The 72089-nt window shown below is 43.1% G+C and overlaps 1 long non-coding RNA gene across 1 annotated transcript; it reads left to right on the top strand.

The window, feature by feature from the left end:
• The first annotated feature begins 32610 nt into the window (after positions 1 to 32610).
• LOC101690828 lies at positions 32611 to 42904 on the top strand. Its single transcript, XR_199340.2, has 3 exons — positions 32611 to 33311; positions 39045 to 39156; positions 42091 to 42904. It is a non-coding gene; the product is annotated as an uncharacterized LOC101690828 (long non-coding RNA).
• The last annotated feature ends 29185 nt before the right edge of the window (positions 42905 to 72089 follow it).

Below are 72089 nucleotides of genomic sequence, written 5' to 3'. Positions count from 1 at the left end.
AATGCTATACTGGTTGTTCCCTAGGGAGCGGAACTATAGGTGAGAACCCCTACGCCATTCCTTTTATGTCCTTAATTGTCTTATATTAGAAGATGACTACTTTTATGATGGAGATCACTTATTACAAAGAAGAAATGGGCAGATGCTCCTGATCCTGCCTCCAAAAACTGCCTCAACTGCCCAGCCCAGTTCTGTCTTCCCATCCCTGTTGTGCAGACCCATCTGAGAGCAGATGTCAGTTCCTTTCCTTTGTTTCTGTTCCCTGCTCAGACACCAATCAATCTGCAATGCCTGGAGCACGTGATCGCTCTTCCTGAGGAACCACACCCTTGGTGGTGGCATTTGAAAGACTAGGAGCGTTTTCAGAAATGAAAATTATTCTCAAGGAGTGCAACCAGCCAACTGAGGAGTCTTGAATTCTGTAAAAAAAAAAAAAAGAGGCAGATCTGACATTGCAACTTGCTTCTGTGCTTAAAACCAGACCAGGTTAGGGTGTCAGGTGCACGGATTCTCTCACTCTGCCAGGAAGAGGCTGAATTAGCACCTTCTTTCTAGAAAATGATCCAGTGACCTTCCAGAAAAGCCTTATGAAGTCTGTATATCCTTTGATGGCACGATTCTGCAAATTGGGATTTTTTTCTAAGGAAAGAATCCTGAATATTTAGAAAAATGGAGTTGTAAATGTGTCCATCATAGTAGAGCTTGTAATAATGAAATAATTGAAAATGACAAAAAGGAAGCTGGCTCAAAAAATGGTACATTTATGTAACTGTATTATGTTTTTGAAGAACATTGAATGAAATGAAGTTATTCAAATACATTATTCTATAAAGTAATCGATGATAGAGTGGTATGTAATTTTACGCTGAAATACACATGTGCTAATTAAAAATAATGGAAAAATAGGGGTGCCTATTTTGGCTCAGTCGGTTGAGCGCCTGACTCTTGATGTCAGCTCAGGCCTTCTTCTCACGGTCATGAGTTCAAGCTGTGTTGGGTTCCCCACTAGGCATAGAGCCTACTTAAAAAATAATGGAAAATTATACACAAAATTGGTAACTATAACTCTCCTTTGGATGGCAAAATTAGGCGTGGTTTATTTACATTTTCACTGATAGGCTCCTTCATTCATCCAACAAGCACATGTCACCGATCTTGCTCCGCAGTTGGTGAGGTGCGGCCCGGGTGAGGAGTGTCCAGAACGAGGTCTGTGGTGCTACCTGGGAGCTGCTCAGAGCAGGGGCCCCAGACACACTGAGAATCCCTCAGAGCCCCAGAGGGAATGAGCTAGACCTCAAGGAACGATTGGTACACTAGACTGGCCACTGCCAGGAGGCCTTTTAGGTGGATCACTGCTTATGCTAAAGGGATTGGAGAGAAGGAAGACCTTGCTCTGGACTTCTTAAAAAAGTGCCCTGAACACTTTTAAGTCGCATTTTTTCAGTCCCATCCCTTCACGCATCCAACCATCCATGCATCCGCCCACCGTCCTCCGTCTACCTCCGCACCCATCCAGCTGCTCATGCAAACACTTATCTAGGGAGATTAGTCCACTCGTCTGTTCACCTGTCACCCGTCCATCATCCCTGCAGCCACTGACCCATCTACCAGCCCATACGTCTATTCCTTTATCCAAATTTGTTTGCGCATGCAACTATCCATCTGCCCGGCCATTCGCTCGCATGAACACTCGTGCACCCGGCCAGACATTCACCACCCACCTCACTGTCTCCTCATCCACACACACACTCATCCATTTTCCAAATATCTACCCATCCATCCTTCTGTTTCTTCATTCCCGAAGCGCTGACTGGGGATCTACAACCTCCAGACCCTGCACTTGAATGGTGCCAAGAAAAGGGCACAGCCCCCACCCCCTCAGGGAGTTCACAGACTAAGTTGCCGCCATTGCTCACACAAATAAGGACTGTTGGCAGCTTTGGTGTGGCCTGGTAACCACGTGGCAACCTGGGGTCCTCCACCCAGTTTTTTGGGGGATGTGCGGAGGGCTCTGGGTGAGAGATTCTGTGGAAATATGGGAAAGAAACTTCCTGGGAGGTGAAAGCATTTGAAAGTGTCCTCTGACAGTCCCTGTCCTCTGACCTCTGACCTCTGACCCTCCCCTCAGATGGCTGTGGGTATGCTGGGGCGGGGGCGGGGGCGGGGGGCATATAAAGCCTTTGTGGCCAAGCAGAGAAGCAGAGGTGTTTCTGCCCTCCTGGGCCATGATCTGCACCATGGAGGCCAACATGGTCTGGAGACCAGACGATTATTCCAGGAGTGTTCTGAGTCACGTGAGACCTCTAGCATCCTTGGTAACTCCAGGAAGGGGGTGGAACTCTCAAAACAACTGAAATGGAATCACGGGCCAGCCTGATCCCTGGGCTCTGACGACATTAAATTTCACTCAGAAAAAGAAAAGATTGACATTTCTTGAGTTTTGTTCTATGAACTTCTACCACCTACATTTGTTTTTCAGACATCTTTCTCCATCTAGGGAATGGTTAAAACAGAGACCTCGGTCAAAGTGTGTGGATGTCTAACATTTTAGTAGACCTGCAAAATTCCTTTCCAAACAGGTAAGCAGCTCCCACTCCCACCAGCTTCCCTAAGTCCTTGTCCCACTGGCTGTTACCAACATTTCTAAGTATTGATTCAGGGATGGGTTAAAACTCCTGATTTTAATGCATATTTCTCTGAATACTGTTGAGGCTGAATATCGTTTCATGTTTATTGCTCATTTGCACCTTTTCTTTTGTGACCTGATTGTTGTAATTACAAACATTTTCCTGTAGACTCTCTCCATTTTTTTGTATGTCTCTGGGAAGTTTTTCTCAGTCATGACATTTGGAATTAGATGTCTGGTCTCTTGGTACCTGCAGTTAGCTGAAGCCTCTATCAGAACATTTATTTGGTTTGGTTTTGTATATGGGAAATTCATGAATTTGTTCATTTCATTTCCTGCTTCCTTCCTCAAAAGATTGTGGGCTGCATTGTATGTGGTGTTTATCTGTGTCTTCCGCAAGACTGAACTTAATGGCAGAGATTGTGACCTATTTAACTTATGCTTATTCTTTCTGGTATCTACCCAAGAACTCTGAATGGGGGTCTCAAAGAATTTCCCTGGAAATTATTTATTAATCATAAAGGTTGTTCAGAAGTGCTTGTTATGGTAGAGAAATTCTGCAGAATGTGCCTTAACCAAATGATCAGAGCCAACGTCTCCAATAAGGGGATGAACATGTATATTTAGAACCGTTGTCACTTGTATGGTGGTTTTGCTCAATATGCATGGCCTGAATCTAACAACACATCCAACAACTTTCAATCAGAGAACAGGGTACAAAACAACCAGCCTGTTCTTTTCTAAGCTGTGTCACAGAAGGCAGACAGGCCGCAGATGCGGTTAAGGTTAATGGAAACCAGAGTCATGATAGTTAAAGCAACATGTGCCTGTGGGTTGAAGCTTGAGTTAGAAACTTGTTGCTCTAGAAGACATTCTTGGGACAACAGGGGATTTGGGTATGGATTCTATGATGACAGTATTGTGTCAAGGTAAACTTTCCTGAATTTGATAGTTATACTGTGGTTACGTAAAAGGATGTCTTTGTTGTTATGAAATCTATGCAGAAGTGCTTAGGGGTGACAGGTCATGCTTCTGCAACTTACTCTCAATTAGTTCAGCAAAAAAAAAATTTCCATAACACATGTGATGGGGAGAGAGAGAACAGGAGAGACCGTGCACGTGCATGCAAATGTGGCTAAGTCGATGAATACGAGTGTGCCGGTAAAGGGTGAATGAGCACTTATCATGGCACTTATGCAACTGTTGTGTTTTCTTTTTTTCTTTTTTAATAGGTTTGGGATTTCCAAAATAAGATGTTATTTCTTATGTTGGGCAAGACAACCAACACCCCTCTCAGGTTGTACTGATGTCAGGTGTCTTTTCTGGAGTGTCCCTGGGGTTGGGTGGGGCAGGGTTTTAGCACGTGCCAGGGGTATTATCTATGACATTAATGGAAGTTTCTAGTAACTTCCTTGCATCAACTTTCATGAGCTTCATAGGGAAATGGGGTTTAGAATGTTTTCTAATTCTTCTTTACTCTCATCTCACTTACTCAACCCAGCACTGATTGATCTAAAACCAAACTCAACCACGGAGCTGCTATTTAAAGAGAAGTAGACATCTGGCCATTTTCCAGATCGGATGAGCTCAGGAGGCCATTCCAGAAGACACTGTCCCAACACTTAGATTTGTGTCACGTACTGGTTCTGTTTTCAGTTACTCACAAATGTAACTCACAGATGTAACACGCAATAACTCGGGGTTACTTATAGAGGTCTCTGCTGATCAAATTAACAGAATAATTCCTCTCTTCTTCACCCCCAGGTTTGCAGATATGCTCCACAGAAAGCTTTTGCTTGCCAGACATGGAATTAAGATTAATGGAAGGAATGAGATTTACAGTGGCACTGTAGCAGTGGGCGACCGACAGGTGACAGATGAAGAAGCAGAAAATCCAGAATCCACGTGCATCTGACCACGGCATAAATTGGATACTCTTTGGGAACATAGCACTTTCGCAGCAACATTTTCTTGGGTTAGCAGGGCTGTTTTTAAAACCAAGACACTCTGTCTCCCTCCTAAGCACTCGGAAGAACCGACTGGAATGGAAGACCACTTCTCCTCACAGCCAGGAGGGCTGGGGTTACTGGGTGGAGAGAGGAACAGGACCAAGGGGCAGAGCTCAGTGGGGTTGGGGCTGCTGATCTCCTGGTAGGAAGGAACCGTCTGGGAGGCTTAGTTGGCATGAGACCAGCAAGGGCCTGGGGGTGATGGTGAGGACAACGGGAGGTGACAGGGAGGAGCAGGAGCGAGTGGCCAGCCGGGTTCCCAGGCAGTGCTGCCGTGTTTGGCTGGTGCTGGGCTCAGCTCTGTGGGTGTTCTAGGTCCTGGGGGCTGATGAAGAAAACACGGGGGGCTTTTGAGAGGAAAAGCCAAAGATGAATACAGGGGAAAGGCCGGTCCATAAGAAGCCGAGTAAATGGGCTGGGGCATGGAATTACTTCGTCTGTAGAGGAGCCGAGTGTGGGGTTTGGTTGGATAAACTGCTACTGTGAGCCACACCCGTTCAGATATGGGAGAACAAAAGTGAACATTTGGGGGACCGAGAGGGGGGCACTGATGAAGTCCCTCCCGCTTCAAGGGCAGACTTGATCAGTGGCTCCAGACGTGGATTTCACAGGCTCTTGTGACCAGGAGCACAAAATGTTAGGCGCTGACCTTGAGGTGACAACTTGCTATTTCTTCGAGTCAGGAAGACATTGACACATCGCAAACTCACCCTCTCCAATCCCCATCCTTTCAGAAAACGGGAATTTCCACCCCCATGAAACAGGAAGGCCTGAACCTCAGAAGGGAGGGCCGTGCTCTAGGCTGAATGTATTTAGTTCGGTAGGAGCACATTTCCGTTTCTCTTTTTGTTTCAAACCGATGCAAACTTCGCCCAGTGTGACAGACGCCCTGGCCTTGTGGCCCCCTCGGCTCACAGCCTGGGAGCCCCTGGCTTCGAATGGGGCAATTAACCAGAGGGTCCCCAAGACTCTCACCTGTTAGACTCTGCAGCCACAGAGAGCCCTGGCCTTCTAATTAGCAGAAACAGGGATGCCTTTGTCACAAGCTAACAAAGGGACTGAGGTGATTGGAGGCAGGTGACTCCTGTACTTAATGTGGTGATTTGATTTGTGACCTTTAGTCTCCATTTTAAGAAGAAGAATGAACAACTCTAATTGTGTACTATGTTATTTTTTTTCTGTATTTAACCTTCAACATTACCTCCAGGCGAATGCCTGATCTTCCCTGGCCCCGGGAGAGGGCTACCTTGTTGACACATTTAATTCTCCCTTCTCCTCTCCCTCCCTGAGCTGACATTTTCAGCGGAAGTGGAAGAAGGGACCTAAGTGTAGGGAAATGGTGAAGTTTCTGTTTTTTGACTCTGAGCTGAAGACTTTCTCTCCTGTCTCGGGAGGATTAGAGCTATCCAGTTGGAACTATTTCAAAATTCTGGCCCCATATCTTTTAAGCAAATGTTAGGGGCACATTGGGGCTGATCTACACCCCTCACACTCCAAACACACACCCATGCCGGCCCCTCACTCCATGCAGCAGCAAGTTGTGTCAGGAACTGACCCAGATCAAGGGCGGGTGACACCTGTCGAAAGGTAAACCCGTCCCCCTTGTCAGTGACTGAGGACTGCAATCTGGCAGTTGAGACTTGAGTTTTTCTCTGATTGCTCCTGAGAAAGTCCTTCCTTCCCTGGAAGAGAGCCAGGACTTTTTTCCCCTGAAGGTGAGCAGAGAAGTTGCTTACAGTCAGGAGTGAGCCAGCTTGAGGAGGAAATCCATGAAGCAGCGGTGGACAGAGAGATGGTGCTGGGCACTGGTGACATGGGGCTGCCTGGGCAGCCAGGCCTGGATGTCCTAGTTGCCTTGATTCTGGTGTTTTGTGACCCTGTGACTTTAGTTTGTGCAAGTAGTAGTTGTTGTTGCTTTGTTTTGTTTTGTTTTGTAGCCAAAAGCCTCCTAACTGGTACCACACCCGCCTGACTTCTTTCCAATGGTTTAGCTTGAACGGACCTTCTGCTGCTCCTGAATTCCTCCACATCTTTTCTGTCCTTCTCTGGGCACTTGTGTGTCTGCCCAGAACTGTTGAAAAGATTGATAAGGGTCTCATCCCTTTTCCTTCCCGGGCATCCCAATTTCTTCCCTATTCAGATGGTCTGAGCTCCATCTCCTCCAAGACCCAGTCAAATACCACTTCTCTGAAGAGTCTTCCTGAATCCCAAGAGGAGGGCGTTCACACCCGCTTCGATATCACCGTGGCGCAGGGATGAAGAGGACCACAGGGCAGGCAGCTTCCAAGAGGCCAGCACTACCAGGACATGGTTTTAGCTGTGTGCGACGAAGACCTAACACCAGTGGCTTCACTAAGACGTGTGTTTATTCGCACCTACGTCAGGGTCTGAGCAGGAATGTGGCTCTGCTCCATGGAGGTATCAGGCTATGAGCTCTTTCTCTCCCGTGGCTCCACAGCCCCTGGTGTGTTGCCTTTATCTCCACGGTCTGAGATATTTGACCACCGTGTCCTTGTTTTGGCCAGTAGAGGGGACAAAGGAAAAGCGGAGGGCCTGTCTCTTTCTTTTAAGGATGCAACTTTACTTCTAATCACGTTCTCTTGACTAGAACTTAAATAGCCTCAGGAAGTTGCAGAGGAGTCTGGGAAGTGTAGTTTTTATATTCTTGGCGGTTGTGTGTCCAGGGAAAGGTTTGATGACAGTGGAAGTGGGAGGGATGAGGTAGAGGAATAACTCCCGGTTTCTAACCCAGTGAGTGATTTCTGCATCTGGTCCAAGCAAGGTCCGCAGCAACCTTTGGCCACACCCTCTACGTGAGACCCATCAGGGACAGCTACCTGGACCAGGCAGTCTCAGGACACTGATATCCTGAATCCATAACTGCGCGGCATGGGTCCATGGACAGTGAATGAGGCATCGCTCCCATCATCTGCATCTCACAGTCTAATACGACCCCGCTCCCTCGACATGACTTGCCCAGCTTGGTAAATCACAGAACCAAACAGAAATGCCAACAGGCGCCACAGCAATGTAAGAAATGTCCTGCTGGCAGCAAAGCATGGACAAGAACTTTCCAGTGCGTGTTGAAAGAGACTTCTTGGCTATCTCCATGCCCAACACCTCTATGCTTAGCACACACGAGGGACTAGTGTTCTCCAGCTTGGGGTCTCAAAAGCCCGCTGAAGGAAAGACTGGGCCAAATAGCCTCTAACATTATGCTCAGAAATGCAATGAGTTGCTTCTTTCAACCGTAAAGAAAGGCTACCCTGTTCTTATTCAGAGAAAAAGAACTTCCTCTCTCTCCAGCTGTTAAATATTTAAAATGTGTTGTTTTGAAGGAGGGGCCAAATAACTAATTAGCCGGCACCAGGTAAGCCCCATGTCTTTACTGGATCCTGATAGACTCTGAGTTTTCATTATTTGTTAGTAAACATGCCTCCCCCGTGTCCCCCAGACGTTAAGATCCTTGTGGCCAAGAATGCCTGAAATCTCAGTATCCCCAGCTAATGGGGGATGTATGTAAAGCCCTGAGCAGGCAGAACACTGGTCTAGGCAGATCAGCATTAGGATCTAGATGACGATTTCTGTTGGAGAAGGACAGTCATCTTATGGAAATTCCAGCCCACGTTTGAATTCCAGAGGCCCTGAGAAAGCTTGCTGTAAATAACTCAGTTTAACTTTGTTCCCTCTAGTGTGTCCAAACGTACACAATCACCTCTCTTTGAGGTTATATTTAAAAATTATTGCTGTGTTGTATTTCAAGCCATGTTAGGCATGGAGAACAGCCGAAATACCCTGGGACTATCACCCTGCGTTCAATTTTATCATTTTTATCATACTACTTCAGAGTTAAAAAAAAAAATACAGCATCCTTTTTCATGTAATGCTCTTGCGGTCGTAAGGAACCTCCAGTGGGAAATGCTGCCCAACAAGTGGGCTCCCCCACAGTCATCTCCACATCACTGTTCACGAGCCCTCCTGGAGCTCCGCCATGACACCACCATCTTTCCTCTCAACACCCAGGCTTCCCAAGGAAAGTCTCCACTTCTGTTCAGTCAGGGTCTTAATTCTCCAACCTCAAGAGGCGTTTTCTGAGCTGGAGAGTCCTTCTTGTGGACAGTGTGCACGCTGTTGCTCAGAAGCACACAGTTCACAGCCTTCCTTTTGCCTCTCCCTGGCCTTTCTTTCTTGCTCTAGAAAGTCTATCCTTTAGTAAGCCCGGCTCAGAGACTACCTCCTTCATGATGCTTTACTGGATCACCCCGGCTTCTGCGTTTCCAGAGGCTGATTTCTATCACTTCTCTGCAGATACTTGGGGGGTTACGGGTTTTTCGGTCACTGCTGTATTCAAGCCTTTCGAGACAAAGACTGTTTCCTACAACTGTATCTTCTGTGGCTCTTGGTACATGGTGTGGCCTTGACCGAGGGCGACTGAATGAATGAATGAGGGAATAAGTGAGTACAATAGGGATCCCCTTGGGATGGTCTAGAGCGTTAGAATTTGGAGCATGGGGTGGGAAAAAACCCAGAATGCCCACCAAAACAGTGGTTCAGGAAACTTTAGCTCCTGCAGGTGTTTCAGTCTAGGAAACTGGAGGAATGGTGGCCCCTGCTGGCAAGAGGACCACCAGCAGGAGCATGGCCTGGCTGGGTGGAGGGTATAAGGCCAACCCTGGGCTCATCATGGTGCAGTGAGAATAGGGAGCCAGAGAGGGAAGGGTTAATTTGGAAGGGGATGCCCTGAATGAAGTGGAAGCTAGAGTCTTCTGAACCCAGCCCATTCTGCGCCACTGGGCTCATGTTGGGGGCTACCGTTTTGGATGAGGACAGCAGCCACAGCTTTCCTGATCTCCCTAGAAGTGCAGATGTACATGACACCTTCCAAGGCAGACCTAAGTGACCAGAGATGTTGCAAAAGTTAAGTGTACGATTGTCATGCGACTCTACAATTCTGTTCTGAGTTGCATACCCCAAAGAATGGAAAACTGGTTTCAAAAGAAAATTTGTACACCATGTTCAGAGCAGCACTATCACACTAGTCTAAAGGTAGAAACAGCTCAAATATCCATCAACAGATGGATGGATAAAAAATTGTGATCTATCCACACATTGGAATATTATTCAACCATTAAAAAGGACTGAAGTCCTGACACGGACCACAATATGGATGAACCTTGGAAACATTACGCCAAGTGAAATAAACCAGACACAAAAGACCACGTGTATGATTCCACTTAAATGAAATTTTCCAACTTGTAAACCCACAGAAACACAGTAGATTCATGGTTGCCAAGGGTAAGGGAGATGACAAGATGGAGAATAACCACTTAAGGAGCACTGAATGTCCATGGGGGTTATGAAAATGTTCCGGTACATGTAAAGGGAATAGATGTACAACTCTTTTAATGTACTAAACGCCACTGAACTGTATACTTTAAAATACTTCCTTTTATGTTCTGTGAATTTCACCTCAATTAAAAAAAAATAAAAAATTCGTAAGAAGGAGGTAGAATTTGGGAATCCTGGCCTGGGGATGATAATGGTTCCTGTCAAGAGAGCACTGGGGAAGAGAAGTGGCCACGGATCTGGAAGGGTCCGGGGAAGCCAAATGGGAAGCCCAGGATTGGCCAGAGAATTAGGAGAACGCTGGGCTTCAGGGCCCCGGAGCTGGGAAATGGAGTATCAGTGGGACACAGATGGCCAGCAGCACTCAGCCAGGTAGAGCAGTGGAAGGAAGAGAAGCGGTAGAAAAGTTCACTTGGTTGAATCATCCAACGTATATGTTCCGAGCTCCTGCGGTATGCCGGGCTCCATGCTGGTTATGGGGATTTCAGTGTTTTTTGAGGAAGTGGTTTCAGTGGAAGGTTGGGGAGGGAAGCCAGGTCTTAAGAGTTTCAGGTGGGGATGTGCAGAGAGGAAACGGAAGCACCAGATGCAGAGGGACAACAGACTGGAGTGTCAAACTGGACAGGGCCTCAGGAGCTAGGGAGAACTTCTTAGTTGGATGAGAGAATCATTGACAATGGAGGGGAAAGAGCCCCAACGAGGAGAATGAAGGAGCCAGAGAGGGAAGGGTTAATTCAGAGGCAGATGCCTTGAATGAAGTTGTAGCTAGAGCCTTCTGAACCCAGTCCACGCTGCTCCAGTGGGCTCATTTTGGGGGTTACCATTTTGGATGGTGCCAGCTGCTAGCAGTCACAGCTTTACTGATCTCTGCCCCAAGGACAAGGTGGCCCCGAGAATGTGTTGGGCATCAAATGCTCTCAACTTCTCTAAATACCTTTGGGGTGTCCCATTACTGTCTGCTAGTCATACATTTTCTCCCTGAGTTATCCAGTCAAGGGGCACCTGGCAATTTGGGAACATTTCTCTCAGATCGCTGAGGCTCAAATTTAGCTCAAAGGTTTGAAGAATGTCATGGTAGTTTTGATGTCTCCCTGCTACCCCTCTGCTGGCCAACAAGCGTTGGCATATGTGACTCCATTCTGTCCCAAACAAATTCAGTGCTTAGGAACGTGAGCGCTTTCCAAAGACCATCTGTTTACTCTTCTGCTTAAGGAACTCCACTCTGCCACAGCCTCCTAGGATTGGATTCAATAAATTCTGACACGGAGGGATATTTTTTTGGCGGGCCTAGAAACTGAATGTTTTCCAAATGGTACATTATTGATATTAAAACCGATTTGTGCATCGCCAGCCATCAAAGAAATGTACTAAATAATATCTCCAGGAATGAAAAGGAAATTGAAAAGCCTGTCCACACACATTTATCAGGAAAAACACTAGCCTAACCATAACACTCCGCAAGAGAGAAATCTATGGACCCCCCCACACAATCAAAAGCTCCTTGGGTATATTCACCTTAAATCCACCGAAATCCACCTAGAAACACCTGACATAAAACAAGCTGTCCCAGGCAGCCCTGGCTGTGATCCCTTCTCCCAGCATGTGGCCACCCCGGGAAGCATGAGGCACAGATCTGGAGTGAAGGAAACTTGCATCTGAATCCCAGTCTCTACCTCCCACCTCCCAGAAGTTGTGGTGTGATCCTACACAAGTTACCCAAGCTCTCCAAAACCTCAGTTTCCTCTTGAGTAAAATTGCCTTCTCATAAGATTGGGTGAAGAGTACATCTTACTTTCATTTCCTTTTCTACTGCTCTGTGCCCCCCAGCATATGTGCGGGCCCTGAGAAGGACATCAGAGCAGCAGCACCCTGTCCTTCTGTTCCTCCAGCTTTCCCTGGGGTTGGTTTGCTCGCTGCCTGTTTGCTATCTCCAAGAATGTGATTTTCTAATACAGAAACACTAAACAGAGTAGGAGATATTTAATCAACGTTTTGTTGAATGCATAAGGATTGCATACGGGATAATTCAGTGAGTAACTTAAGTAAAGCAATGGCATAAATATTTAAAGACTCATTGAGATGCAGCTGTAAATCGGTATTGATTGTTGCTGCATGGCTTATTGAACGTTATAAATTTCTGTACATCATCACAATGAAGAAGGACAGATCTCCCTGTGATTAGAAGGCAGGCATGATTTCCATCAGTCATGGAGAGTGGAGTGTAATATCTGCTTTGTCATCAAAAGGGATTTCCAGGCTGGTGAGCTTCCAAGAGTGGATGACTGCAGCAGATTTCTTTTGAATTTTATAAAACTTAAATATCAGACAGTGGGTTTTAAGCTAGCGTCACCAATGCTATATCAAATATTTGACTTAAAATTTATGTCTAGAATAGATTACTGACAGGTTTTATAGGACTTTCTTTTTTAAAAAATCTATCGTGTCCACACAAATGTGTAATAGCTCAATTTTAACCAGGTGGGGCTATACCCTCAGTCACATTGGCTGACCCTGGAATAAGGCTGTAATCTGGGATCATTCTGGGGTTAGGTGTAAACATCTAATAAATGTGCTTCTATAAGGGAGATTGTAGCTATACACTGGCCTTTTTCTGAATCACAGAACCCATATGTTGTGCCCAATTAAAGTCTAGGCAAATTCAAGTGCCTCTACCTGTTACATGTTGCTAGACTACAAAATTAGTCAAGTGGGCAGTTACAGTTTATGTTATGATAATGCTGTCTTATGGTGGTTTTGCAACTAGTGAATTTAAAGTGTCTACTGTCTGATCTATATTTGACAAAGCATGGAAGCAGCTGAAAAGGTAGAACAATGTATCATCTAAAGGAAAAGAGGAGAATAGCTTCATGATTGTGGGTTAGACAAGAATATCTTAGGATACATACACTCTCACAAATGCTACCCCCCAAAGAGAAGATAACCAAATTTGACTTCATTAAAATGAAGAACTTAAAAAAATTGAGATGTAATTAGAATTAAGAACTGTTGCTCATCCAAGTATGCTATTAAGTGAGTGAAAAGGCAAAACAAAGATTGGAGAAGATATTTGCAACATATATATCTGACAAAGAATTTGTGTCCAGAATATAAAAAGAGACCCTACTAGTCAATAAGAAAAGGACTTGGACAGTTACTTCCAAAAAAGATAATGTTCAGATGGCAAATAAACACGTGAAAAGTTGCTCAACATAACAGGAAATGCAAATTGAAATCATAATAAGACATCACTATACACTCTCTAGAGTGGCTAAGACTAGAAAGATTGTTAATCCTGTTGGTGAGGATAAGGACCGTCACACATTGCTCATGGAGAGTTCGTTGCTATAATCTCTTTGGAAAGCTATCTGACATAATCTATAAAGTTGTGCAAGCATATCTCCTATGACCCAGTAATGAGATTACTAGGTATATACCCAAAGACATACGTTTACCTATCCCCCAAAAGAATGTACAAAAATGTTCATACCAGCTTTATTTGAAAACTGGAAACAATCTAGGATACAATTTAATATGCAGAAATCTGTTGCATTTCTGTACATTAGTAATAAAGTAGCAGAAAGAGAAATTAAGGGGAAAAATTCCATTTACATTTGTACCAAAGATAATAAAATACCTAGGAATAAACTTGACCAAGGAGGTAAAAGACCTATACTATGAAAAGTATAAAACACTGATGAAAGAAACTGAAGAGGACACAAACATGCTCATGGATGGGAAGCACAAATATTGTTAAAATGTCCATACTACCCAAAGCAGTCTATAGATTTAATGCAATCCCCGTCAAAATACCAACAGCTTGTTTCACAAAACTAGGATAATCCTAAAATTTGTATGGAACCACAAAAGGCCCCAAATAGCCAAAGCAATCTTGAGAAAGAAGAACAACCAGGAGGTATCACAATCCCAGATTCAAGATACACTTCAAAACTGTAGTAATCAAAACAATATGGTACTGGCGCAAAAAACAGACATGTAGAACAGTAGAACACAATAGGGAGCCCAGAAATAAATCCACACTTATATGGTGAAGTAACCTTTGACAAAGGAGCCAAGAATATACAATGTGGAAAAGACACCCTCTTCACAAACGGCACCGGGAAAACTGGACAGCTACACGTGAAAGAATGAGAGTGGACCACTTTATTATACCACGCATAAATGCAAACGCAAAATGAGTTAAATAGCCAAATGTAAGAACTGAGACCACAAGAATTCTAGAAGAAAGCATAGGCAGTAATTTCTCTGACATCAGCTGTTTCTACATCTGTCACCCGAGGCAAGGGAAACAAAAGGAAAATTAAACTATTGTGACTACATCAAAATAAGAAGCCTTTGAACAGAAAAGGAAACCATCAACAAAACAACAAGGCAACGTACTGAATGGAAGAAGATATTTGCAGATGATGTAGCTGATAAGGGATTAGTATCCAAAATATGCAAAGAACTTAAATACAACTCAACAACAAAACCCCCAATAATCTGATTAAAAATGGACAGAGCACCCGAATAGACATTTTTCCAAAGGTAATATATAGCTGGTCAATAGACACAGGAGAAGATGGTCTACATCACTCACCATCAGGGAAATGCAAATCAAAACACATCTGTCTTAGAATGGCTAGAATCAAAACCACAAGAAACAAGAAGTGTGGGAGTGTTCTAGGGTATTGTAGGCATTCTATTTCTCGATCAGTGTGGTGGTTACTTAGGTGCATATATGGTTAAAATCCATCCGTCAAGAGAACACTAAAGATTTGTACCCTGTATTGTATGTATGTAACACTGCAACAAAAATGTAAAAGAAATAGGAGCCAGCAGTGTGCTAGCAAATGTTTAACAACCAGTTCCATTGGGGGAAAACATCCCCACCTTGATTTCTAGTGTTTGCTAATTTCCCTGGTGTAAATATTCTCAACATAGCCAATTCCAAGCTGCACTGATCTAAGAATTGGCAACAAATTCCCCCAAATTTAACACTCAGCTCTCACTAGTATAAACTTTCCACTCTTGTGGGAATGCTTGTGTTATACTTTTGATGGTTCTCAAAACTGACCTAATTCTCTTTCAAGCTTTTGAAATTAGTTAGGAGACCAGCCTGAGGTGTTTATGCAACCTGCTTTAAAGTACTACCATTTGTACCTTCGTTTCTGTTTGACTCAAGATTCTCTTGATATTGAGAACCCAAAATAAAGAAATGGATTGACTTCTGTTGCGGATACTGCAATCTTCATCTATAGCTCCTGACTTTAACTTAAAAAAAAAAAAGATTTTATTTATTTGGAAGAGATAGAGATAGCGAGAGAGTGAGCAGGAGCAGGGAAGAGGGAGAAGCAGACTTCCCACTAAGCCCCAATGTAGGGCTTGATCCCAGGACCCTAGGATCATGACCCGAGCCTAAGGCAGACGCTTAACCAACTGAGCTACCCAGTGCCCCCTGACTTTAATTTTTGCGTGATTATAAAAGTCTTTCTGTTTTTATTTCAAAAGAGATATTATAAAAGTTGAATTTATAAAGTATATGTTGGGGTATGAACTGTTCAGGACTGCTTGGGCTGCAAGTCATAAAATATAAGTAAAAAAGGGGGCAGAATATTTACATTCATAACTGGGAACTCTTGGGGGAAATCAGGAATGGCTGGATCCAGGGGTTCAAATGATTTTTATCAGAGTTCTGTCACTTTTTCTACCTCCAGCTTGTTTGCCTATAGCTGGTTTAATTCCCATGCATGTTCTTTCCTTGTAGTGAATGGCAGCTGGCAGCTGAACTTACATTCTCCTTACAACTCTTGATCCCAAAGAGAGAGAGAAAAGTTTGGGAAAGCCTCTAACTGGCCTAACTTAGATTAAGCATCCACCTTTGAACCGACCATTGTGGCTAGGGATACAGTGTTCTCCTGGCCTACATGCACCCGCCTTGGGGCTCTGGTGGGTGTGAGGGAACAAGAGCAGCCCCTGGGATCACGTGGATTGTGCAGGCTCTCTATGGAGTGACAGAAAATTGTCTTTGCAGAGGGAGTGATGAGCAAGTAGAGATCGAGCACCATGTGGCATGTACAATGTCATTCAAATAGAAATTTTGGCCACAACAAAGACAATTGGAAGGTGAAACTCACAAGCAGGAAGAAAGAAAAACTCAAGTCAAAAGAAGTCATGTGACTAAAGACCCAGAAAGGGAAGAAAGTTTAAGGATAGGGTGAGGGATTGGGTGTCAGGGATCATAAACCATGCAAAGACCTGAGTGCTGCCGGTGGAGTGAGCGCCTGGATCCAACCAGGTCCTGTACCTCCTGCAGGTCCACAGGGTTGACTAATCCTGACCTTATCAGCGCAAGCCTTGAATGCCAGGACAAACATAGTCGATTCTGGCGACAGTGTGGACTCAAGGAACAGAGGTACGAAACACTAGTGGAGTGACTTGGTTAGGGGGAGCTCTTTAATCTCTCTGAGTCTCTAATTCTTCACATAAATTGAGGATTATATCCACTTTGAAGGGTTCTTGAAAGGACTAGAGTTAATCTACAACTCATTAGCCAGGTAACAGTGAACAAGTTACTTCAACTTCTCCAAGGCTCTTTTTCTGAGTCTACAGGACAGGACAAGTATTACACCACCTCACAGAGCTCGAGAAAATCCACGTAAACCACACAGACTAGGCCTCAGACCCTGCGTGTAATGAAAATAGTAACAACAGTTAATCCAACCAGAAGCAATCCCATAGTTTTACTCAGTTGGAAGGCATCAAGCTTCCCCCAAACCCCCAGACTCTCTTCTGACAGGGACCACTTTCTACACCGTGTATGGTCTGTGTCTGACCTCTTGTGCCATCCTCTGAGTTCCATTAAGGTAGAAACAGCATCTTCTTATCCCCATGGTGCTTTATGCCTAGCAGGTGCGCCGTAAATGTGTGCTGAAGAAACGAGTGAATGGAAGTTCATTATGATGAGGAGAACCAGAATATCCCAGGAGGTAAGTGAGCAATGGGCATTTTTATCCCCAAAAAGCAAACCCTGAGCAAGATCTATACCGATTCAAATGGAAGAACCTCAAAAGATAGAATCGAGTAAAAAAAAAAAAAAAAAAATATATATATATGTATGTGTGTGTGTACACACACACACACACATACATAAATATAATAAGTTGGAGAATAAGAACTATTCCATGACATCATTTATGCAAAATTTTAAAGGCACAAATGTTTTCTATAGAGAGAAGGTCAGTAGAGCATTTCCTAGGTTGTGTATCTGAAACTAACGTTAACATTGTGTACTCAAAAAAAAAAAAGGCACACAAATATTTTTAAATAAAGAAATTCACAGTTAATGTAAGGAAAAAAAAAAAAGAGTACCACCTAGGAGTACAAGGATGACCACCACCCATGGGCGGCCTCCTCTGGTGAGGCATAAGGGCATCTCCAGATGTGTTGAAGGTCAAAGAAGTTTAGCTTTATCTGGAATGGTTTAATTTTTTAGAAAAGAACAAGGGGTTCATAAGGGTCATATACTCTTTAAAAATAATAAACAGGCAGGGGCGCCTGGGTGGCTCAGTGGGTTAAACTCTCTGCCTTTAGCTCAGGTCATGATCCCGGGGTCCTGGGATAGAGCCCTGCATTCAGCTCTCTGCTCAGCAGGGAGCCTGCTTGCCCCCCCACCCCCTGTCTGCCTCTCTGCCTACTTGTGATCTGTGTCTGTCAAATAAATAAATAAGATCTTTATAAAAATAATAAATAGGCAAAAACTTGGGAGCAAATATGGCAAAATATTAAGAAGTGGTTAATTCTGGGTGCTGGGGATCTGGGGTGATTATTTTTATTATTTATCATGTTAGATTTAGTTTTTATATTATTTATTTTTATATTTTAAAGTTTACCCTAAATTTGTAAATTTACTTAAATTATATCTTATTAAAAACCAAGTGACTATATTACCCACAGGTAGAATGGAAAACTATACAAACTCAAAGCTACAAAGTTCTACGAGGGAAGATCTCCCCACCCCCACCCGGTTCTCTCCCTGCAGTCAACAACTGCTACTAGTTTCTTTGGAATTTTTCCAGGGATACGGTCTAAATTTACATAGTGGGTCTTTTGCACAAAAGGCAGTGTTTTGCACACACTATAACTTACTCTTTCAACCTTGACAGAGCATCTTGAAGATAGTTCTATGTACAAACAGATTCTGCACTTTTTTAAAATGAAAGGTTAACAGTATTCCATTTTGGGGTGCTTGGGTGGCTCAGTAGGTTAAAGCCTCTGCCTTTGCTCAGGTCATGGTCTCAGTGTTGTGGGATGGAGGCCCCTATGGGGCTCAGGGAGCCTGCTTCCCCCTCTCCCTCTGCCTCCCTCTCTGCCTACTTGTGATCTCTCTGTCAAATAAATAATAAAATCTTTTTAAAAAAACCAGTATTCTATTTTATGAAGGTACCATCCTTTTTGTAAGCAGGCTCCTATTGATGGTCATGGAGTTTGCTTCTAACTAGTTGCTGTTACAAACAGCGTCTCAGCAAATACCATTGTCTGTGTATCTTTGGGCATGTCTGTGAGCCGATCCATAAGAGAAATCATTACAGGCAGAACCATGGGGTCAGAGGGAGTGTGCATTTACATTTTTGACTGATACTACCAAATTGTCTTTTATAGAGATTGTTCCAATGTATCCCCAACCTTCAGGATATGAGGAACCGTACCCAGTGTCAGTATGATAGGTGCAAACTTTGTGTTATTTAAAGCATTAAAACAAAATAGAACAAAACTCAAACAATCCCTAAGTTTTGAGACCTTTAGGAATCATGCGTTATCTCCTTTCAGAATTGGCAGGCATTAACAGCAGAAGACAGGGCACATTGTAGGTAAATAGTATGGCTAATGAATTTTGTTCTTGCTGGGCCTTAGTCCACATTAAGTACCCAGACTGCTAAAATTTAAAGTATTTTAAAATTACTTTATGTAGCATAACATAAGCATTCTATAACCTACTCAGTCTCCATTGGTTTATTTTGAAAGTCCCCCCCTCTTATAATTGCCTTGTTTAATATACCATGTATTTTAATTATCCGATTTACAGAGTATGGGAAAACCTAAAAAAATCGTCATGTGTCAGAATATTAACAACCTATTTAACAGCATCTTTTTTTTTTTTTTAAACCAAAGGCTAAGAGGATAACTGTATCAAGTGTATATTATACATAATTTCTTTTTTTTTAACACATAATTTCTTTAGAGTGTTTATTTCTGCTTTATTCAAACATCTCCATTGTCTAAATGATGGATTTTTATTTTAATTAGTCTTAAATTCCAGGAGAGTAATCTTAATGTAGAAAATGTTGACAATTGACCAATAATAAACCAAAAGCCCAGCTCCTTCAGTGAAGTTGACACCCACACAGTGGCCTTTGGGGATCAAGCTTTGGCCCCAGTCTTTTTTGTACCAAATCAAGGTCAATAAAACTTCCTGCTTTGGAAAGAAATGGGAAGTCTGGCACTTCCTCAAAAGTTTTTTTTTTTTTTTTTTTAATATGGAAAAGGATGTAAAAAAAGGCACAAAACACAATTGAGGCAGATAGAACTTTCCAGTTGAAATGGCCATCAAAATCCCAGCAAGTTATTTTGTGGATAGCAAAGAACTGATTCTAAAATTTACATGGAGGCAAGAAACCCAGAAAACTGACCAATACAATATTGAAGGAGAAGAACAAAGTTGCAAGACTGACTACTTGGCTTCAACACTTCCTTTAAAGCTCAAGACAGTGTGCTATTGGGGGAGGGATATACAAATGGATCAATGGAACAGAGTAGAGAGAGAAACAGACCCACATAGTCAGCTGGTCTTGGAAAGAGCAAAGGCAATGGAATGGAGAAAAGATAGTCTAAGATGGTCTTTTCAAGTGATGGTGTTAGAGCAGCCAGACATCCTCATGCAGTTAAAAAAAAAAAAAATGAATATAGACTTTTGCAGGGGACAGAACCAGATTATTGGGTGTTGGGGGAGGAAATGTTAGATGAAATGCCAGAGTGGGGCTTACAGGGCAGGAGTAAGGACTTCTTCCTTGAAATCTCGAAGAATAAACAATCCTGCCTAATTGGGAAGGTCAGCAGGGCCTGCTAAGGTTGCTGGAATTCTACAGTATTTTTCACCCTCTGACGAGGCTGTCTCCGCTGCCCTTTCTTTATCGTGCCCAGGGGTGACACAGAGCAATCAAAATGTACGGAGGCTTATTACGCCCAACTGGGGGCTTTGGCTCCCAGCAAGTAGGAGTGCAAAATAAATACTCATTGACTTTGTCCAGGCTTATCCAAACAGGCTCGTTAATGGGCGCTTCCAAAAAATATATTTTGCCTCTCTGAGTAGAGGAAAATCAATAATAATATTAGGTTTATGTGAAGGTCAGCCGGTTCAGCACTTAGCTTCTCTCATCCTCGGGTTTTAAAGGAAGGGATGAAGGAGCATTATTTCTGACAATCCTGCATGGAAAATGTCTTGACTGAGATTCTTGGACTTAATAAAAGATTTATGGTGGAAATTCTGCAAGTAATATCTTGTTAAAATAACTTCTGTGCTAACCTCAAGTGACAAGTGATTGCTCCAACTTGTTCCTACAGCTCCTGGGCCTTCTCTTTAATCTTTTATTAGCTCTGTTCTCCAAACTCGAAGTACAAGGGACGACAATTGTTTGGGTCCATTATCTTTGATAAGAGTGTCTCTTTGCTGTATTCGGAGATGTGTTTTCTTTTTCTGAATTACAAATGAAGTAAATGTCACTGTTTGATGGTAATGGATGGCATTTAAATACACACTGATGTCGCATTGCTTAAAAGTCAAGACCCTTGTGAGCAGTGTTAAGTGATAGGCAAGAGGGTGGTTTCTGGGCTAGAGAGGACAGTGGGAAGAGTTCACAGCTCTGGTGGGAAAAGCCGGAAGCACTGCCTGCCCCTGGCTCTCTGGAAAGTCTATTGTATCATGATCTTCATTATTATAAAATGAGAACAAAGAAAAGCACAAGTGTGTGTATTCATAAAGACTATTTCAGAGATGAACAGTAGCCAGAATCATCTCCCACAATCTGGTAATTGTGGGTAGATGATCCTGGTGGTCTATGGTTAGAGACTAAATTGTTGTCTCCCCCTCCTCCAATCAGATTTTGAAGGCCTAACCCCTCCATATGATTGTATTTGGAGGTGGAGACTTTAAGAAGGGAATTAAGGTTAAATGAAGTCCAAAGGGTAGGGCCTGAGTCCGCAATGACTATTGTCTTTATAAGAAGGGATCAGGAGTGCATGTGCATAGAGAAAATCGTGTCAGGACCCAGAGGCAAGATGGCCATCTGCAAGCCAGAAAGGGAGCTCTCACCAGAAACCAACCCTGCTGAAACCTTGGTCTTGGCCTTCCAGCCCCCAGAACTGTTGCTTAAGGCCCCCCCAGGCTGGGCCATTTTGTAATGGCAGCCCCAAGAGACTACTGTATCTGCCCATCCACAGATGCCAACTCATGTGTGCAGCTCAAGCCTGAGTGTGCGAGCCATGCGAGTCAATGCAAGATAAAGGAGAGTCTGCTGGGGGCTTCTGAAAAAGACTTTCCTTCTGATAGGAGAGAGAGACATGTTAGAATAAACTCTCGCCTCCTTTTTGCTTCCAAATGTTGTCATGTGAGGATGTGAAGCCTGGAGCTGCTGCAGGCATCTTAAGGCTCTTTGGGGAAAGCCCAAGAGGATTGCCAGTGTCTGGCCCCAAAGTCCTGGAAACTGTTTACCCTACACTCTTTGGTATGGGGAGAAAGTAATGCCATTATCTGGGTTACTCTTACCTGAATCGGTGTCCTTGGGTTGAAAATATCTAAATGATGACATGATTAAAAAGCACACAAAGGAAGTCTACCGAAAAGCCTGTCATTTTACATGATACAATACCAAACAGAGAAGCTGTCTCCTTCTAGACAATTCTAATTAACTTAGGCCATTAGAAAATTGAATCCTCAACATAGAGGTTTCTCAATGTTGACATTACCTATTGACTATGAATGATTACAATGACTGTGTGTGACTCCAACAGCACAGGCACAGGCTGACATTCAACTGTTTCTAGTTTTTCCAAGTATTCCCCCTGAAGACCTCTAGAATTTATCTCCTTTTCCTCATCTCCAGCACGAGCACCCCGATCCATTGTCTTGCTCCTACACAGCTCCCATGGCTTCCCTCCTGGTCTATGTGCACCTGCTTGTTTATCTTTTACTTAAAATATTTCAAATTGAAGTAGCACATGCCCAAGGTCAGAAAATAAAGCTGCACAGAGGGATCGATGGTGACCCCTTGCCTCACCAGCTACACGCCAGTCCCGCTCCTCATAGGCCATCTCTTTAACCAGGAGGTCGTTGTGCCTGGTAACTTCATGGTCTCCCCATAATTATATCATTATTTTTAGTTTTCTTTATAATATTGTATCTATACACACATACCTATTTATCCACAGTTTGGAAGCTTCTCAAAAAATTAAACATGTCCCAAGAACAAACACATATGCCCACACAAAGACTTGCCCAAGAATGTTCACAGCAGCACTATCTATAATCACCAAAAGGTGGAAACGACCTGTATGTATATTCATTTAGGAACGAATGAAGCATGCTCTAGTCAGACAAAAGTATCATTCACCAATAAAAAGAAGTACTGACACACACTACCACGTGGACAAGCCTTGAGAACATGCTACAAGAAGAAGCCAGACATAAATGACCACATACTGTATAATTCCCCGGATGCAAAATGTCCAGAAAAGGCAAATGAATAGAGAAAAGAATATTAGTGGTTTCCAGGAGCTGGAGGGTGGGAATGGGGAGCACCTGCAAGTGGATATGATGGCTTTGTCTGAGCTGAAATGGTGCACAGATCTGTCAACTAACTAATAATCATTGAATTGTGCACTTAAAGAGTGAATTTTGTGGTATGTAAATTATGTCTCAAGAGGGCTATTAAACAAACAAACAAACAAATAAATAAAATGACAGAACTCTCTCTTTCTTGTTCTACCGACTAGGAACAGTGCTGTCTACTTCCTTCTTTGTGGGACGAGATGGTTACCCCCATCTCCCACGGCTCCTGCTTCCTTCTATTTTCCAATTTCTCTGAGTTGTATATTTCCTTTCATTTTGCAAAGAATGCTAACATTCTACACAAATAAACTTACAGGGTTGAAATCTGTAAATAGGATTTACGTTAACATGATGATGCAAATGTTTTTCACGAAAGAACCAGGTCTGATACGAGGATAGTATTTCCTTCTCTATAGGTCCACCATCATTGTTCCTGGGCCACTCAAAGGGAACGGGAATATTCAAATGGATTTCCCATTTTTTCATTCTCTCAATTCCTTAAAATCATGTCACATTTGGTTTTTCTTCATATCTGAACAATGCCTTTCTTACACGTCTGGACCCTTCTCGCGCCCCTGGACTAAACAAATAACTTTTCTATTTTAGGATAGTTTTGGATTTACAGAAAAATTGATACCACAGAGAATTTGCATATGCCCCACGTGCAGTTTCTTCTGTAATTAACATTTTACATTAGTGCAGTGTATTTGTCACTGTTATGAACAGCTATTGATTATATCATCATTATTAATGAAATCCCATGCTTAATTCAGATTTCCTTAGTTTTAATATGATGTCCTTTTTCTGATTCCATTCTGGAAACTACCATACATTTAGTTATCATATCTCCTCAGGCTCCTCTCGGCTGTGACAGTTTCTCAGACTTTCTTTGTTTTTGATGAACCTTGACAGTTTTGAGGAGGACTGGTCAGGTGTTCTATAGGGTGATTCTCTACTAGAATTTGCCTGATGTTTATCTGATGATTGGATGAGGTTATGGGTTTTGGGGAGGAAGATTACAGAAGCAAAGTGTCATTCTGATTATTATATGGCAAGGGTGTATCAATGAAAGTGGAGCCTCTGCATAAATTATCTGGACTTCTGCCTAGAAGCTTTGCCTATTCTTCCCCAACTATTCATTGATTCATTCATTTTTTGTTAGTATGAACTCATGAATACATGAGTTTATCAATTTCTCTAAGTCCATGTGAAAACAGAGAGAAGCTATATAGCAAAACCCCAGGTCCTTGGACAACATTTACAACAAAACTAGGCCATACTAAATTGTGTCTATCTACTTCAAAGTAAACCTGAGTGGGAGAAACACCAAGAACTCAAGACTTGATTGTCATCAGTTTGCAGGAGGAAGGAAGAGATGGAGTAGCATCTAATTAATCTAAGTACAAGAGAACCCCAAAATGCCAGAAGTACCTACCCTCTGTAAAGAAGGTAGGAAAACCAGAAAGCAGCAGCTGGAACCAGGAGGGGTTTTGCACTTTCTAAAGAGGTGACTGTAAGAGTCCTGTGGTAAGAAGAACTGAAGGGGCCCCAGATGAGGGGGGAAATGTTGGGAATATAAAAATTGAGCAGGAAAGGGACAAGAGAATGGAAAGAAAGATCCAAGTCAAAGCAGGGCAGAGGAACAGAGGCAGCAGAGCCCAGAAAATGAGACACAGTACTTTGGGGCACTATGTAAAAACAGAAGAGGGAACTTTGTGAAGTCAAACTTTTTAAAACCCCTTTGTCATTCTTAAAGTTCAGAATGAATTTCCCATAAAAATAAATAATAGAAAAGTCTTAAGCCAAATCCCATGCAAAATTATTATTGGAAAAAAAAAAAGAGAGAGAACACAGAGCAGAACAATACCCTATGGAAATCTTCAAGAAAGACATGCCCATGAAACAGATGGAACCTGCAAGCCAAGGAAAGAAGATGGGGACCACGGATTTTATACCCAGCAAAACTAACTTTCAAGTATAAGGATCGTGGACAAATTGTACTATTGATCCCATGAGCCCTTCCTCAGAACTTACTAGAGAGCAAATTTCAGACACCCTAAATAATGGGAGGATCAGCAGGTAGGCATTACCTGGTGCGTTAAATAGAATTACTCACAAGAAAGGCACCTGGGTGGCTCAGTGGGTTAAGCTTCTGCCTTCAGCTCAGGTCATGATCCTGGGATTGAGCCCCGTGTCGGGCTCTCTGCTCATCAGGGAGCCTGCTTCCTCCTCTCTCTCTGCCTGCCTCTCTGCCTGCTTGTGATCTCTCTCTCTCTCTGTCAAATAAATAAATTAAAAAAAATTACTCACAAAGATGTAGACCCACTGAGGGAAAGAGAGAACACATCCAATGCATAATGGTCATATGCTCTGACAATAAAGAGAATGGGAGAGGATATAAAAATATTTCATACTTTTAGTAAACCTAATAATAATATTATTCGGGGGTTATTGCATGTATAAATCAGGATAAAATAAATGATTATTTATAGGGCATTCTAATTTTAACATCCCCTGTGATTTTGAAAACCAGGGATTTCAGTGGGGAAGGAGGGAGACAGAAATGGAATAGAGAAAAGGAAATAAAATGTGTGTGTATTTTCTTGTTTATTTTTTAGCTGTCTGCTGAAAAAGTCTAGATATAATACCAACTGAATTAGTTTGCTAGAGCTACAACAACAAAGGGTCACTGTCTGGGTGGCTTAAACAAGGGAAATTTATTTTCTCACAGTTTTGGAGTCTGGAATTTTGAGATCAAGGTGTTGGGTTCTTTCTGAAGCCTCACCCCTTGGGGTGTGGATGGTTGCCTTCTCCCTGTGTCTTCACATGGTTTTTTCTTTTGTTTGTATCCTAATCTCTTCTTCTTAAAAGGACACTGGCCATATTGAATTAGGGTCAACCCTAATGACCTCATTCCAATTTAATTATCCTTTTAAAGACCCTAGCTCCAAACACAGTGACATTTTGAGGTATTGGGGATTATTACTTCAACACATGAACTTTGTGGGGAACACAATTCAGCCCAGAACACCAACCTAGTTCAATAGTAATGTGCAACTGTACTGCCCAATGTCTGGTCCTTTACACTGAAAGAGATAAGTCTTTTGGAGAGACTTGTGGGGTAGTTTTTGACAGAGGTAGTGGTTACAAGGTGTTCACTTTATATTAATTCATTGTCATATACTTATTTTATGTAGTTTTGGGTGTTTCATTTTATAATAATGCAATAGATTGAATGTCTGTACAGACAGTCATCTGTAAACTAGGAAGCAGTCTCTCACCAGACACCGAAGTGCTGGTACCTTGATCTTGGACTTTCCAGCCTCCAGAACACTGAGAAATAAATTTCTGTTGTTTATAAGCCACCCAGTTCATGGTATTTTGTTATAGCCATCCAAGTTGACTATGGCAAATAAAAAAATTTAAACAATTTTAAGAGGAAAGATGAAATGCGACTTGATCAGACATGCAAAAATAAAAATGTGCAAGAGGACACAACACTTAAAATAATAAAGACAGAAGGAATAATACCAAGTATATCCATCATTGTATTAAATATGAATGAACTAAATCCTACCACTAAAGACAGAGGCTGTCATATTAGGTGTTTAAAACCAAACTCAGCTAGGATAAAGAGGATGTGGTTTATTACACACATAAGTCAGCTATATAAAAAATAATGAAATCTTGCCATTTGAAACAACATGGAAGAGCTAGAGTATAACCCTGAGTGAAATAAGTCAATCAGAGAAAGACAAATACCATATGATTTTACTCATATGTGGAATTTAAGATACAAAAAAAATGAACAACAACAAAATAAAAACAAGAGACAAACGAAAAAAAATCAGACTCTTAACTATAGAGAACAAACTGATGATTACCAGAGGGCCGGTGGGTGTGGGGAGGAATGAGCAAAATAGATAAAGAGGATTAAGGGTACACTTCTCATGATGAGCACTGAGAAATGTATAGAATTGTTGAATCACTGTATTGTATACCTGAGACTAATATAACACTGTATGTTAACTATATGGGAATTTTTAAAAATGGAAAAAAACCCAACAAAGCCAGCTAAATACAATGTATACATATTTAAAGATAAATGGTGAAAAATGCTTGAAAATAATGGGTTGGTAAAGAAATACAAAGTGGATACAGTTAAAAGGAAAGCTGTACGTATGTGTGTATAGCACATTTTCTTTATCCATTCATCCTTTGGTGAATACTTAGGTTGTTTCCATATCTTGGCTATTGTAAAAAGGCTGCAATGAGCATGGGGATGCAGACGTCTCTTTGAGACAGTGATTTCATTTCCTTCAGATAAGTACCCAAAAGTGGGCTTGTTGCATCATATGGTTGTTCTGTTTTTTAAAATTTTTTGAGGAACCTCCATATTGTTTTCCATAGTGTCTGTATCAACTCATAGTCTCACCTACAATGTACATGGATTCCTTCTGGTCCACATCCTTGGAAGTACCTATCTCTTGTCTTTTTTAGAATCGCTGTTCTGCTAGGTGTCAGGGTAACATCTCACTGTGGTTTTAATTTGCCTTTTCCAAATGATTAGTAATATTGAGCACCTGTTCATGTACCTGTTGGCCATTTGAATATCTTCTTTGGAAAAATCTCTATTCAGGTCCTTTGCCCATTTTAAAATTGGATTATTTGTTTTTTCATTTTGTTTTGTTTCTGCTGTTGAATTATATAAATTCCTTGTATATTTTAGATACTAACCTTCTTTCAGATGTATGGTTTGCAAATATTTTCTCCCATTCTGCGGATTGCCTTTTCATTTTATGATTTCCCGGCTGTGCAGAAGCTCCCACTTGTTTATTTTTGGTCCTTATGCTTTTAGGGGCACATTTATAAAATCATTGCCAAAACCAATGTCAAGGAGCTTTTCTCCTGTATTTTCTTCTAGGAGTTTTGCAGTCATATGTTTAAGTCTTTAATCCATTTCAAGTTAATTTTTTGTGAGTGGTAAAAGATAGGAGTCCTGTTTCTTTTCTTTTCTTTTTTTTTTAATATGTGAATGTCCACTTTTCTTAGCATCATTATTGAAGACACTATCTTTCCTTCTTTAAATATTCTTGGCTTCCTTGTCAAATATTTGTTGGCCATATATGTGAAGGTTTATTTTTGGGCTCCCAATTTTGCTCCATTGTTCTGTGAGCCTGTTTTTATGCCAATGCCATACTGATTTGATTACTACAGCTTTGTAATATAGTTTGAAATCAGTAGGTGTGATGCTTCCAGCTTTGTTCTTAGGATTTCTTTGGCTATTCAGGGTCTTTTGTGGCTTCAAATGATTTTGATTGTTTTTATATTTCTGTAAGAAAATGCCATTGGAATTTTTATAGTAACAAAAATAATCCAAAAAACTCTAAGAATGAATAAATCCTAGATGGTAGTCAGGAATGTGTAAAAAGAAAAGCTTAATGAGGAGAAATTTGTCTTACTGGTGGCAGACCATACAATAAGGGTCTGGAGTGAAATCAATATGGTATATTGTTTCAGAACAGGCAAATAGATGAGTGAATCAGAATTGTGAATCTGAAATAAGAGGTAGAAGAGAACTTATATATGACAACAGTGGAGGTTAGTTTTTGGAAAGGGCAAGATTATTTAATAAACCTTACTGGCACAATTCACCCAACATCTAGGAGAAAATAAAGGTGAATCCTTGTTTTATATTCTATTTGATAACAAATTATAGCTGTATTATGAAATAAATACAAGACGGAAAACCTAGCAAACTCTGTCTATAATTTAGGAGTGAGGAGACTTTTTTTTTTTTTTTACTAGACTGACAATTCAAAAGCTTTAAAAGAAAAAGATAGACATATTCAAATATATAAAAATTAAAAACCTCTGTACAGTGAATGATTTATAAACAGTCAACAATAGTTTAAAAAATATGCAATAGAGATGACAAAGATTATTTCTAATACATACAAAGAGCTCTTATACATTGACAATAAAAAGCTGATTGAAACCCAATAGAGAAGTGAACAGGGTGTTCATGCGAGTGCAAACTAGAAAGACCAGCAAACAGGAAAAGAGCCTTAAGTTTACCTGTGGTAAGGGAATTTCTGATTAAAGTAGCGACGTAGTATCATTTAAACCCACAAGAGTGTTTAAGAGGAAAAGAACACAATACGTGTGAAATAAAGTGTAAAACCCCTTCGATGTGTATATATGCAAATGTGTACTTATATGAGCATTCTTGTGTCTATGCATGATTTTATGAGCATGGAAAATTAAGAAAGGTTTTATTGTAGATTGCTAACACAAGTTACTTATGTTGGTCTGGAGGGAAGTGGGAATGGAAAGGAGAAGGAGAAATGTCAAATGAGAAAGGAAAACAAAAAATAAGACTGTATTTTAAAAGGGATTGATAATGGGGCACCTGGGTGGCTCAGCTGGTTAAGAGTTTGACTCTTGATTTTGGTTCAGGTTGTGACCTCAAGGTCCTGGGATTGAGCCCCCCATCAGGCTCCTTGCTCGGGGTGCAACTTGCTTGAGACCCCCTCTCTCCCTCTGCCCTCCACAACCCCGGTTTCGCATGCACTCAAAATAAAGACATCTTTTTTAAAAAACACTGATGATATACTTATGTATTTGTGTGAAATTATATGTGTATGTACATACGCACGCTTTTTTAAATGAAGAAAACATTTCCTCAGATTCTTGAAACCATCAGTCTATTGCTTCCCCATCCCCATTTTATTATAAATTTAAAAGAAATAGAAAAATTGAAATAACACAATAACACTTAGGTATCATTTACCTAGATTTGACTGCTGATAACAGGTTGATATATTTGCTTTATCTCTAAGTGTGTGTAGTTGTGTGTTTAATGCATATATCTGTATTTATGTACACACATTTATTTTCAGAATTATTTGAAGACAAATTATAGGCATAACATCACTTCATCCCTAACTACTTCAGTAGGTATCTCCTAAAAGTAAGGACATTTTCCCAACATATCCACAATACTATTGTCATACCTAAAAAAATTAACATAAATTTTATGTCATCTAATAGCCATTGCATATTCAGTTCTCCCCAGCTGGCATATATATGTTCACTGTCTTTTACTTTTTGAACCAGGATCCAGTGAAGTTTTATGCATTACACTATCATTTCTTTTGGGGTTCTTTAAATCTAGATTTGCCCCTCTGATGGGGACCTTTGAGAGAGTCCCGGATAGCTGTTTTGTTGAATGTCCCCATATACCATGGATTAATCCTTCCTGGTCTCACTGGACCTCATGTTTATCTTGAGTTGCCTGGAGTAGAGTGTTGGCCCTTGGTCAAAGTTACAGACTGCACTCTATTCCCTCCATCTCCACCACCCTTCTTGGTCTACTTTTCTGTCCCACCTTCCATCAGGCACAGTGTTTCTTATTCTTGGGCATCCAGGGTCCGTGGGGGTAGCCCAGTCCTCCTCCATGGGGTTCCAATCCTGTGCTGTGCTCTCTGCTGTCAGCTGGGCCTCTCTCTTCACCATCCATCCACCAGCCTCCATACAGTTGGTCCTGGTCTGGGCTGAGCAGAAGCAAAGGCTAATGAGCTACTACTGTACTAGGAAGTGGGACTCCAGGTAATGGAGAGGGACATTGGAAGGAGGGAAAACCCACACAGGGATGTGCTGGGCAGTTAAGTACAACAGACTGATCTTATGGGACCACACTGTGAGGGATCCGATCGCCTCATCTCTCTCATTAGTCAAAGGTTTACCCCATGAGACTTGAATGCACCACACTTGCAGGCTGCCAGGCTGTAGCAGCCCAGGAGCATCTGCATTACCCCATGCCTCAGGGAAGATTGGGGCAGGCGGTAAGACCTTGTCAGGTGCTGCCTGCTGGAAGTCAGCTAAAGCCCTCCCTGCACTGGTTTGGTGCTACTGTGGCTAGAGCAAGAGGTTGTGGAGTGGTGTTGGAGAGGTAACCTATGCACCCCTCCAGCCACTGGTCTGCTGCTTCTATCATTGACTTACACCTTTTCTTGATGGTTGTTTGCCATGATTTTGGAGGGGCGACAGAAATGCACACAGTCAATTCTTCACCACGAATAGTACCTTCTTCATTTGTTTTATGTGTTTTCTGAAATATGAAGCTGTGCACTCAGTGGTGTGCTGGGGAATGTTGAGAAACTGGCTCTTGGGGGGGAGCCCTGATTTGTAGCATTTGCTGATTTTCATGGTGCAAATGCGGCCACCATGGCCAATTTCAGGCTCCCAGTGTAATGTCACTGAATGCAGAGTTGGGAAGAGACACAGACAATTAGCTCCCATGAGCTCCCTCCGCACACCCTTGCATGTGAACTGAATAATAAGCAATGAAGGACACAGGAGTATGGGAGGCCTGCTCTGTTGTCGGGTTGAGAGAAGCAGGAAAAGTAAGCAACAAACAATTAGAAACGAAAGGGCAGTCCTCCATTTGCTGACCATTGATCTACAACAAAGAACCAACTCGGAAACGAACTATAAAGAAATATCTTGTTCCTGACGTGGGACCTGCCTCTGTTTCTCAGCTATGCCTGACTTCTTGAGTTCTATACCATTCCCAATAAAATATCGATGACAGAAACAACAGGAACAAGATAGGGACAGTTTGAGGAGGATGCAAAAAAGAAGTGCATCCTACCTGTTGAGCCTGTCGGCTTCCTAAGCAAACAGACCCAAGGTCTAATCTCCATTCCTACACAAACAATTATAGGAATTCCGAAGGACCCAGCTCTCCCAATAACACCTAACCTCAGTGTACATGCTTAACTCACACAACCCATTTCCTAGCAAAGGAATTTTCTTTTGTGAAACACATCAATATCATCAGGTAAGCTTTGTCCAGCCCCCCCTTCAATTAGTGAAAGATCCCACCTGATTCTAGTGTGCTTCCAGAGTTGAGAATCACTGTACTGGTAGGTGTACAAACACAAAATGACTTCATGGCCATGGGCAAGACACGTCTTTTGGCGAGGGGCATCCCTGGAAAATCAAAAGTCACCTGTCTAACAAAATGCTTCTAATGGCTTCAGTGTTCAGGAGAAGGCCCTTGAGGAAATGGCTTTGAGGTTGGTCCCTGTGTCTATACACACACTGAATCCTGCTAGTGGTCTAATGACAATGGCTTGGCACTTGCCCACCTTATTCCAGATCTGCAAAATTTAATAACGTGTGGCTCCTGTATTGCAGATGATGTTACCCAGGTGTTTATAGAAAATTGGGCAGGGTAACTTGTTGCTCTTCTAAGTCCTGGCTGGATGGCAACAGTCTTAAGTCCTGAGGTCTTAGTGATTCGGATAGACTATCTCCGCGAGCCCACCAGGAAAGCAGAGCATCCCACTCATGCTCTTGTCACTCCAGCATTTCAGGATGTGACATCCAAGTCCACCCCAATTTTATCAATGGTACTTATCCTTAGTGGATTTTGATCACATTTAGTCCCAGATTTTGCCTGTCTAGACTAGAGGTCCCAAGCCTCTGTCCCATCCTCTTCAGCAGCCCCAGCATCACTGGGGAAGGACCCATGTCCTTCCATGGGTGGACTGCCTAGGCCCCAGAGGCATAGTTTTACCAACATGTAGATAGGTAAATGCTGTCCAGTCTTTTTTCATTACTTACATCAATTGGGGCCTGTTGGTTGGAAAGAACTCCAACTAGGAGTGACTTAAACAAAAGAGTATTTATTACCTCACATACCAAGAATTCTGGAGGTAGACTGGTTCAGGTGGGGTTAATTAAGCAGCTCAGATATTATCAGAGACCCAGGTGCTTTCTATTTTTCCACTCCGTCATAACCCTCATGTTGTCTATTGTTCTCAGGCTTGTTCCCTGATATTAGAGATCAGAGCCCCAGTGCCCAGCTCCTTGGACAGACCTAGCAATGTGAGCAGCAGAGGAAAGTTGTTGTCTTCTCCTGTGTGTTCCCTTTTATCATCAAGGAAAGCGCTTGCTCTGAAGCTTTCTAGAAGTTTCCCCTAATATCTCACAGGCCAGAATTTCATCATATACCCACCTCTAACTGACCAGAGGCCAAGAGAATGTATTTACTATGAATGGTTCAGACTAATAATTAATCTGAGCTGCCTTTCTGAAGCATGCAGCCATCTTGTGTTGAAGAAAACTTGGGGTTAGCAAATGGAGGAGAAATGGTTGTAAGACTAGCAACTAACTGTCTCTGTAGCCCCACAGTTCTGTGGCAACAGTGTACCTGAGAAATGTGCCTATCTGGATTTCTGGGAAACTTTCTGGAGATCTTCATTTGACATAGGATACATTGTGGACTCCTTGCGTAGGAAAAGGTACCTTTACTTGCCCCTACATTTCACTGTGGGTTTGGCTGCATCTAGACTGCCACATCAAAGGCGTTTCCCCCCAGGACTTTGAGGTACTGTTCCAACGCCTTCCAGCACTCAGTGTGTCTGCAGAGAAGTCTGAGGTAAGCCCATCTCGTGCTGATCCTGATAAAATGTTCCATTCTTTCTGGAACAGTTCTGAATTTCCTCTTTAACGTTGGAGGTCTGAAACTGCACTATGAATATCTACGTATGGACCTTCCTTTGTTCATCCCCTGAGCACTCAGTGGGCCCTGGTAGTCTGAATATTAAATCTTTTTCTTCCACATTTATTTCCTTATTTTTTTCCCCCTCTGCTTCTGGAAGTCTAATAAAACTAATATTTTACCTTCTGGGTCTTTCAAACTTTTTTTTTCATCTTTACTAATTTTCTAACTGCTTGTGTCTGCTCTAAATGATAGGAGGTTTCCTTGGCTGATCTTCTAGACCAGGGATTGGTGAGCTTCAGCTGATGTGGCAAATCTTGTCCACTTCCTGTTTTTCTATGACTTAGGAGCTAGATTTTTAAGTGCAGCTCTGCTCATTCATTTACATATTGTCTGTGGTTGCTTCAGGCTGTAATGACAGTCACACAGCTGTCGTGGAGACTTTATGGCTCGCAGTACCTCAAATATTAACTATCTGGCCCTTTACAGACAAAGTTTGCTGATTCCTGTTGGAGAATACCAGTGGGGGTTTTAACCGTGCTCATTCTATTGAACTGAACATCCACTGGATGTTTTCTACATTAATGATATTTTTAATTTCTTTTTCAAAGATTTATTTGAGAGAGGGTACGCACACATTTGAGAGAGCATAAGCAGGGTGGAGAGGTAGAGGGAGAAGCAGACTCTTTCCTAAGCAGGGAGCCCGATGCAGGGTTTGATTTCAGGACTCTGGGATCTTGACCTGAGCTGAAGACAGACATCTAACCGACTGAGTCACCCAGGTGCCCTGAATTTCTAAGAACTTTATTTCTCTGGTTATTCTTTTGATCAGATGTATCAGCTATTTTGTTATGGATTTAATAATCATTTGCAAGTATGTTTTTTCTACAAGTACAAAAATGGGCACACATTTCACTAAAATGTTCACTAAATGTTCACAAAGGGAACGTATCCCTATAACCAACCAAAAGAAAAATAAAATGACCAACACCCCAAAAACCTTTGTACTCCCATAGATTACTAACCACAGGGTAACCACTATTTTGATTCTAATTTTGAGCTTTATCAGAATGGAACCCTTCCATATGGCTCTTTTCATGTCTGATTTCCTTCACTGAATATTATGCTTGGAAAATCCATGTTGTGTGTAGAAATTAGTTGTTTATTTGCATTTCTAGATATTATTCCCTTACACACATACACCACAGCTTATTGAATAATTCCATCCAAGTTGTTTCCAACTTTTACAGCACTGCTATAGACATTCTTACACATTTTAAGGAACATATTGTGTACATTTCTATTAATCAGGAATAGAGTTCTGAGCCAGAGTACATTCAGCCACAGCTGACATTGATGAATTCCCACCAGCAGTGTATGAGAAGTCAGTTCAACATCATCACCAGCACTTGGTAGGATCAATCTTTTAAATTTTAGTCATGCTGGTGGATGCGTGTTAGTGTTCATTGTGGTTTTAATCTGTATTTCCCTAATGACTAGTGAGTTTGGGAAATTTCCATATATTTTGGGCCATTTGATAGCCTCTTTTGTGAAACATCTGCTCAAGTCTCTTGCTCAGTTTTCTACTACATTGTGTATCTTTTTCTTATTGATTCATAGGAATTCTTTACCTATTTTGGAAAGGACTCCCTTATCACTCTTCATGGCTTGCCCTTTTTATACTCTCAATGGTGTTGTTGTTGTTGTTGATTTTGATGACCAGAGTTTCTTATTTTGCAGTGGTCTAACTTTACCTTTTAAGTTAAAAATTTTTTTAAAAATTTGAATTTTGGGGGTTGCTTGGGTGGCTCAGCCAGTTAAGAGCCTGACTCTTGGTTTCTGCTCTGGTCATGATCTCAGGGCTGTGAGACTGATCTTGCTTTGGGCTCCGTGCTCAGGGCAGAGTTGGCTGGAGATTCTCTTCTCTTACCCCCCTGCTTGAGTGCTCTCTCTCAAATAAATAATTAAAATCTTAAAAACAATTCTATTTTTTTCCCTTCATGGTTAATGCTTTTAACATTATATTTAAGAATGCTCTGCCTACTTTGCAACCGTGAAGATAATTCTCCTGTATTTTTTTTTCTAAAAACTTTTTTTTGTTTGTTTTTCCTTTTATAAGCTGATGTCCAATTAATCTGGAATTCATTTTTGTTCGGGGCTAGGATGCCTTTTTCCTGCATGGATAGCCTAATGACTCAAGTTTCATTTATGGAAAGGGCAACTTTTCTTATTGCATGGCTGTGTCTTCTCCTTTGTTACTAATACAGTGTATATATGTGGCTCTCTTTCTGGATCCTGTGTTCCACTCCACTGCTCTGTTTGCCTACAAGTGCACCAAGACCACCCTGCCTTCTTCACTATGGCTCTGTAATAAATCTTGGCATCTGGTCGTGTAAGTCCTTTAGCTTTGTGGTTCTTTAAGATTGTCTGGGTTGCTCTTGGTCTTTATCATTTCCCCATAAACTTGAAAATCAACTTGTCCGTTCAGACACACACATTAAAAAAATCAAAACAAAACTTCCAAATTTTTATTGGGATTGAACTGAATCTATAATTCAGTTTGGGAACATCTTTATAATACTGACTATTCAAATTCATGAATGTGTCCTTCCTTCCTTCCCTGCCTCCCTCAGGTCTTTTAAAATTTCCATTGATACGGTTTTGCATTTTGTTGTGTATATAGATTTTGCAACATCTTTTGTTAGATTTATTCCTGGACATTTCATTTTCTGATGCTTTTGTAAATGATATTTTTGAATTTAATTTTCTGGGTGTAGGTAGCTGGTACAATAGATTTCTGCATATTTACCTTATAACCAGTGACCTTGAATTCACTTAGCTGTAAATCTTTTCAGTTGCTAATATTCAAACATGTTGTTTATGACTAATGGCAGCTTTTTATTTTCTTTCTTTATCCTTAATTTTTTCCCTTGCTTTATTACACTAGCCAAGACCTCTAGCACAATGTTGAATAAAGGTAATAGTGGGCAATCTTATCTCATTCCTAATCTCAAAGGGGGAAATTTCACCACTAAATTATGATGTTTGTTCTGTTTCTTTTTTGGGGGGGCACTTTTTCTCAGTTTAAAGAGGTTCTCCATTATTTATACTTTTGTTTTGAATGGGTATTGAATTTTATTAAAGCTTTTCCTGCATCTCTTGAGATGATTGCATAATTTGATAATGTGATACATTATTTTGATTGAATTTAGAATGTTAAAAAACTTTCCATTCTTAGAATAAACTTAATAATGATGCATTACCCTTTTCTATCTCTGAATTTGATATAGGTAGATTATGAGCTACCAGATATTAGGGGTTTCTAGTCTCCATTTGTTATACTTGTTCTTTGCTCCTCTTTATGTCGTCCACTCTTTTCTTTCTGCCTTTTGTTGTTCATATTGAGCATTTTATAGGATTCCATTTTCTCTGCTTTCTTAGCATATCAGGTATACTTTTTCTTTTACATTTTATAGTGGTTGCCCTAGAGTTTGCAATATATACTTACAACATATTCAAATCCACTTGCAAATTACACCATGCCATGGGTGTGTCAGTGTCTAATAGTAATGAAATAATTGTCCTCCCTCCCATCCCTTGCATCATTGCGGTCATTCATTTTACTTATATGTTAGCATACACCGTGCTATATGTATATACTAATATAGTATCATTATATATGATATACATGAAACTAAACATGATTGGATACATTGTGACTATTACTATTTTGGACAAACTGTCTTCTGTTATATCAATTAAGAAAAAAATTATTTTACCTTCACTTCTTTCTTCTTTGATGCTCTTCCTTTCTTTTATGTAGATCCAAGTTTTGGATCATGATATTTTTCCTTCTCTCTAAGGAACTGCTTTTAACATTTCTTGGAAGGCAGAACTACTATAAAAAATATTCCTCAACTTTTGTTTGTCTGAAGGTCTTTACTTCTCCCCCACTTTTGAAGGATAATTTCACAGGGCACAGAATTCTAGGTTGATAGGTTTTTTCCTCTTGAGGCTAAATATTCTACTCCACTCTCTTCTTGGTCATGTGGCTTTGAGGGGCAGTCAGACACAGTTTGTTCCTCTCTTGGTAAGGTGTTCCTTTTTGTTATCTCTCTAGGTATCCTTTTTCCTCTCTAGGTAAGTTCTTCCCGCACCCTCCCCTCCCCACCCCCAGAGTTTTTTATCTTTGATTTTCTGTAGTTTGTAGTTCTGTAGTTTGAAGAAAATATGCCTAGGTGAACATTTACTCCACTGGATTTTTTCTGTGTTTTCTGTATCTGTGGTTTGGGGTCTGACATTAATTGGGGGGAAATTCTCAGTCATTAGTTTTTCAAATATTTCTTCTGTTCCTTCCTCTCTTCTTCTTCTAGTACTCCCATTATGCATATCCTAAGCTTTTCTGTAGCTGTTCCAGAGTTCTTGGATATTGTTTGTTCTCTTTGCTTTTCAGTTTTTGAGGATTCTATTGATGTCTCCTCTAGCTCAGAAATTCTTTCCTCAGCTCTGTCCAGTCTACCACTAAGTCCGTCAAACGTACTCTTCGTTTCTCATACAGTGTTTTTGATCTCTAGTACTTCCTTCTGGTTCTTTTTAGGATTCCCATCTCTCTGCTTACGTCTGCTCTCATGTGCTGTCTGTCCATTGTGGCCTTTTGCATATTAATCACAGCTGTTTTAAATTCCAGGTCTGATAATTCCAACATGGCTGATAAGTCTGGTTCTGAGGCTTGTTCTGTTTCTTCAGATTGTGGTTTTTGCCTTTAGGATGCCTTATAGTTTAAATTGATATTCAGACATGATGTGCTGTGTACATGGAATGTACTAGGTGAACAGGCCGTTTAGTAATGTCGGTGAGATGTAGGGAGAAAGGAGGCATTCCATGGTCCCAGGACTAGGTCTCAGATACTTAGTGAGGCTGTGCCTCTGGGCTGTGAATTTCACAAGTGTTTCTCAGGCTCCCCACCCCCCACTTAAGAGGGACACCATGGCTAGAGTGGAATTGGGTATTTCCCTTCTCCCAAGTCAGTTAGTTTCTAGGTAACTAGCTTCCCTCGAGTGCAGGGAAGAACAGAGTTCTCTCATATTCGTAAGTAGGGCTCCTTTTCTTCTTCCCCTAATGGAAGTCCGAGGGGATATTTTTCCCCTCTGATATTTACTGCGGGGATGCATTGAGCTCCTGGAAGTAAATCTCACAGTATTTTGGGGGCTCCCTTAGGACTGAATCCCCCTGGAGTTTTCAACTTCAGACTTGGCTACATGGAGCCTCCAGCAGTTTGTCCATTAGAGCTCAGATTTTCCTCTCTGGCCCTGATTCCCTCTATGCTTTCTGCTTTGAGTCTCGGCTCTGGTAAGTTGTGACTCACTGTGTCTGCCTGTGTCTCCAGCCTTGGGGGAAAGTTGAGTGTTCTTCTCTCTCTTATGGACTCAAGATGAGCTGTTCATTTTTCACTTTATTTAGCATTTTACTTGTTGGGATGGAGTGGCCACTTCCAAGACCCAGACAGGTGGAACTGGAAGCTAAAAGTTATCACTGAATTTGATTTGCTCATACTTGTTAAGGGCTTTTCATCTTTGTTCATAAAGAATATTGGCCTGTAATTTTCTTTTCTTGCTAACTGCAGAATTGAATCTAGCCAGCTACCCACATGCTACATGGTGTTTTTTACAGAAACTCCATGGATGGAAATCTGGAGACACCTGTTGGGGGAGAAACTACACATTCTGGAAGACCAGTGGTATGGGTGTTCGAGCCTTTCAGTCAATCGCGTCACCATGCCACGGTAGGTCAGATGCAAGACAGGGTTCACCACCGATTCCTCCCTTCACGTCACCCTTGGCATCCAGTATATTAGCAATTGTTGTTGGTACCTTCATACGAAATCAAAATTCAAGGAACTTCTTACATTTTTGTGGCCCTACCTTGCCCCAGTTGTGGTCTGCTTTTGCCTGGGCTACTGTAACCATCCAGCTCCTCTCCCTGCCTCCCCTCTTGCCCTGTGCTCCCACAGCCCATCCTACACTCAGAAACCAGAGACGTCCTTAAAAACATCTGTATGTGGTCATGTCTCTTCTCTGCTTTTATCTGTCCGCTATGTTCCCATTGCAGCTAGAATAAAATCCAACCCGCTTACAAGGTTTCAAACGGATCTAGTCTAGTCCCTGTTTACCTTATAAAGCTCATGTCCTACTCCTTCAGTTAGTAGGTTCCAACCTTCTACGTATCCTATCAAATTACCAGGTGTTATTTTCTTTATAGCACTTATCTGTATAAAACAATAGGCTTATTCCCTGTGGATTTTCGGCCAACCTTCCCCACACTCCTTGAGCGTTAAACATTCACTGACTGCCATCCCCAGCTCTGACAACAGTGACTCATCATAGAAGGCGCTGGATACATGCTTGAACCCTATCTCCTAGTCCTTCAGACAAAACCAGAGTTTCCTATTGGACTTTCAGCTGCTGCACCTGGTGTACATTTAAGCCTTCTCTTGGGGAAAACCCATCAAAAGTGGGAAACACATCCAGGGTCACTCTCTTCTCTCAGGTGTCTAGTCCCTTCCAAAACCTGTCTGCTCTGGGTTGTTCTCAATTGTCTTTAGGTAGTTATATTTTTATATTTTATCATCTGCACAAGAGTCTATTTGATTGACTCACAATAACCAGGACTGGATATGTTTTTGAAGTTAGAGTGTGGAGTTTGAGAGTTACTCTCAGAGGAATTTGGTTTGTTCTGTTTGGTTACTCTCTAAGGAATTTTGGTTACCCTCTAAGGTATTTTCCTTGGGAACTTGTAAAGCCAGCATTAGCACCAACTGAATTGGGGGAAGATGGAGAATGGTGCAAATTTTGGGGCAGGAAGATCAGAAGTTCTGGTTTGGACATGTTGAGTTTAGGATGTTTGCTGAGTGGGTCATTGGTATGTAAAGAGCTACATCTTGAAAACAAACATACGTATTCTGGGGACTGCCAGCATACACATTTCACTTAAAGCCATGAGAGTGGGAGAGAGAGTGCGGAGTGTGGACACAGAGGAGGAAACAAAGACTGTGACCTGCCCACTCCAAAACTAAGCCAGGAGAAGAAGAACTGGAAGAAACACAAGGGCAGCAGTCAGCATGGGAGGGAAACCAAGAGAGGGGTACCCCGAAAGCTGTATAGAGAAAATGTGTCATGAGGGAGGGAATGCTGCTGACAGGTGCTGTCAGATGGGAACTGAGAACTGGCAATCCTGAATGTTGGTGTTGGGAACCCGGCTGGGGGGGCAGGGTTTGAGAGACAACTGGGGGTGGGGACTGGAGGTATGGGGGGGTTTATTTAGAAGTGGCTCCTTGGCAAGCTGTAAGGATAAGGATGAGGGCATCATCAAGGTGGTGCTCAAAAGTACATGATGCCAAAGAGTTCTTGGGATGAAAGGGAAGCCAGGAAGAGACTCACAGAGAAAGCTCGATTGGCTGCAAGTTCCCTGAACCGGGGCAGAGCCTGTGAGATGGGTGAAGGAGTGAGAAGGTCAGAGAGGGGCCCTGATGTTGGCTCTTCCCACCGTGGAGCTGTTCTTCGTAATGAAGAGCCCCAGGAGGAGTCATGGAGAGGACGGCAAGCGGGATGGAGGCCGGTGGAAGCGTAAGGAGCTTGAAGGCCTGGGTGGGATGGAGGGCACAGGCAGAGGATGGGCTCATGGAAAGGTCTGGGATGCAGAGAATGAGTGGACCGCTGATCCAGCTGTCAGTGCTGGAGGCAGGTGAGTGGGGAGAAGCTGATGGCGAGGACAGTGGCAGAGGCTGGTGCAGCTGGCTGGGGAGGACCCCACAAAAACGGGGTGACCTGAAGGTAAAGGGGAGGAGGCTCTGAAGTCCTACTCCCACCATCCTCGTCCCTGGGGTGTGGGCGCGTGTGGAACGAACACCCTCAAGAGATCAGGGCTTTGGGGGCAGAGCAAAGTTTCAACTTTATCACTCCTGAAAACATCAGAGGGATTATTTCTGCCCCATCAGCCAAGCCTTCAGTGAGAATAGTCAATACCAAATACTTCTCAGTCCCAGAGCTATTACTGCTTGGCATTCTGTGCTCATAATGTACTTGCAAATTGATTGTTTTGTTTTACTTAACTTTTCAGGCTTAGTGGTAAACCAATGACTGAATGTGCTCCCCCCACAACAAACCTCCTCAGTTCAAAGTATTACTACGTCTCACCTCCTCCCTTGCCCCTTAGCTCCTCCCGCCTCCACCTCCGCCCTTCCTCCCCTGTCCCCTCAGCTCTTCCCCGGTCCCTCAACTCCTTCCCTGGCTCCCACCTCCCTTCAGTCTTTAGTCCTTCTGAGCATTCAGACCTCATCTTAGTGTCACCTCCGGAGATAGACCTTTTGCCCTTCTGGATGAGATCACTGCCGCTGCTCCCCAGTCTATTCTTCATTTCTGCACACTTTTCCTTTCCTTCATAGAACCCAGTCCCATTTATATATTTCCTTTTCAAACAGTCTCTTTCTTATGGAATAAAATTACACTAGGAGCCGGGTCAACTGTCCCACTCACCATGGTATTTCCAGTACTTGCCAGAGTGTTCAGCACGTAGCAAGCCTTTAACAGATATTGTTGGACAAGTATTCGTATTTCCATTTTATAAATGATTCAGAATGAGACTCAGCGAGAGTGACAAAGCCTGGCTCCTGACCAGGGTCTTCCAACCTTTCCATTTCCACAATCCCTCTTGAAATTAGGAAGCGGTTTACTCTAATTCTTCATGATGGGTTAGAATGGCCGCAGCATCTGCCCCTGAGCCCGCAACCACCAAAAGGAGACTACACAAGGGAAGCTGTAGCCGTTCCTGGCTCTGCCTCGAAGGGACTGGCAACATCGCCTTCCACGCTCTGAGAGCACTTGCTGTCAGGACGCCTAACTGCCTCGCGAGCCTGGCTGTCCTTCTGGAGAGACGGGGGGCGATGCCACGTGCACGTCCACAGCTGCAGGAGCATTTTGGCAGAACCTCCGGGTGGCTTCCGCCCCAGCTGCCAATCAGCTGCAACTCCACGGGCCCCCGAGCCCCGGGGTGAGTCCAGCAGAGCTGCCCAGCTGAGCCCTTTCAACCCGCAGAACCACGAGGGAGGTTGGAATCGTTGTTCTAAATAGGGGGGGAACTTGGAGGAGGCCAGAGGGCACCTAGGACACAGGATGTAAGGAGGCACTCTGCTCTCAGGGACCCAGACTGTCCTTGCTTGACCTTGACAGTGAGCATCTCCTTAGACCTTGTGCCCTGGGGGCCTCGCTTCCACCTGCCCAGACCTGGATTCTCAGCCACGAGGCCTGGGCGGTTTTACCCAGCTCTAGAGACCCGAAGCGTTCGTGAGGCTTGGAGCAGAGCGGGTGCACTGGACTGAACCAGTTAAGGTTCCATTCCAACTTCCCAGCAAGGGGTTTCCGTAGGAACCCTGGGTGCTCTGGGTCTGACCCTGACCGTTTGTATCGCACTTTCTTCAACACAGCATTCCTGGGGTTCTAAACTCTCACTGTCTCCGCTTCCGCAAACGTTCTTGAGCATCTCCCTTGGGTCCAGCACGGGCCGGCGCTCACAGATGGTGGGGAGAGGGCACGGGAGACAAATGCGGGTCCTGTCTCCAAGAGGCCGACCACGGACCCAAGCAGCCGCTGCGGTGGGCTGAGACCCAGGGAGCCCACGCCATGGGACAGTGAGTGGGGCTGCCGAAGGGGCTGGAGGAGGTTCATGCCTGAAATGGGGAGACAGCAGAAGACTGGGAGGTGGCGGGTTAGTGCTGTGCCCCAAGGGTGAGCCCAGATGCACCCAGCAGCGGTGAGGGGACAGGACAGGAACACCCGTGTGCAGCTGTCACTGTGTCACACTGCCCTCTTGTTCACTTGTTCCATCTCCCCACACTCCCTTTGGGACGATCAAGGGAAAAGGGCATTTCCAGAGGTCTCTCCGGCTCTTACCTCAGTGGCGGTGCAGACCGACACCAGAGCTGTGGCCTTGAGGGCAGGGCAGGGCAGCGACGCCTTCCTGGTCAGTGGCTGGTCACAGCCCTGATCGCTAGCCCTGATCCGCTGTCCCTTAAGAAAATGACCTACAGGCCCTGGACCCATGGCTCCTGTTTGCAGATGTTCTATAAAACCCGAACTCACGGGCAGTAAATATGGGAAAGCGTATCTGGCCGGCAAAGTGCCTCCCGCACTGCGAGCCGCGTTCACAGCCCCGCACCACCTGGCCGGCTGGCTGGTCAGCTCCCGCGGGCCCCGAGGTCAGGCTGGGCCCATTTTCCTGTAATTCTTTACAATTAGCACGTGGCTTGTCTGCAGAAAAGGGCAGCCAAGTGTTTTCAAATAGTATCTTCTCTGCAGGTTAAACATTTACTTTCTGCTCTGCCAACACAGTTAATTTGCAGAGTGAACCCCTTTCCTCTGAACTTCTAACAAATGCAACCTCAATTCTCAGGCCCATGCCAGCTGCGATGGTGGGATGGGGGTGGGGAGGGAGGACCTGTGAGAACTTGGGCCGAATCGGTGGAGGAGGCAGCTGGGCCCAGCTGGTGAAGGAAATGGTCAGAACCGCTCTGTGGCAACCTGTGCGGGGCCTGGAAAAAGGTTGGAAAAAAAAAAGCCCTCTTAAGCCTTTGTGGCTCTCTGGGGATATTGGAGTTCTCTAGAAAAGAATCCCATGTGCTGGGACCCAAGGCTTCAGGCCTCGTGGAAATCCCAGGGACGATAAATGTTGTTCATAATGTAATCGTAACACGTGGGTTACACTTCTGGATTTTTATGTTTGCATACCCATTCTTCGCTTGGGGTCGAATGTCTCACTTAAGGTTTGGCCACGCGAGTGAATGGGGGACCTGACCGCTGGCGCTCCTCCTTCATGGCCCTGGGGGATTTGCAAACTCAGACTCCGGCAGGTGACAGGAATAAACAGCATGTGGGGGTCAGGCCGGTGGCTGTGTGAGGCCCTCGGCTCACCTGGAAGGGAGGCATGACTGCACATTCCTGCCTGTGAGAAACACTGGCCCAGTGTTCCGGCATGGGTGGATCTTAATAAGAGAAGATGGCTATCTGTACTTTTCCTTGAGATTGGCAGAAAACATTGCTCGACCAAACAACACGCGTCTGTAGTCCGAGTTGGGCAGCCAGGGAGGGGCAGGGCGTGGAGGGGAGGGAAGGGGTGACGTCAGACCTTTGGATGCTGGTTCTCTGGAGTCACTGGCCGTGTGACATTGGCCAAGTCATGTCCCTTCTTGGGCCTCATCTTCCTCATCTGGAGTCATGGGTCTGGAGTTTCCATCTTTTTTTTTTTTTTTTAAATTTTATTTATTTATTTGACAGACAGAGATCACAGGCAGGCAGAGAGGCAGGGAGAGCACAGAGCCTGATGCGGGGCTTGATCCCAGGACCCTGGGATCATGACCTGAGCTAAAGGCAGAGGCTTTAACCCACTGAGCCACCCAGGCGCCCCTGGAAGTTTCCATCTTTATTTTGTTTTTTATTTTCTATTTTTATAGAGGGGAGGAGGAGCAGAGGGAGAGGAAGAGAACCTCAAGCAGGCTCCGTGCCCAGTGCAGAACCTGACATAGGGCTCCATCTCACGACCTGAGATCATGACCTGAGCCAAAATCAGGAGTCAGACCCTCAACCTACTGAACCCCCCCAGAGGCCCTTGGAAGATTCCATTTTTAAAATGTTGTTCAGCCTCAGGATTTTGAACCCCCAGCACACAGTGATATATATGCTCAACTCGGTGGACAAAAAATTGATGTTAAATTAATAAAATAATGAATAACTCACCTGGACTTTTTGCAAAGACAATCAGCCTCAGAAGAGAAGTCTTAGACAAATCCCTCCTTTTCCCGAACAAATTCCCCATTGTTTTCCCTTGATGCTGTTTGTCCCCGTAGATTTCAGTTTCTGCTTCCCATGAAACCTCAGTTTTTGAGCAGACCCCCAGACTCCTCTGTGCGGCTCCGGTACGGAAGCCCTGGGTGGGCCGACTGCCCTCCCCTTGGCAAGCTGCGCAGGCAGTCCTGACGGGCTCCCGTGGTCAGGAATCAGCGATGTGAATGCTACACACCTTCCACCAGAGATGGGAGCGGATCTCTGAGAGTGCTGGATGCCCCTGGAGGAGGACACCAGGTTCTGTGGAGATGCCATCAGCGGCCCAGCAGCACGAGAGCAACGGCAGGTGTGGTGCATTTGTGGCTACGGAAGGAAAGGTGATTTGCCCAAGCATAGCCCATCCCCATGATAGCCTGGCCCCATCATACCCTCTTACGGAATCCCTTACCTGCACCAATGGAATCAGCCTCAACAGGATAGGATCCATAAGATATTATAGATGAATTTGGGGTTTTCTAGGATTTATGGAAGTTGTAAACCGAAGGGACCCTAAGGGAGAGGATGGCTGGGGAGAGAGTCTTGCCCACTAGACTGTGGGCCGTCTGCTCTCTGGAGAGGTTGTATCTCACTCAGCCCTTGGATCCAATGATGCGCTATTATACGATCTTACCGATGGCGAATGAAGGTCAGGTGAGGAAGGACAGTTCCCCAAGATCACGTCACTTACTTGTAAGGTGTGCAGCTGGGACCCAAGCTCAGAATGATCTGACTCCGAAGTCCTCATTCCTCCCATGAGGAATCGAGACGCAGGTGACCAGACTGCCCTCCTCCATCGGCGCGGTGAGCGAATGCGGTCCATAGAGCTTACTGTCGTCGTCAAGGTCAGAGCTGTTTTCCTTGTCAGGTGCGGTCTTTTGGTGCCGTGTTTGGCTCTGGGTGACATCAGGCTGGTGGAGGCAGGTCCTCAGGCCCCAGGAGTAGGAACCTCTTGTCATTGTTCCCTCTTCAGGACATCTTCAACTTAAGAGTCACTTTGGATTGGACCAGGCCACGGTCATCTTCTCAAAGAAGCTGCTGAGATGGTCATTGAAGGCCACCATGAGTGTGGCTTGGGACACAGGAGTCCAGATATGGGGTCACCACCCGTGGATGCCCTGCTCCTCCCCATGGCCCTCGTCCTCTTGCCTTGTCTTGGGGCTGGCTCTTCTGTTGCTGGTAGGCTTGTGGCCCCGGGATTTCACTCAGGTCCACGCCACGGCAGCAGGGATAAGGGTGACCCAGTTCTCCATCCCTGGCCTCTCTGCTTCCCCGTCTGAGTTGGCCGGGGAGGTTTCCGTGAGCTGCATCATCCCCAGCAGCCAGCCAGCCCTCCGATTCGTTTCAGTCCGGTAAGTTCTCCTGCCGCTGAGCCACCTGTCGGGCAACGCCTCCTGCACCAGATGGCTGTGCCTCCTGCCCCTCCATGGCAGTCCAGCCAAACCCAGGCCCGGCATGGACAGAAGAGTACCCGAGTGGCCGTGGCCAAGGTCAAAGTGTCCATCTGGACACAGGTATGAGCAGAGCCGAGGCACGCCACAGAAACAGCTTTGGCAGGGATGGTGTCCCAGGCCCTCAGCTCTCGGCGCCCTTTCAGTCTGATTTCAAGCTCAAAAGCTGCTCAGAGGCACAGCTTCTCCCGCAGGTGGCCGATTTCCTGAAGAACCGCCTCCCCCAGGCTCCCAGTCAGGGGCGCCTGCTTCCCGTCACCCCCTCCCACCAAGGGCGAATGATCGGGAATCTTTGTCAGAGAGGAGCTTGGCTACAAATGACCGCTCTTAGCTTTTCCAGGCCCTGTGCAGCCTGGGGCTCTGGGTCCACAGTCAGCAAGCCTTTCCCGGTCCCTCCCCCTCTCCCCTCCTCATGGCAGAGCCTTGAATTCTGAACTTCTTCCTCCCTCATAGCTCTTCAACTTGACCTCACGCTGTGGCAGTCAAATGAAAATGCAAGGCAATATTATTGTACCAAATTGTTTACAAAATAGAAAACTGGAGAGGAAACGCTGTTTTGTTTTCTGAACAGTGAGAAATCTGAGCAGACCTACTTATTTCCAATTCTCTGATTTTTCCAAGTGTACATAAGAAGGCCATTGAGATGGCCTTGCAGGAGGCTTGTTTTGGCTTTGAAGCAAGCCTTCCTCCTTCCGTTGGTAAGTAATAGATTCTGAATTTAAAAAAAAAAAAAATCCCACTGCATTCTGAATTTCCAAACCAGCATAACCCATTTCTTATTCTAAACAAGGGAGCCAACATTTATCTTCGGGGCCAAGATGTCAGTGTTAAAAAAATGTTTTAGAACAGAAAATATCACACCCATGTGCAAGCCTGGCATGGACGGCTCCCGGCATTGGCTGATAATTGCTGTGCTCATGCTTTTTCCTTAGCGCTTTCGTTGTTTCTCTCCGTGGAAGCTTTAGGAAGCCATCTCTGTTTTCATTCCAGTGTGGCTTCCACCAGATTCAAGTTTTCAAAATGGCACCAGAAACGTCTTATCAATTTCCCCAGGACCTGGTGAGATGGAACCTGTGAGATGATCCTGTTCCCTTAGGAGACGCACGTTTGAGCCAAGCAATCGTACGGATACTCGGGCCCATCTGTGAGGCTGCGCGGATCTGGGGTAATGGGTGACACGTTGGGCTTGCGGTATGTTGGGCTTCGCTGTGACCCCGATTTGCCTGCCCTCCGCAGATCACTGTTCAGCCACCAGCATCCCACATCCTGTAGTCTTTTCCATTTGCTGCTTTATGGATGGGCAGGTCACCGGACAGCAGCTGCCGGGACGGAGCTGGCCCCGCGGGTCTGCCGTTCTCCCTCGGCTGTCCTCTGATGCCCCACCCCATCCAGCCTTGCTTGCATGTCGCCAATACTGAGGGGGGGGGTCGCATCTCATTTGAGCACTGTTTTATCTGCTTATTTTACACACAGATGTGAGTACAATTCTCTCTACATTACATAAGTATTCCAGCTTTCATTCCAACTGTCTTCAGTACTTACTACAACAGACAGGCAAATAGCCAGCCCCCATGGTGCTGGAAATGCCTTTCCCCATACCTTGCTCTTCAAAGGCTGTCATAAATGGAATGTTATGAAATAAAACAAGACTGGCGGGGGTTCCGATAAAGTCACCCCAAATTACTCAAATGTCTCTCCGAACTATTTCATATATTCTGGACGTGTACTGGCAGTGGTGGGGGAACGTGTTCTTCTCTGTTCCCAGTTTTGGCTCCTCCAAATGAAATATTAATAGTATTACTATAGCTGCATTGGGCACGAGGAAGAAACTTCCAGTAATAAGGCGGGCTTACAGCAATGTTTGTATTCATTGCAAGTTAGCAGCACTACGATTGATGTAGTGTGCTGGGTCTGTATTCCCCTGGCACATAAATTGGTCAGGGAGTTCCTGAAACCCTGGAGGATAATTCATTCTCCCAAATGAAGGTTCCGCAGGAAAAGTGAATACAGTGCTGTGTCAGCCAAGGCTTGCCCCTGCCCATCAGGTCTCCATGATTTATCCCAGAGGCAAATGACTCACTGCTGGTGTCCTGCGCATAATTAATGGCATTTTGTAAGTGCAAAGACTGCGTGTCTGAGCGCGCACAATTTTAGCCGGACTGATGCCTGCGGTGGTTCTGGTGGGCTTCGTGGAGAGGATTGCCAGGTAGAGTCAGAGGCAAACCACAGCAAGGTGGGAATGTGGAGGCGTCAGCTCAGCTGCTGTAACAAACAGCATAGCCTGGGGCCACCTCCACACATGTTTCTCATGGTTCCAGGGCCTGACATCCAACACCAGGTGTTTACCGGGTTGCGTTCTGGTTAAGGTATTCTTCTAGATTCACAAACAGCCTCTTTCTTGGATCCTCACATGGAGGAAGGAGAGAGCATCTCCCTTCCGCCTGTTCTCCTGAGGGCACTAGTCCCCGTCATGAGCGCTCCACCACCCTGGCCGAATGACCTCCGCAGAGCTCTGCCTCCAGAGACCATCACGCCGGAAGGTAGGGTTTCAGCGTGTGGCTTTTAAGGGGGACACACACATTCAGGCCAGAGTACAAAGTGATGAGCGTCGATGTCCCTTTGGGAGATGAAGAGGATGACTACGGAGGACGGGCGGGGAGGTGAGGCGGGCAGGGGCAGCCGCCGTGATGGGCTACGCTGGCTGGGAGTGGTGAGAAGCCCACCTCTGCCTGCCACAGTGAGGGCATTTGGAAGTATAAACAGCACTCCATGCCCCCCAGCTTGCTGCGCCCTCACGTTAAATAGCTAAGCTGAAGTTTGTGGTTTCAGGTTCAAAACTGAGGGAAACTATGACTCATGGTTGAGCTTAAACCCTGAGGAGAGTCTAGGAGGAGAGAGTTCTGGGGAGCAGACGGCATGCATGAGGGTAGGACTTCTGCCTTGCCCCTCTGTGTGACTGGAGAATTTTGGAAAATGAAAGCTCTTTCGGTAGACCCAGAGGTGGTTACCACACAAGTCACCAAGATTCACGAGGTGAGAAAGCTCTGTCAGCTCCTTGGATGAAACTTCTATTCACCAGTGGCGCCGTTACTCTCATCTATGCACGAGGTGTCCTGGTGAAGGAGGTTCCTTCTCCATCAGAAGACTTGCTGCTTTAGGATCATTCAGGATTTGTGCAGAATTATGGGCTCAGAAATCATTTCCCATCCATGCGGGACTTATGTAGAGTGATTCACTGTTTCTTGGTCCCCGGCTCCCCATTATCTCCCTGGCTCCCAGTCCCACAATCAGAGGGATTGGCAAGCTTTTCCCGGAAAGGGCCAAAAAGCAACTATTTTCAGTTTTGTGGGCCCTATGGTCCCATAGTATCTCTTCAACTGTGCTGTTACTGGGTAAAGTAGCCAGGGACATAGGCACACAAATGGTATGACTGTGTTTCTATAAAGCTTTATTGACAAGAACAGAAGGAGGGCGGGATTTGGCTCCTTGGTTTGCTGATTCCTGCCCTAGATGTTGTTGGTAGGTCTGTTGGTTCAGGCAAGAAGTCATTCATGTATTTAACAAAATCTCACTATGCATCTGCTCTGTGCTCTAATCTGTCCACAGTTCTAGCTGTGGGTTAGATCAGTGAACACAGACAAGAATTTGTAGAGCTCTGTGCTCTTAGAACTTATATCTTTATTGGGGAGATAGCAAACCACGGGTTGGATTCCCTTCTATACCTCTGTTCTCCCCCTTTCTCAGTCCACCCCAGAGAGGCTCTGTGCCCCTGCTGGTCCATGGGGACAGCATCAATACACTGCTGTGTCCACCCTCCTCCCATTGCATCCAGTCCATGAAAGACAGAGGCAAGAAGGGATTTTATTCCTCCTGCTCCTGAAATATCTGGTCTATTATACCTACTTGGGTATACATCTGTGTACAGATACCTTGAGCTGCGTCTGTCTGTGTGTTTCTAAGCCACATAATGTCCTCCAGAGAGCGTGCTGGAGGCCTGATAACAGTGGTGGAGAATATGAAGTCAGACTGATGTGGTGTTACTTTAAGAGGATGGAGTCAGACATACGGGGCCACCTTCTTGGAGCCTCTCTTCTCATGTGTACATGGAAAATAATAAAAAGAGCTGCCAACCCCATAGGGTTATGGAGAGTATTAAATGTGATAATGCAGGTAAGGTGTTTGGTACAGGGTCTGGCACACAGAAAAGATTCAGTAAATAGTAGCAATGATCAATATATTGTATGTGGTATATTGCCACTTATGTGGGCAAGTTACCTTAAATACTGTGCTTATTATGAGCACATCATGAGCACCGCAGACCTGAGGGCAGGTGCCTCGAGAGAGATCCAGTGGGCTGCAGTTTCCAAGTCTGGAGACTCTCTGGGTACTTCTGGGATGAATGCCCCCCACTCTGCCCTGCCCCATGCCCATCACTCACGTCCAGCTTCTGCCTCCCTCTGCTCTGATTTCACAACCTAGATTCACTCATCACCTTTACATTATCTAGAAACTGGTTTAAATTACTTTTTCTTTGATGGCTCCCCTTGGTTTCCTTCACTGGTGTGAGATCCTACATTTTTTTATTCCTTCCATATTATTTTAATGGAGTCTCAGGAGAAAAGAGAGTTCTGGGGCTCAGTTTTCACCTGGAAGGCTACCGATAGGTTTTTTCAGTTTTTTAAAAAGCTTCATTCTTTAAAAAATTAATGTTTAATTGTGGTAAAATATAGATAACATAAAATTTATCATCTTAACCATTTTAAAGGTATAGCTCCATAGTTTGACGTTCATTCACATTGTTGGGCAACCGCCATCCATCTCCAGAGCTCTTTTCATCTTGTAAATTGCAGCTCTGTCTCCACTAAACAGTGGTCCTCCATCCTGCGTCTCACTCACGGCCATTCTTCTCTCTGTCTTCATGAATGTAATTACTCCAAGGACCTCACATAAGTGGGATCATACAGTATTTGTCCTTTTGCGACTGGCGTGTTTCCCTTAGCACAACGTCCTCAAGCTTTATCCATATTGTAGTGTTACTTTCTAAGGCTGGACAATATCCCCTTGTACATATAGATCATATTTTGTTTATCCATTTATCCATCAGTGGAAACTTGGGTTGCTTCCAACTTTTGGCTATTGTGAGTCATGCCACTTCAGAGATGGCTGTTCAAACACTGTTGAGTTTTGCAAGGGCTGCTATGCAAGAGAGCCCAGCCACTCATCCCCAAATCAGATGTATCTGTGTGTACATTTCCCATTGCACTGAGATAAATCATCATCCTCATCACCATCACATTGCCATCCATATAATGCCCCAGGCCCATTATCATAATCCAAGAGGTAGCTCAAAGAGTTTGAGCTCCAGAGAGATTAAGTGACTTCCCTAAGCTACTCAAAGGCACAACTAAACTCACAGAATAGTTCCATCATCTTGAAAGACATTGCTGAACCCTTTCGTTTGCATTGATACTATTGTGGGTTGGTTAGGTAGGGATGGCCACTGAATGATTATCTCTAAGCTGGTAACTTTAACACAACATTTCCTGATAAGACAGACTGGTACTATAAATTTCATGTGGGAAAAAAAAAAAAGAAATTGAAGTTTCTGCCAGCTATGACATGACAGAATATCAGAGAAGATTCAACTATAAAAATGATATTCATTCCTCTATGTTTTCACGGAGGGGAACAAGGTAAGTGATCTTGGGTTGTTGGCACTTTTTCTCCCATTTGTATATTCCTTCTAAACATGAGCATTCTGTCGTTTATTCATCTATTAATGACAGCTGATTATCAAACCGTAAATATATATGTTGGATCTAATGGTTTGTGAATGTTAAGCATCAGACAGTAATATTCATGGGTATTTAGAGAACTCTACAGCTTCATCCCAATGACTATCTAGCTTGTCAGTCTTCTGTAGAATTATCTGATTCTTTGTGCTGTCAGCCGAATCATGTGTTCGGCAGAAAGCAGACTTTTTTCTACCCCCATTATTGCTATTTTTTTCTTCCTGTCAGTAAACAGATTCAAAAAAAGGGAGAAGAAAACACAACTCTCTTGTGTAATCTAGCCTACAGATATCACATTTTCCCTATGTCTTTTGGAAAATAGCAAATGTGATTTCTTAAGGCTTTCCATTTTCAAATCATTTCAGGCACATTAGCAGATCTGTGGGCCCTCGGTACTTCTGCACTGTGTATCGGAGAAAGTAACAGATATGAAGATGCTGAACTTCAAATCAAAGGACCTTCGTCCTTCAACCTGGAAGTTCCGTGGTACTTATTTAAAATTAAAAAATATTTGGCCACTAGCTGTTTGCTCCCTGAATGCCAAGATCCATTTATTTATTTTCTTAGCAGAGCTGGAGTAGCCTGGCGTTTAAGCTTTCACAGTATGCTAATATGTGCCGGAGAAAGACACACTGGTCCCCAGGGTGCAACCAGGAGCCTCTGAGAACTTTTCTTAAAATGTCTTCATTCTTCCATTCACCCAGAAAACAGTGATTAAACACCTGCCAGTGCCAGGTCTGCACTCACCTCTGGGGGAATGGGAGGTGCCAAGACCGGTAGAATGGGAGGCAACATGGCCGAGCAGGAAGGGCGTGGTCGGAAGCCCGGCCTGCCTCCCTGCAGTGTGTGTGGCCTTCGCCTCCCCAGCCCTTCCTCTCTGGCCGGGATGGCGACACCCATCCCAGGGAGCTGGATGATGAGCTGTGTGGTCTGCCAATGGCTCATGGTGCGGAGCTGCGACCCTCAGGCTTATTTGCTCTTGGTTTATTTCCATTTCTTTCAGGCCCCTTGACCCCTTCTGTTCCACACACTCTGCCAACTGTGCTTTCTTCTCCGCCTCCATTTTTGCTGTTGCATTGGACCATACTGACCCTCAAACTCCGCGTTTCCTCCCCAACCCCCCACTGCCCTGCTGTCTTCTTATCTCTCTGCTCCTTTCTTTTCTGGGGTCCTTGCCGTCTCTTTCTTTTTCCTTTCTGCCTTCCTTTTTTTTTTTTTTTTCTTTTCAAATTCTATTTAAATTCTAATTAGTTAACCTATAGTGTAATTTGGTTTCAGGAGTTGAATTTAGGGATTCATCACTCATACAGGACACCCAGTGCTCAGCATAACAAGTGCCCTCCTTAATGCCCATCCCCCATCCAGCACACCCCTCCATCCTACCTCCCTCAACCCTCAGTTTGTTCTCTATCCTTAAGAGTCGGTTATAGCTCGCTTCCCTCTTTCTTTTTTTCCCTTCCCATATGTTCATTTGTTTTGTTTCCTTGCCCTCTCTTCTTTTTCTTGCTCTCTCGCTTTTTCTCTTCTAAAGGGTAGATTTTCAGTCTCTGCTCATTTCTCTCTTTAAGATACTGCTTTTTTTTTTTTTTTTTTTTAAAGCACTGACCGTCCTTCAGGTCCATCTTATTCTTCAGGCATCATTAACGTTCATTTTCCTGGCTTCAGTCTTCATCCTGAATCTGATGACCCCAAAGTTCACATTGCTGTATTCAATTTTCCACCAAACACCTAACTGGATGCTCACCTTCAACTCAAAGCCTCTTCCTTTCCAAACTAGCTCCCTGCTAGATTCCACCATATCCCCTCGCCCCCATTGGTAGCACCATTTTCTCAATTATTTGCAAAGGAGATGTTAGAGTCAAACTTAATTTTTTTCTTTTCTTTAACTGCTTTCTCATATACTCATATGATTTTTATTGATTCTTTCAAAATATCGATTAAGTTAACAAGAGACAATACCAACTTCTAAGAACACCTTTATTTTTTATTTTTTTTTTAAGATTTTATTTATTTATTTGACAGAGAGAAATCACAAGTAGATGGAGAGGCAGGCAGAGAGAGAGAGGGAAGCAGGCTCTCTGCTGAGCAGAGAGCCCGATGCGGGACTCGATCCCAGGACTCTGAGATCATGACCTGGGCCGAAGGCAGCGGCTTAACCCACTGAGCCACCCAGGCGCCCCCTAAGAACACCTTTAAATAAAGAAACCAATCAGTTTATAAAGCAACTATACAGCATTATCCCAATTTTGTTAATGTTGTACTCTGTGTCTCTATCTTTCATCTACCGATCTAATCTATCTGCAATGTGCATGAAGATAGACTGAAAGAATGCTCAGAAATGTTGATGGCAGGTGTCCCCAGTGATGGGATTATGACTGGATTTTACTTTCTTTTTTTTCTTTCTTTTTTCCTTTCCCCACCCCTCGACTTCTGATGCCCAGAAGAGGATTAATGACAAGCCTTGATTTATGACACACACACTCATAATTAGTTCCTTTAATTTTTTCTCTTATTTATTTATTTGAATATTTATTTTCAGTACTTATTTGATGATTGCAGTAGACATCTATGCCCACAATCCAAGTCGAATTCTCAAACAATAGGATGGCTTACATTTCCTGTGTGCTGCCCACCCACCACCCCCTACCATCTCCTACATCCTACCAGGAATGTCCAAGAGATTGCATCAGTCCACATTCTATCCAACAATTCTATGTCAGGCTTCTTAATTTTTGTCACTTGAATGGGAATAAAATATCATCTTATTGTGGTCTTGATTTGCGTTTTCTCAGTTCTAATAAAATTGAATATCTTTTCATACATTTAGAGGCTATATCTTTTTCCTCCTCTGAATTTACAGGCTTATATCTTTTCTATTTTTCAACAAGGTTGTTTGTTTTTGTTATATTGATTTGTAGGAATAAGACAAGGATGTCTGCTAATGCCACTGCTGTTCAATACTGTTCTGGAGGTCCTTGTCAATGAATAATAAAGACATGAAAAAGAAATTAAAGACATTAGGATTAGAAAGAAAATATGACTATTATTATTTGCAAATGATATTACTGAGTACATAGAAGACTCCAGACAATCTAGAAATTTGTGTACTTACAGGAGACCTTAGCAAGGTGTTTGGATATGGAACCAATAGACAAACACCAGTGACATTTCTGTACACCATCTATAAACAGAAAATGTAATATTAAGAAGGTCATTATTTATAATAGCCAAACAACACTATGCAATGTCTACAATTAACCTGTAAGGAAGTATGCAAGGCAAAAACTTAAAATATATTTCTTCAATAAGTCACATTCAGAAGACCTCGATACACTGAGAGAAATTTTATGTTCCTGGATAAGATTTCAATTCTCTCCTGCCACTCCCCTCCTTGATCTATAGAGTCAGCACAATTCTATTCTGTAGAATTTGACAATTCTAGAATGTACATGGAACAGTAGGAGCGCCAAGAGTAATTAGTAACTGTTAGGATGGTTGCCCTGTCAGACCCAAGTCTTATTTTAAACATTTAATGAAGATAGTAGAGTCAGTGCTCAGATAGGCAAATTGTGAGTGGAACCGAGCAGAAAGAGCAGGAAGATATCCCTGTGTGTGTGGAACTGTGAGATACAACACAGGTGTCGTGTGTTGTCACTGGGAAGAGATGGAGCACTCAAAAAATGAAGCTGAAAAATTGATTCTTTATATGGAAAACCCAAACTGGTCCCTATCAACTCCAAGTGGATTCAAAGTTTTAACTGTCAAAAGTGATACCTTAACATAGAGGTGAATATTGTTCTCATCTTGAGTCAGGCTGGACTTCAACAAAACTCAACAAGTGAAACTCAACCAGGAAGAATGCTAATTCTGACTTATTAAAAATGAAAGGCTTCCCCCTCCTCCTCTTCCTATTCTTCTTCTTTAATAAAAAACCATTGAAAAAAGAACAACCATTTTTAAAAAAGTGAAATGGAATGCCACAAACTGGAAGATATCCGTAGTAGAGATAAGTGACAATGGATGATCATCAAGAAAATATGAATAATCCCTTGGAAGTCCTTAAAAAAAGATAACCAACCTAATAGAAACATGTTATTTTTATATTTTTGCAGTAAAACTGTACTACATGCAATAAAAATGTATATTCCAAAGACATTATGAAATTAAAAAAGAGAAGTAGTTTTATCTGTAAACACATGCTTTCTCTCCATTTGGATCTTCTCTAATGTCTCTCATTAAAAGCCCTTATAATTTCTTATGTTTAGACTCTGTTTATTTCTAATAGATTTCCCTTAAGAAAATATACAGTAAAAAGAGACCCAAGTGTTAAAATAATTAATATATAAATAGTTCTTACTACCCAATAAGAAAAATCCTCAACATGATAGAAAAGTAGGCTAAGGCTAAGGAATTGATGAAAGAAGAGTAAAAATGGAGAATAGACATAAAAATGTTTTGCTTTACTAGCCATCAAATAAATGAAAATAAAAGCAACAATGAAATTCCATGACTTCCATTTCCAAAGTTGGTAGGAATAAGTGAGATTGTCATTCTCATCCACTGAAGTTGGGTGTGTAGACTGATGCCACATTTTTGGAGAGCAGTTTGTCAGCCTATTTCAAGACCTTTAAAATGTTCATATTTTGGGGGGCGCTTGGGTGGCTCAGTGGGTTAAGGCCTCTGCCTTCGGCTCAGGTCATGATCCCAGGGTTCTGGGATCGAGCCCCACATCGGGCTCTCTGCTCAGCGGGAAGCCTGCTTCCTCCTCTCTCTCTGCCTGCCTCTCTGCCTACTTGTGATCTCTGTCTGTCAAATAAATAAAATCTTTAAAAAAAAAGTTCATATTTTTTGATCAAGTGATTCAACTTTTAAAATCTATGCTAAAAATAAAGACACAAAGTTTATAAATAACAATGTTTATATTTATTTATAGTAGCACAGACTAGAAGCAAAAATAAAATACAAAAGGTTGAAAAAAGGGGGCTTTATCCATTGGATGGATTATTATAGAGACTAAATTTTTTTTTGTGCTCAAAAGACCTCATAATTAAGGTCATTTAAATAAAGTAACAATGTAATACCAATTTTTACCTATGAGATTAAGAAAATCAGTAATGTTAAGTGATGAGAAAGATAATGCAACAGGCAGTATCACCCACTCGGGTGTGTATTTTAATTGGCATAGCTTTTTTGGAAGGAAATCTGGCTGCACAAATAAAAAGGTTAAATGCATATATCCAGCAATTTTACTTTTGAAGATTTCCTGATAGACACCTGTTTAAGAGGAGAAAGACTTTTTTTGTAGAACAATTTCATCACATTGTAATTTGAAACACTCTAAATGTCTATCAGTAGATGACTAAATTGCAGTAGATGCGTATGATGAGACACAACATCAATGTCTCTCACAAAATGGGAGAGAACATAGGTGCTGAGATGAAAATATATAAAAAACATTCAATTAAGGAAAAAGGATATGTCTTGGTGTGGGTTTGCCTGGAAGCAGAGCCTGAGACAAGGGTGTGGTGCAGGTAGTTTCTTTGGGAAGGGATCCCAGGAAGAAGGAGTGAAGAGGCAGAGGGTGTGAATCAGGGAAGAGCAAACAGCAAAATCATCACATAATAGAGGAATCAAGAGCTTGATCTACCTGGAACCTCCTGAGAAGAGTATAGAAGGGCTCCAGACTTGTCCCCTGATTGCAAGACAGGAGATAGCTTGGCTGGACAGAAGATGAATAGGTGGACAGTATGTAAGAGAGGAAGTGGTGTTCATACAGAATTGCCTGCCCTACTTGGGGCTGAAATCAGGACTGGTCCAGGGGATGTGACCTGGAGTACCAGAGGAGTCCACCAGAATGATTCAATTTGGTTAAAAAATAGTTTACATATATACATAGAGATATGCACAAGAAACCCTCTTCACTGTGATCAATTAACTGATGCCTTCCAAGCCCTCAATGAAACATGGTCCACACTTGTATAGAAAGCATGGGACTAGAAGGTTACACTCTAGAGCAGTGGTTCTCAAATGTTAGGAAGCATCAGAATCACTTGGAGGGCTTGTTAAGACACAGATTTCTGGGCTCCACCCCCATAGTTTCTAATTCACGAAGTCTGGGTTGGGCTGGAGAATTTGCATTTTTCACAAGTACTCAGGGATGCTGATGTTACTGATTTAGAGATCACTTGTTTAGAACATCTACGCATTTTCCCCACCTGCTGGATTGTGTGATTACCCAGAATCCAATGTGTTTAGTTCCCAAAACTATTTATGTCAGTTGTCCTTGTTATTGTAACTGGGTAATCTAATTAAACATTGAATGAACTGATGAAATGTGAGGGGGGGGGCAAGGAAAAAGACCTGAATCTGTAAAATAGGACTTGAGTGCTATAGAAAAGACACGATATAGATGAGTTACTGAAAAATTGCTGTAGAGTTAGGAGCGATCAAGGCAACAGTAAAAAATCACAATAACTGAAAATGAAAGAGCCACGATAGGCTAGAAAATTATTTTAAAAGATTATTTGTAAGTGTCCAAGTTCTTGTTCCATTATAAAGTATCTCAAAACAAAAATGTATGCCAGTGTGTTAATAGAATAAAAAATTAATATATAAACAACATTCAAAATTTACTTAAATACACTGGAAGAAGAGGTCTTGCACCTGCATTAGAATATTGTCAAATCTGTGTAAATTTACCTGTTTTAATTTAAATATAAAGTTTAAAGTACTTATGATTTTTTTTTTCTGACTTTCTGCTTGAACTATTTTGATCAATGACTGGTCTTGACCCAAATAAAAGAGAGACTTTCTCTTTTTTTTTTTTTTTTTTTTTAAGATTTCTTTTTTTTTAAGAGAGAAAGAGAGAGAACTTGAGTGGGTGGAGGGCATAGAGGGGGAGGGAAAGAGAGAATCTCAAGCAGACTCCCCTGCTGAGTGCAGAGCCCCAAGCAGGGTTTAATGTGGGGTTTGATCCCAGAGCCCTGAGATCAGGACCTGAGCCGAAATCAAGAGTCAGATGCGTAACTGACTGAACCACCCAGGATCCCCTGAAGGGGAGAACTTCTGTTGTCTCCACTATTGAATCTTTCTGTCCTAATGCAGTTTTTTCCCCCCAGGCAAAAAGCTGGAAAATAGGAATTCTGATGAGCATTCCCTGAATGCCCCTGGTAGTATTCTGATATTAAAGAATGCCAATTTAGTGTTTAAGTTGTACAAAATTGTGCAATGTTTTATAACATTGTTGCCAATTTCTTTGAGTCATGACCTTGCCCCCAAGTGCACACAGAGTAAAATCTAAATCCTTGGTGTGGCATTCAGGGATCTCTGACTTGATCAACATCCATCTGTCACTCCCCGTCACTTCTCACTTCTTCCATTTGTATACCTTGAGCCATGTATAAATTATCATTTTTTGCAACTTGTGCCTTTTTAAAAACTCTTGTCTTTGTTCATCTGTCCAGAGAACTCCTATTTATACTTCAGAGGCAAGCCCAAATATCCCACCTCTGGGAAGCCTTCTACAATTCCCTCCTTTATCCCCATAGTGATTTGTGTATAGTCTTTGATAGTCCTTGTCAGATTATTTTGAATTTTTTTGCTTTGATTTCAGTGGAACCTGTGGAATCTTACCTTTCAGTGTCTAGAACATTTATAATCTTTTACCACATTTTACCTTATCACTTTACCTGAGCTTTGTTCCAGTCCTGACACTCAGTAGGAACTCAGTAACGTTGTTGGAAAATATGAATGAATGCATGCATGAATAAATACATACATACATACTCATGACTTCTTACATGTATATACTTTTACTCAACCACCTGTAGACATAAAAACCCACTGGAATTTAAATGACAACTTAAGTATAATACATATTGGCTTGAATTACTCACATCACTCACTCTCTTAATGCTTAGCAATTTCTTCTTGTATTCATAAATAAAACCCAACCCTGTTCTAAAAACTGCTTTAAAAACACAGCAGTGACATCCAAATTGCTGAATAGATAAATAGCTTTATTAAGTATGATAGTTTCAGCATTTTACAATTCATCAGTGAAAATTCCCATCTGGGAGAATGAGATGCTCCTCAGTCTCACCAGCTATGAAATGGGGGCAATAATAGAATGACGTCTCAGGGTTATGGGCAGTTGTTAGGGTGATAATTAATGTAAGGGATCTGATCACAGTGGGGAGCCAAGAAATTAACCAATTACATTTAACTGTGGCTTTGACTGACCACATTTTTGTTGAATTGAGTTTGCATCGCTGGAGACCAGAGCTAACCGTTTGCATATCTTAATGCAGGACTCCCACACTGAGGTATTTACCCAGTAAAGCTCACACAGATGCATCAAATGACATGACAAGAATATTGATAGCATTGGTCCTCATAACAGACCCAAACTGGGAACAGTATGAATGTCAGCATGAGAATGGATAAACGCACCATGTCACTTCCACACAACCATATGCAAGGCAGCAAGAACAGAGGAAGAACTACACATTTGAATCTCACAGGCACAATGCAAGAGAAAGAAGTCAGAGGCGAGAGAGTAAGTGTGTTCAAGTGATACACACTTTAACAACAAGCAGACCAACCCATGGTGATAGAAATCCTGAGCCATTACCCTTGGTTGGGGGCGCGGAGCCGGGGAGATGCTGGGAGGGAGTACAGAGGGACTCTGGGGTGCTGGGATGTCCTAGATCTCCAACAGGGTGGTTATCTGGCTGTGTTCACTTTGTGAAGCTTTATAAAGCTGTTTATGACCTGTGTGCCTTTCTGTATGGGTGCCATGCTTCAATAAAAAGCTTATTTAAAGAGACAAAAGGCAAAAACAGCGGGGTGGCTGGAAGGGTGGACTTGACAGAAACAAGGACTAGGAATTCCCAGGGTTTGGAGAGTGGCGGAGAGACAGGGAAGCAGCTAAGAGAATGTATCAGGAAGAGATCCTTAAGTCTCTATGTGTGGATGAAACCCAAAACCTCTGACAGTAGTGACTTGTTTTTCTTTTCTGGATGATGCAGCAAAAATGCTTGTCACCTGTTGAGACAGGAGAGTAGCCATCTGGAAAAGTAAAAATATGATCTAAACTCTACACTTACATCAGGATAAATTCTAAATGAGTCAAAGATTTGTATGCAAAACAGGAAACCAGAAACCAGAGGAAAAATGGAAGAATTCCTCTTTAACTTTGGAGTGGAGAAGCTCTTTCTAACTGTGACACCAAAGCAAGAAAATACCGATGAATTTGAATACACAATAACAAAAGCCTCCTGTATGGCAAAAAATGACCACAAGCACATGATACAATAAAAGAAAGCAAACAAAAATCCTACAAAGCAAAGCCAGAGCACAAATGAAAACCCAACAGATAAATTGTATTCATATCGTAGCAAAGGACTAACCTTCTGAAAATGTAGGGTGCTCCTAGAAATTGATAAGAATAAAACAGAAACCAGAAACTCAATAGCAAAATAGGCAAATGATACAAAGAGTTTACAATAAAGGAAATACAAGTTCCTCTTAAACCTACGAAAAGGAGCTTAACCTCCCTCATAATTAGAGCAATGTGAGTAGAAATGGAGCCTCCATATGAAGAAAAACCCTTTGATAATATTCTGTTGATGAAGGTGTGAGGGAAAAGGCTTATATATGCATGGTTGCCCAGTGTGTAGATTGGTGCAAACCTTCTGGAGGCTGTTTGGCAATATCTATCAAAATTTGAAAGGTCTATCCCTGTGACCTTGAATCTCAGTTCTGGGAATTCGTGTACAAGTCTTCAAGCCCAAGGGCCAGTATGGTGGGTGTATGTCTCAGGTTATTCACCTCAACACTGTCATCGGGAAAGACTGGAGACAATCCAAGTCCATGAACAGAAAATGCATCCACACAATCTCTATTTAGGTAAGGAAAGATCTCAAGATACACCGCTGGTTGGAAAAAGGCAAGGAAGAACCGTATATACAGTATGCTACTTTTACATACAGGTGTGTGCGGGGGGCGTAGGAGACTATATTCGTACTTCTTTGGTTTGTGTAAAGAAACTTGGAGGAATATATTAAGAGTCTCAAAACAGAGGTAACTTGTGTAGAGCGGAGGGGGGATGATCGCGAATTGAGTGGGGAAAGAGACTTCTCCTTGATTACTTTTTCACCTAGAAGGTGTTTGATCTTTGTGAACATGTTAGCCTTTCAAATGATTTAACACAAATTATTGCATGGCAGTCTGCACTGGTACAGTTTTGGGTAGAATGCCCTGTCTCCTCCTTAAGCTGGAGACTTGGCAAAGTAAGATGAGAGAGAATTTGTGAATTTATGGTCTACTGTGGCTTTTTTTAGTTTTGAAATTAATAAAAGAGTAAATAGAAGTCAGGTACTGCTTCAGAATCATGTTTTCACAATGTCTTTTAGGGATTGTCTAAGTAAAGGGATTTAAATACGTCGCCCACATTTTGAGACTCGTCTTAAAGGAAAGAGTTTTGGAAGTCCACGCCGGGGTCAAAGAGACGCAAGCACGGGTCACGTGTGGCAATTTCTCACTTGCAGCCTCCCAGCCAGAGACAAAGCTGGGTAAAGACAGGAGGCTAGCTGGACGGTTTGGTGAGAAATGGGAAACACTCCAGTTTTACCCAATTGCCTGAATATTTGAAACAGGAGTCGCTTTTGGGTACCCAATAATTCCAGACAAGTATCTGTGTTTTCTGGTTTTACTGGGCGCGGTGCGACAGAGCAGGGACTCAAAACCCACTGCCTATCCCTGTCTACACCGCACAGACCCTGTCTCAAGGGCAGGGCGTGTGTGGTGCGGATCCAGGCCACGACTTCCTGCGGGAGCAGGGGGACGAGACTCTTCTCTGCGCTTCTGGCGTTTGGGGGCAGCGGCCGCGCGGGAGGGCATTGACGTGCGCGGGGCGTGCGGCCGCGGACCCGCGCGGCCAGGGGCTTCTCCATTAATTAAAGCGAACGTGAGGTGAAGTCGGGCTGCGCAAGTTACAGACTTTGAGAAATTGTCTCAATAAAGGAGAACTTCATTTGGCCTTAGGTAAAAGCCAATCAATAAATTAGTTGGCTGAGGGCAGAGACGTGAAGGGAGAAAGAATAAGGGTGAGGACAGCGATCTGTGTAGAAACAGGGAGGCGGCCAATGTCCAGGAGGTGGGGGGGCGCAGAGCACTGGACGCAGGGCGACAAAACGAAGCGAAATGAAATGAAAAGCTGCTCCAACCCCAGCGTGCCATTTCCCCGCGATGGATACACTGGCCGATGCTCCGTTAGCGGCGGTCACTGGGGAGCCGTGGTCACCGCCCCCCCCCCGTCATCCGGTTTCCTCCCGCGGTGTCCATCTGGGTAAAGGGGCGATCCACCAGCGGGGCCGTCCCGGGCCCAGTCATTCCGCAGTGAGCGGCTGCGGGCCCCGCGGGCGGGGAGGTGCGCGCCAGCCCCCGCAGGTGCCGGGGGCGGCGGCCCGGGCCCGGCTGGCCCCGCTGGCCCCGCTGGCCTCGCGCACCTTGAGTCATGGCGGCCGGAGGCTTCCCGTCGGCGTCTCCGCCGCACCTCCCCGGCTCACTGCAGTTACTTAGCATTCGCCCGCCATCCAGGAGGCACTTCATTGCCGTTTGTTTGTTATTTCTGACTCTCCTGAGGTTCCGTGTTCACGTTCCCAGTCTGGAGGGGAGAGGGAGAGGGAGGCAGGGAGGGAGACAGAGGTGAGGGTGGGGAGAGAGAGACAGAGGTGAGGGTGGGGAGAGAGAGACAGAGGTGAGGGTGGGGAGAGAGAGACAGAGGTGAGGGTGGGGAGAGAGAGAGACAGAGGAGAGACTCTGCCCCCGGCTGCTACCTGCACACACCGGCCCCTGCCCCGCCGCTGGCCCCTGCGCAGGTGGGGAGCCTGGCTCCCTCCCCAAGGGCCCTGCCCCCCTCAGCGGCTGCACCTGTCGGGTGAGGGCGGCGGGGCTGGAAACACGGGGCCTCACATCTGGCCCCCTCTCCCCGCTGCTCCGTTTTATGACCGTGGGCAAATCTTTCAGTGTCTTTTGTGTGTCCTGAGCTATAAAATGGACAAATTATGGTGGCCCCTCCCCGTCTCCCCCCGCCCCCATCCCCCATCCCCCCCGCGAAGTCCTGCCGGATCTTTTGTTTTTCCCTACTGTAATAAATCTGAGAGACCAAATATGATGATCAAGAAGAAAATGCCCCGAGTTCTGAGGACGGGCACGTTTCCACACTTTCCTGCGCACCCACGTCCTTGCTGGAAAGACCGTCCTCTGGGGATGCGTCCCCAACCCTCTCCCCCCTCCACTTCCAGACTTCATTTCCCTTCTGTGCCTCCACATTTCGAGGCCCTCCCACGGCCGCTACCTCCCCGGAGCCAACGTGCCCCCCTCCACCCAGTGGCCTCCCGGGATTGGCCCCTCTGCTAATCTCACCACCAGGCCTCCTCCCTCCGCCCTCCAACCCGGCTTGCTGGACTCCAGCTACCCTGGCCTTGACCTTGTGGCTCCCCTTGCACACCTGCTTTGCCTCTGTCTCTCCTCGGCACTGGCCTGGTCACAAAGCCAGGAGCGTCCGGCCTCACCTCTGGGATCCGCTCTGGTGACACCTGCTGAGGGACAGCGTCCCCTGCCTTCTTTACCTCAAAGCACTTGCCACCAGTGGACAGGCTTGGCACACTCCCTGGGCGTTTGCTCGTGTCCACCTCCCAGACCCAAACCTCTCCAGAGCAGGGGTTTTGTGGCTTTGTACCCTTCTCTATGTTCAGTGGCTTCACGGGTGTCTGACTCCTGGTAGGCAATAAACCTTTACCGAATAAGTGAACATAGCTCTCCTGGAGCAACTAATAGTGATAATACTAAACATTTGCACTACAATTGGCAAAGCACTCTGAAGCAAAGCAAGACAGCATTCATGTATTTTCGTATCTTGAAGGACCATTTCTTGGTCACAAACTCAGATGTGCAAAGAGGATCACTTTATGTATACCGGGAGTGAACTTGTTTCCAAATGCCTGATTTGTGGACAGTGGAAGCGTTCCTCCCGCCCACAGGAGGCAACTCTAATTTTCACCCCTTCCCCTCTCCCTGGACAGGCTCTAGAGCACCAGCCTCTGCTGTGCTGGGTCCTCTCTGGCTGGCCCCGGTAGAGAACTGGCAGGCTCTGATATTTCTTACTCCCACCCCATTTTTTTTCTGGGGTGCTCATCCTGAGAGGGCCCCACACCCTCCTGCCCTGCCAGGCTGGGGGAGGCCGCTGGCAGCCTTGCCCTGGAGCCCCAGCCAGGGAGCAAGCAGAGTACAAGTCCTCTCACACTCCACTCACATGTGAGGGCAGTTTTCAGTCTCCAGGGTCCTTCTGCTCAGGGTTGTGCAATCGTTATGCTTGGAGACTCTCCTCTCAGAATGCCGGTGGGGAACCATTTTGTGTTATAAAATGTTGAGTCTTTGGATCCATCTGGGGAATCTCAGATGACACGTAGGCCGTTGGGTGAGAAGAGGACCCTCACCAGAGTTTAAAGCCGTGCCCCTGTCCCCAGTTCTCTTAGCCTGTCCTATGCCACCCAGGGTGAAGGGGGACCAACCTGCTGGCACATAGCCATCTCTCTACTGTGGATCACACTCCAGTCCACCAGATTTCTGGGGTTTTGTTTATTTGTTTGTTTAAGATTTATTTATTTATTTTAGAGAGAAAGAGCACCAGTGGGGAAGGGCAGAAGGAGAGGGAGAGAATCTCAAAGTAGACTCTCTTGTGAAGTTGGAGCCCAACTTGGGGCTCAATTTCACGAGATCATGACCTGAGCCAAAATCACCAATCGGGCAATTAACTAACTGAGCCTCCCTGGCACTTGCACCAGATATCAGTTTCGATAGGCCAGTCATGTTTTTAGAACCCCCCAGAGCCATGTCTCTCTCCAGCACCTGGTGATTGCAAACCAAGGTGAGGCTGGAGGTCAGACAACCGTGGGCATAGACTTCAACAGTCTGTGTTAAAACTCAAACGGAAAACACAGGAGCGACCCAGAGGAAAAGTACAATGAATAATATTTAAAAATATTGTCTGTGCACATATGCACTGACATTTTATAGTTTACCAAGAGTTTTCACCTACTTAAGTGATATAGTCCTGTTGTAGAGACAAAACAGAGGCTTCCTAGGGAACAAGGACACTTCCATCCTGACATCCAGTCTTGTGGTTCTAAAACTTTTTTTTTTTTTCATACATTAACTTTGCATCTTCAGGCTCTAACAAGTGGTATGCATTTGATGACATGTCACATTGGCCTAGAGACCATACCTGACTGAACCCCATACTCTACACTTGAGAGACCTGACGTGTCAGATGAGAATTTCTACTCTTCAAATGCAGCTTTCCTCGAGGGACTTATTATAGGAATCACTTCCCTTTATCTCTTTGTCTATTTCCCTATTCTGGTGTTTGCTGCTGTTTTCAATGTCTATAATGTTATCTTGCTGCATCATTTGCTTGGTATATTTCCTTGTCCAGTGTCAGACTAACAAGTGCTTTATAATACTTTCAAGTAACAATTGGTAACAACCAAATGTTAACAACTGGGGACATGTTTGTCCAGTGAAATATGTGAGCCCTAAAAATGAAATTAATAGATGTATAGGGAAAAAAATTTTAATATCTACCTGTTAAAAAAAATGAATAAAATGGTCTGTACACTATGCTACATTTTACCTATGTAAAAATGAATCCATGCTGATAAGAACTAGAAGGAAATATGTGAAGAAAGAAAAAAAACTTTGGGGTTATGGTGATTATATTAGTTAAGGTGAAGCAGGTAGTCATAAAAGAGAAACTCTGAATCTCAGTGGTTTTCTGAAATAGAAGTGAATTTTTACTCACAATAAGTTCAATTCAGGTATTCAAGCACCAGCCTTCTTCCAACTCAGATGATTCCCTCCTCTAGGGCTTTGGAATCCTCTCCATTCAGTGCTGGATAAAAAGGCATGTTCTAACCCACGAGCCTGGTAGTTAGTCTATTTCCACTACATTTGATTGGCCTGAGGGAGTCACGTGGCTCCATCTGGATGCATGGAGGGCTGGGAAATGTAGTCCCAGCTGGGTTACTGCTTCCTAATCACAAGTGCACACTATGGAAGGGAGCACAGTACTTTAATCTATGTAAATAATTTAGTACTTTAAATACTTCAATCTGTGCCTGTGCCAGCAATATTTTTCTCTCTTTAAAGTTTTCTTTGGTGTCATTAGATGTATTTTTAAATAAATATATGTAATCAAAATTCTTCTGTATATTTTATTTCAGAACAGTGAAACAAGGACACCTAAACTCAGAAAACCAAGATGACCTGGGAGTAGAAATGGGTAGGCAAAGCAGAAAGCATAAATCAAAGTCATATCTTAGTGCATGTCAGTGTTCCCTCTCATTTCCAAACTTATGTTCAATTATTACCTGTTATGGACTGAATTGTATCCTCCCAAAATTCTTATGTTGCAGCTAGAACTCCTACTGTGACTGTATTTGTAGATAGGGACTTTGAAATGTAACTGAAGTTAAATGAGGTCATAAGAGTGGGTCCTTGATCCAAAAGAACTGATGTTCTTAAAAGAAGAAGAAGTGACACCAGGAGTGTGTGTGTACAAAGGAAAGCCCACGTGAGGACACAGGCAGCCGGCCAGGTACAAGCCAGGAAGAGAGTCTTCAGGAGAAACCAAGCTCCTGATACCTTGATCTTGGACTTCTAGTCTCCAGGAATGTAAGAAAGTAAATTTATGTTGTTTAAGCCAGGGAGTCTGTGATATTTTGTTATGGCAGCCTGAACAAGCTAACATATGACCACTTCCCCACCAAGTCATAGTGAGACTATTTGTCCCTTAAAGCTCAGATAGGATGCTGCTTCTTCTGGAAAGCCTGATGAACCTCAAGCTTCATTGACTGTCTCTCCGTTGGACTTTCCCAGCATCTTGGTATTACTTGCCCACATTGTTCATGAAACCCAGCTGCAATGCCATCTCCTTATCTAGAGTACAAGCCCCACAACAGGAGGGGCTCTATCATGTATCTCCAAGTACCCAGCACAGTGTCTGGTACACAGTGAACTCTCATGAGGTGACAGATAAGAGTTGAGGTAAATAATACACAAACAAAAGTTTTCAAAGAAAAATCTAGGAAATCAGACGTCGATAGGGAGCTTTGATCTCTGATACATTATTAAGAATCTGGAAGGCCATGCACATATTTAAGGATGTACACATGTCCAGGGCTAGGCATATGCTCAGGAAAGACCTGAGAAGGCTCTAAGCTCTCAACTTTGAAGAACTTTGAGGCTCTGCATAAGCAGGAAGTGAGGCTAAGCAGAGTTGTAAACCACCTGGCTGAGTATTGAAGGTGTGCTCAATATGCACACAGAGCCCCTCATCAAAGAGTGGGAGATTTATTGGTTCCAGGCATTGAAGGAAATCTCTGTCCCATGATTAGCTGACGACAAAGCTACCTGTGCAGACTTTAGTCACATATCAAAGAATAAGAATTTATAGAACTGGTTTGAGAAGTTAATAAAAAGCAAAAAGCAACCATAATAAACAGCAACAACAACAAACCCTGGGGAGGGGAGAGAATCTGATTTCCAGAGCTGGCCACATTATATTATTTTGCATGTCTAGTTTTCAGAAACAAAAACACAAGCCTTGGAGATAAACAAGAAAGTGTGGTCCAAATAGACAAAAGTCAATAGAAACTGTCTCTGAGGAAGCCCATACATCAGATTTACCAGACAAAGTAAAATATGTTAAAAAAACTGAAAAAGTTATATCATGTATAAAGAACTAAATGAAAGAACATGAATGATGTCTTGCCAAATAGAGATAGAGAATATCAGGTAGGGACAAAAATTATGAGAAAGAACCAAATAGAAGGTTTGGATTTGAAAAATAAAGTAGAGGGGCTCAATTGCAGATTTGAATAAGCAGAGGGAAGAATCAGAAAACTTGAAGACTAAAAAAAAAAAAAAAAGAAAGAAAACTTGAAGATAGGTCAACTGAGATTTTCCAGTCTGAAGACAGAAAAAACGAAAAACAAACAAAAAAGTAACCACATCATAATCAAACAATTGAAAGCCAAAATCAAAGAGAGAATCTTAAAAGCAGCGAAAAGAAACAACTCATCACATACAGAGGATCTTCAATAAAATTCACACCTGAGTTATTAGAAACCATGGAGTCCAGATGACAATGGGATGATGTATTTAAAGTGTCAAAGGAAAAAGACTACCAAGGGGGTGCCTGGATGGCTTAGTCGGTTGAATGTCTGACTCTTGGTTTCAGCTCATGTGGTGATCTCAGGGTCAATGGCATCGAGCCATGCATCAGGCTCTGTGCTGGGTGTGGAGTCTGCTTGGGATTCTTTCTCTCCCTCTCCCTCTGCCCTTCCCACCACTTGCATGCTCTCTCTCTCTCTCTAAATAATAATAATAATAATAATGAAACTATGTTAAAAAAAGACTATGAAGCCAACATTAAATCTAGCAAATTATCCTTTGAAATCATAGAGAAGTTAAAATATTCCCAGAAAAACAAAAACTGAGTCAATTTGTTTCCAATAGACCTGCCCCACCAGAAATACTAAAAGGAGTCCTTAAGTCTGAAATGAGAAGACTCTAGGAGGCAACTTGAATCCATATGAAGAAAAAAAGAATACTGACAAAGAATACTGGTAAAAGTAATTATAAAAGAGAGCATTAATGTACTTTTAAGTCTTCTTTTCTCCTATCTGATATAAAAGACAACTGTATAAATCAATATTTATAAATTTGTGTTAATTGACATAGAATGTATAAAAATGTCATTTGAATACTAATAACAACAGGGGAAGGGGGAGAGAACAGGCACATAGTTTTTGTATAATATTGAAATTAAGTTGATATTAATCCAAATTGTTGTAATTTAAGTTGTAAATTAAGATGTTAATTTTGATCCCTAGGGCAATCAGTAAGAAAAAAACCCTACATTTTGAAAATGCTTAAGTAGTAACAATGGAAGTAAAATGGTATCTGAGAAAATACTTAACATACAAGGTGACAATGGAGGAATAGAGAAACAAAAGAGACAGAAGACATAGATAAGGACAACAGAAAAATGGCAGACATAAATCCTATCTTATGTAATTATATTAAATATAAATAGATTAAAACTCCAATTAAAAGGCAGATATTGGTAAAACGGGTTAAAAAGATTCCACTGCACACTGTCTATAAGAGACATATTTTTAGGTTTAAGGACAAAAGTAGGTTGAAAATCAAGGGATAGGAAAAGATACAACATGCCAATGTTAATTTAAAAAGAGCTAGAATGGCTACACTAATAACAGAAAAAATAGACTTTATGTCCCAAAACATTGTTAGAGACAAAGAAGGACATTTTATAATGATAAAAGTTCAAGAAGTCAAGCAGATATAACAACAATGAACATTTATGCACCTAACATAGAGTTCTAACATGTATTATGTCAAAACTAACAGAATTAAAGAGAGAAATAGACAATTCAACAATGATAGTTGGTGACTTCAATGCCTCAGTTTCAATAACAGAGACAACCAGGCACAAGATAGCCAAGGAAACAGAAGTCTTGAACCATGCTGTAAACCAAGCAGACCTAACAGACATCTACAGAACATTCCACCCAGCAGCAGAACACACATTCCTCTCAAGTACAAAATGGAATAGGTAAGATAAACTATATATGAAGTCATAAAACAAGACTTGAAATCATACAAAAATGGGATGAATTTAGAAATCAATAACAGAAGAAAATTGGAGAAATTTACCCATATGTGGAAATTACACAACGCATTCCAAATAACCAATGGATCAAGCCAGAAACCACAGGTGAAATCAGAAAAATTCTTTGAATGACTGAAAACGAAACCACAACATACCAACATATGGCACACAGCAACAATAGTGCTTAGACGACATAAAATACCTAAATTAGAGAAGAAAAAACTATCCTGAATCAATAACATAAACTTCCCCCTTAAGAAACTATAAAAAGAGCAAATTAATTCCTAGGAGAGAAAGAAAATAATAAAGATTGGAGTTAACATAAATGAAATAGAAATAGAAAAACAATTGAGAGGAGCAATGAAGACCAAAAAGAAAAAGAAATTGAAAAACCTTTGGACTGACCAAATTAAAAAAAAAAAAAAGTCTCAGAATTACTGAAGGCATTACCACTAGGAAAAAGGATGACATGGGAGTACTATGAGTAATTGTACACCAAAAAAGTCAGATAACCTAGGTGAAGTGGACAAATTCCCTTAAGAACAGAAATTATCAAAACTAACTTAAAAAGAAATAGAAAATCTGAATATAAGGAGGTTGAATTAGTAATTAAAAAAAAAAAAACACTAAAAAAAACAAAAAAACTCCCCACGAAGAAAAGCCCAGAACCAGGTAGCTTCATTGGTAATTTCCACCAAATCTTAAGGAAGAATTAACACCAGTTCTTTGTTAAATCTTCCAAATGTAGAAGAGTGGAGACCACTTCCCAAATCATTCTAGACACTAGTATTACTCTGATATCAAATTCACACAAAGACATCACAAGAGAACTACAAACCAATACT

The sequence above is a fragment of the Mustela putorius genome, unplaced genomic scaffold, assembly GCF_011764305.1.
Source record: "Mustela putorius furo isolate JIRA1106 unplaced genomic scaffold, ASM1176430v1.1 tig00003909_pilon_pilon_pilon, whole genome shotgun sequence".
NCBI classification, from domain to species: Eukaryota; Metazoa; Chordata; class Mammalia; order Carnivora; family Mustelidae; genus Mustela; species Mustela putorius.
Note: the sequence above shows the minus strand (reverse complement) of the source record. Positions and strands in the feature narration are given on the sequence as shown.